The sequence below is a fragment of the Pseudorasbora parva genome, chromosome 10 (assembly GCF_024679245.1).
Source record: "Pseudorasbora parva isolate DD20220531a chromosome 10, ASM2467924v1, whole genome shotgun sequence".
Taxonomy (NCBI): Eukaryota; Metazoa; Chordata; class Actinopteri; order Cypriniformes; family Gobionidae; genus Pseudorasbora; species Pseudorasbora parva.
The window spans coordinates 2,643,075-2,715,163 of NC_090181.1; the positions used below are offsets into that span (position 1 = coordinate 2,643,075).

The 72,089-nt window shown below is 38.4% G+C and overlaps 2 protein-coding genes and 1 long non-coding RNA gene across 3 annotated transcripts; all 3 read left to right on the forward strand.

Moving 5' to 3' along the window:
- The first annotated feature begins 3,626 nt into the window (after positions 1 to 3,626).
- LOC137090493 (adhesion G-protein coupled receptor G5-like) lies at positions 3,627 to 19,693 on the forward strand. Its single transcript, XM_067454455.1, has 15 exons — positions 3,627 to 3,669; positions 3,771 to 3,914; positions 4,196 to 4,264; positions 8,146 to 8,220; positions 8,323 to 8,512; positions 8,586 to 8,748; positions 12,012 to 12,152; positions 12,258 to 12,371; positions 12,472 to 12,508; positions 13,231 to 13,331; positions 13,514 to 13,641; positions 13,755 to 14,020; positions 15,743 to 15,833; positions 17,849 to 18,132; positions 19,213 to 19,693. Exons 2-15 carry the CDS (start codon positions 3,794 to 3,796, stop codon positions 19,356 to 19,358), a joined length of 1,926 nt encoding a protein of 641 aa, XP_067310556.1. The 5' UTR covers positions 3,627 to 3,669; positions 3,771 to 3,793; the 3' UTR covers positions 19,359 to 19,693.
- An 11,481-nt stretch (positions 19,694 to 31,174) lies between these two features.
- LOC137090494 (uncharacterized) lies at positions 31,175 to 35,734 on the forward strand. Its single transcript, XR_010907872.1, has 6 exons — positions 31,175 to 31,351; positions 34,498 to 34,660; positions 34,738 to 34,875; positions 35,310 to 35,423; positions 35,505 to 35,541; positions 35,637 to 35,734. It is a non-coding gene; the product is annotated as an uncharacterized lncRNA (long non-coding RNA).
- Positions 35,735 to 35,822: 88 nt separating this feature from the next.
- On the forward strand, positions 35,823 to 40,488 carry LOC137090495 (adhesion G-protein coupled receptor G6-like). The gene is made up of 5 exons (XM_067454456.1): positions 35,823 to 35,932; positions 36,053 to 36,318; positions 36,400 to 36,490; positions 39,255 to 39,538; positions 39,754 to 40,488. The coding sequence occupies exons 1-5, from the start codon at positions 35,889 to 35,891 to the stop codon at positions 39,897 to 39,899; spliced, it is 831 nt and encodes a 276-aa protein (XP_067310557.1). The 5' UTR covers positions 35,823 to 35,888; the 3' UTR covers positions 39,900 to 40,488.
- The last annotated feature ends 31,601 nt before the right edge of the window (positions 40,489 to 72,089 follow it).

Consider the following 72,089-nt stretch of genomic DNA (forward strand, 5'->3'; position numbering starts at 1 on the left):
ACCTTTCGGTTTGCAGACAACCTACATGAACCACTGAACCACTGCCACCCCAAATAACTCATCATGGTTTCATCACGCTTCCAGTTAAACACACACTGCTAATAAATGCTGTTCTTTTGAACCTTCTATTCATTAAAAATCCTGAAAAAAGAAGAAGAAAAAAACATGCAAAGTTTCCACAAAAATACGAAACAGCACAACGAATTGATCGAAAATGACAATTGTATTCAAAGTCGTCAAGTCAGTAAAATTAATCTACAGTCTCACTGCTGCGTATGGTTGAAGAAGTTACACACAAAACAACGTGTATAAAGAGAGCTTATTTTATCTACAAATCAAGTGTGTATAGTAACCATTATAACCCGCGTTTTACAACTAATTGAGTGAACGCAGACTGTGTGACGTATCCTTCATAAACGGATATAACTTGCACAAAGCCTCCTCATGCGGTTCTGCTTCTCTGCATTCGTTATGACACAATACATTTCTCTTTCCATCACTCACCACAGCAACAACTGCACATTGCAACCAGTTTCAGAAAATTGTTTATAAAATTAGATATGATTCCCCTCGGCCTCCCCCTAGAACCACCACAGACCGAATGATGAACATTCAGAGTCTCAGAGATTTCAGTGCAATAAAGTCTTTTCAGAATATGTTCAATGCACCGACTCTAAACAACTGGACTAAAAACACCCGTTGTAGTGATATAATGATGATATGAGAATGACTAGTGATGGATCATGTGACACTGAAGACTGGAGTAATGATGATAAATTCTAGCCTAGAAATCTAGACGCACCCTAGCAGCAGCAAATCTAATCTGCCCGCGGGTGTCGTCTAGCAACTCTCAATACACTTCTGAGCTGTAAACGCCAAACTCTGGTCGGGCCAATCACATCGTGTAGAGTCGGTGGGCGGGGCTTAACATAATGACGACAGCAGAGTTTTGCTTGTGTGCTTCTAGTAAACAGAAACTGGCGAACGGCGGTCTTTCGAATCAGCTTTGACCGCGACTCTGGAAGACTTGGAGTTAAGCTTTTCTCTGAGAAAAGAACAAAGAACGGCACGGAAGTCATTCTTAAAAAGGGAAGATGTATTCAGAGTTTTGCTGACCGGATGCGATCTATCAACAAGCTCTGCTTCACATTCGTTGCTCTGATTGGTTGTCGCGCTATCCTATCGCGTGCAGTGGGAGTTTGAAAGACAACCGTTTATCCCGCCCCTTGGATTGAGTAGCCAATGGTGAGTTTCCAGACCAAACATCTTGATGTTTATCTGGCTAGATAAATTCAGCTTTATTCACAGGAATACGTTTTCTTGAAAGAAATGGCTTGATCACGGTTTTATTATTTAGTTATTGGTGGGCTAAATTATTTTATTTCACGATTTGAGTCATTTTAAATATCAGTGAAATTTCACAATTATCAATACTTCAGCAAACCCCAACACAAGGTTCACTAATGTAAGAAAAAGGTACTCAAAATAATTAATATAAGACAAGTAAACAGTCTGTAATACAATAAGAACAACAAAATTAAAAATACAACTGAATGAAAATACAAATTAAATAGTTTTTAATGTTTTTCAGGAAGATGTACTAACAGTGATATTTAGATTAAAGATGAACAGTATTAAAGCTGCTTAAGTAATTCAGTCATGATCAGGGATTTTCCTTTGTCATTTGTTGTTTGATTATCAATAATGACAGACTGCAGCTGGAATATTAGGCTGCTGTCCCTTTAAGAGCACTTTTCATTTTCTGTTGTTTTCTTTAGACATGACCCAATATGTTTAATACTTTTCAAAAAAGGCATTTTGAAACATTTGTGCGTGAATTTAGGTGCGCATGTGAAGGCCATGCTCCATCTTTCAGGACAAGCCATTGTACAATTCTTGCATTGAACTCGCGACGATTGTGGAAGCTTTCCTCCGTAAAATGTGCAGCACAGAGAGTGAGATTTGAGTAATAATTATAAGGGACAGAGTTAAAAATAAATTTTAACCATTGATCCCTAACTTCCCCGTCCCTAGGAAGGCGGAACAAAGTGGACCTGCAATCCGGATAAAAAAAAAAACTTCTATTCCACAGCAATAAAAAATGGCCTTGCCCCCCCCCCCATTTAATATTCTCGGAGGAGGGGTTTATGTAAATATCGGGGTTAGTTAATTTACCAACCCTGGAGGAAAAGGCTGTAGTTCCCTACTGGCCGTTTGCTCTAGTCCTTAGAAATTGATTTCTTTAAAAGAAAATATCTCCCTTTGCTTTAAACTTTGGACGTCTTAACGTTGCAGATGTTGTTTATGCTCAAACAGCGACATTACACACTAGCTTAAGTTAGAAAAGGGAAATTGTGTTTTACCACCCCTTTAATTGTTATAATCCATGTTTGAATACAAAAGACACAAACTATACTGAATCTCTTATAGAAAACAAATTTGCATCTTCAGGTAACAAGTCACGCCTGTGGTTTCAGATATTTCCATGATCATTTGATTATGTTTTTTTGGAACATATTAGGTTACTGAAAATGCAAGACATGCAAACACTGTCAGAATCAAATATTGACGTATTATTTAGTGTGTTATATATATATATATATATATATTCAAATCAGTCAAACCTGTAAATATGTGAATATCATTCATCAAGTAAAAAAATATTACAGCAAGTGCCATTTATTGAAAGACAAACTTTATAAACCATTTCAGTTATATAACAATGTTTATATTCAGTTTTTTATAAGAATAGTGTTAAAACTTGACCTTTTCTGTACGGAAATCTCACTATAGCAAAATAATCTAAATATTGCCTCATAACTAATAATAAAGGTGATGCTTTTATTGGAATCTTGTTTCTATTATTATTAAATATGATTGTACACTTACATAGTTCTCTGGGAACAAATGTGACTTGATAAACTAAGTGTAAATGAACACTGATATAAAAACATGATTTTCCTGTATGTAAATGAAGCGCAAGTCAGTGTTACAGCGGCCCTGAGCTACGGATCTTAACTGTGAGGCTTCATATGTGAACGGATGAAACTCTCTCCTCTTGGACTGTGGACTTTCATCTCAAGAAGGTAAGAAAATGCTTTAAGATTTATTACTAATATCTGTTGAAAAGGAAATTCAACTCTTGTGTCTCAATCAGGATGTCTTTGGGAATTATGTCTCGGCTAAAGCAGAATTTGCTGTGGCTGATGATCATCTGTTGTGCTTCAGGCCAGATAAGTATGTTAGTTAATTTTTTATTTTTTTTATTTTAGATTTTATTTAAAACAACATTATGACTGTAAATGTGTTAATATAAATATTGGCATATAAAATAGAGTTTTATATCATTATGTCATACATTATTACATACAAGCTTTTTAATGTTCTTTGTGCAGGCTACTCAAAAAAAATTATAGTTGGTGAGGATTTATCAGATGCATGTTTCTGGGAATCGAGTAAAACAGGTAGATGTGAAAAATACACTGCTAACATGACTGTAGGAATACTGTACATTTATTAGCTGAATGTCCCTGTGACGACAGATCATGTTCCAAACTCATTATATTGATTTATTATTTATTCCAGATCTCAAACCGAGATTTCCACAAGCTTGTAATACAGTTTTAAACAATTTTTGCACAATCAATGTCAAAAACGGTTTTTTTCTAGGTAAGATTTTTTGTTGTTGTTTATTTTTTACTGTTCTCAAGTTCAAAACTCTTTAGAAAGTTTTTTTTTTTTAATTATCAAATATTCTCCCTTGTTTCCAGGACAGTGCAAAAAACCTGAAAAAATGAGTAGTTTCTTCATGGTAAATAATTCGAATGGATATGAAATAAGAATGAATGAGTCGTGTAAAAACACTGAGCTGTGGTTTTTGCCAAATAATTTGAAATGTCAAGTCACAAAACCAGGTGCGTCATCCTAAAATAAATGAGCACACACACAAATCATAAGTGCAAAAATTTTTTTTTTCAGAAATCAGTGCTGTTCTAATTGATCATTGTTGTCAGTGTTGATGATGTTACCATTGTTGGTCAAACAATGCAAACCAAAATTCAATTTTGGTTGTTTAAGCCCTGTAAGGTGTTTGAGTTTGAAAGAGCAGATTATGATAAAACCACAGACTATTTTAGATTAGTCAGATTTTGTGAGATTGATATTTTTGCTGGATTTACTTTTGCTGGGTTATTAGCACACAATTGCACATGTAACAACGAAGTCTACACCCCAGTCTGCACCTCAACTGGAAACCAAAACAAAGGTAAGATTTTGTCCACTTTTAAACGTATTGTAATACACATTATATCTATCATATAATATATTAGGTGTCGGGTAATGATTAAAAAATGTTTGTAAACCTTTAAGAAACCATTTTTTTAAACATCTATAAACATTACATAGATAGACGGACCACATAACACTTTGTTAAGGGTTACTAATTGGTTTGTAAACTGTCTATAAACATTATCTGGGTGGTTATTATAAAGTCGCGACAGATGACTATAATACCTTGTTAAATAGTTAATAAACAGGAGCAGTAAAACGTTAGTTCCGTGTATGTCCCGACACTAGAACATAATCTACAGGAAAAAAAATCATCATCTGGGTAAAAAATGTTTATAATAATAGTCAATATAGCATGATATAGGAACTATTCCAGGTTATTTATTCATAGCATAAATAATAGTTAGTATAGCATGCTATGCACTTTCATCAAAACCTATTACAAAGCTATAGCAATTAGGGCTGTAACGATACACCAAACCCACGATTCGGTTCGTATCACGATTTTTGACCCACGGTACGATACAAACCTCGATATGGGGGGGAAACAAAACAGTTTTATTCTGTACAGTATTCTGTAGCCTATTTTGCCGTCAATACCATATATCTGTATGGTCAATAGGCCACTGCCGACGTTTTCTTTGCGGTACCAATAGGCAATATATATTTAACATGAAGTATAGGGCCTCCTGTACATCAATACCAAAAGAAGCGCGCGTCAGACACGCTTCTGGTGTGCAAAGAAAGAGAAAACGCCACGCAGCCGCCCCGCGGATGACACGCAACAGAAACGCCACGCTCACACCACGTTGCCAGCCGGTTGGGGAAGCTTCATGAAACACTTACGGCAAATTGTGTGGGTCTTGTCAACTACACGATTGCCATCCTTGTTCTCCACCGGGTAGCTGAAATGTTGCCATACTGCTGACTTAAAAGTTGGACCTGGACAGGAAGGATAATTCTGGGAGTTGGAAGGGGTGTGTCGCGATTCTGCCTTCTCACATCGCGATACAGGTTCGTGGACCTGCGTATTGCGATTTCGATTTCATATCGCATATCGTTACAGCCCTGATAGCAATGTCATGTCATTAAATACGATAAACAGTGATTATGGAACAGATCTGTGTCTTCCTTATCCCGTTAAAAAAACATTTTACAATATGTAACCACATTCTGTCCGTTCGGGGAAAAAAGTTGCACTAACTGTTCGTTACCAGAAGCATTGGACGTCAGGCAGGTAACATTAACTAACAAACATATTTTTGCTAGCCTACCTGCTGCAAAAATCACACTATTTCGGTACAAGTAGAGCTATTTTATCCAGTGTAATTTATCACTTACCACTATCTTATTTTTTCTTGTCCTACTCTTCCTTTCTCTTTTTTCTTTTCTGGCTTCCTAAGCATAATTCCGCTTCATGACTTCCGAGGAGGTTTTGTATTTTGCCAGCAGAAGAGACTACTGAGAGGGCCCCCATGAGGGGGATCCCGACAACAGTGTTATTGCACTTTACTGCCTTGACTATCAATGGGGGCGCTCACACAGTTTGTCTATTCTTAACCTGCCGTTGACTTTGGGGCCCCAGGCCAGCTCGGGGCTTCAAGCAATTGCTTGGTTTGCTTGCCTTGTCACGACGGGCCTGTTCTCGTTCCATGTTTCCTTGTTTCTCTTTTGGATTATTAAACCATAAGCGCATAAGGATTGTCTTCTCTTCCTGTTTCCTTACCTGTCTGTATGCCAATCTGTAACAACAAGGTACAATGTACAGACAGAGAGCCTAAGTGTAATAAGAGGAAAACGACTTTTTAAAGTTTTCGAAAGAAAAAGGTAGAACATTTGACGTATGTTTTGAAAAAGAGAATTAATTCCACAACCTGGGAGCCACAACACTAAAAGACCTGGCACTCATATTGAGCAGACTAAATGTTGGAGTGACTAACAATCCAGCACTAGAATATCTTAAGGAATGAACAGGGGTCCAATCTTTTTAAGTGGATTACTGAATTAGCTGGATTTTACTATTGACGATTATAAATGATCCAGTATAATTAAGTTATTCAAAGTGCACTGGGGGATATCTGTGGGCTAAGGCGTCTGTTTCCTTTAAGTAAATCGCAGATCATGCTAACCTAGGGGTGGAGTCTATACTCTCCCAGGGATTAGAGAGCTTAACATTGATTTTTCCATATATACTGTATAACCTGATTTCCCTTATCTGGAGTGGAAGAAAAATGGAGTCAGGTTTGCGATTTTACTATTTATATTTGTCAGGTAACTTTGTTTAAACAGTACCCTTGCAGACAAATCTTCCTGGGCTTACTCCACAGCTAACAAGATTGCTCATCCTTCTCTCCACCTCTTCCACCCAGACAGCCTTAACATAATTTTTTTAAATAATTAAAAAAAGGATAATTAAAATTAAAACAGTTATAATATGAATTAAAAGAAACACATGATACAGGTATAAAATAATTAAAAGAGTAAAAACATGCAGACATACAGTAATATGAAGAATTAAAAGAAAATTAGATGATGCATTAAGAAAAGTCGGATGTACAGTGGCACAGGTCTCATTCAGGACATGCACAGCTAAACAGATGTCTTTTGAGTCTATATTTGAGTATAAGCAAATATGATTAAAATGTGGTATTTCAATTACACAAATCAATGAAAGCACGCAGCTCTGAAAGCACGAGTACTGCTCATCACAAACATGCACACACACACGTTACAGCTTCTGATGTTTGTTGCGCCTAGCGTTGAGAACATTTTAATGGTGTATTTCTAAGATATTGTCAATTATATATTAAGTCTCATAATCGATGACCCACGTGCAAAGCCATCGCGTTCATGTGTTTGGATTTGCTCGTATCTCCTCAGCTGACGCGTGAACTGCCGCAAATGAAGCTTAAATGTTCAGCGTCATATCCTGAAGCTCAACACAGTTGTCTTCATTTAAAAATAGTGAGACTAAATTATATAACCGGTGCTGATGCCACTCCCGCTCTCTCGCATTGCGGTCTTTGATCTCGACATGAGTTGAAAACTAAAGTTAAAGAACAAAATTTTGCGTTTTACCGTGAAACGAGAGTTCCACGTCTTAATTCAAATCAACATATGATTTCTCTCATCCACCCGCAATTTTTGGGATGTTTACCCAATTGAGTGGAGTGAGTTTAACTAATCGGTTAAACTACGTTAGCTAGAACCGTACCGAATCCAACATCCACAACAATCTGCAGAAGGCAAGACTACCCGACCATACTGAGGATTGACACCAAAAAATGGTAAAGAGAGTGGGGACTCACTGTATCAGATGCAGAGAAGGATATGGATCGGATGTAGAGAGCTTGCAGCCAATCAGTGTGACAGGATCACAAAAAAGGCCAGGTCAGTCATCCAAATTTTACTGAGTGAAGGAAAGTAGTCCAGAAAAATAATACAAGCAATCACAGTATGTCGAGTCCCAGCTGAAAACATATCCAATAACATATCAAAATGTAAACAGGCTCATTGGATCATTGTCCTGATGGAAGATCCAACCAATGCCCATTATAATATTTCTAGCAGAGGTGGTCAGGTTTTAATTTTATACGCATTGGTATTTGATAGAATACATGCCATGTATCTAAACAAGATCTCTATGACCTCCGGTAGAAAAATAGGCCTACAGCCTTAAAGATCCAGCGGTATGTTTAATTGATCTGGTTGGTTTGCTGTCAAAAAGCTTTCTTAGTCTGACCATAGAGCCCTGTCCCGTTTTCAAGTTTTACAGAAGTTTGATTGCTTTTAACTCACACAGCTAAACTATGATTTGATAATGTGCTGAGTTATTATGTATTGTCATGGTCTCTTGAGGTTGTAAGGACATCCCTATTGTTAAACCCAAGAAGATGTGTAAACAAGCTAAATATGACAATCATACATGCAGTGGTAAGTCTGTGTTTTTTAATTTTTCATTAGTTTTTTTAGTTGCTGTATGTCATACCTAAATCTCAGCAGATTATAAAGTGACTTTCCTTCTGTGTGCTGAAGGCAGGGTACAAAGCAAATATGTTCTGCATTCAAATGGGAGTGGATGGAGTTGTGTGACCTGTGAAAAAACACCTGCTTTTATTCAAGCAAACAAATCTACCAGTATTAAACCACCCGAGAAATTCTACAATCTCACTTCAAATACTGGTCTGAAAGACAAGGAAGGCTTTATTGATCCCTCAAATGCATCGTAAGAGTTTTTTTTTAAATTTGTACTTTTAAAATTAAAAACTTATTACAGAGTGATTAAGCCTGTTTTGCAGTGTTGCCTTGGACAAACTGAAGTCCCTGGTGGAGCAGATGAAAAAAAACAACACAAACAGTTCAGCGATTGTGATGGAAGACATTATAGGTATTCTCCAAATACAAGCCGAGAACACAGAAACTGAAGACGCATGCTACTCCATAGAGCAGAACATGATAAACGTAAGGCATGAGAAGCATAAAAACATGCCCATCTACAGGGAGTGCAGAATTATTAGGCAAATGAGTATTTTGACCACATCATCCTCGTTATGCATGTTGTCTTACTCCAAGCTGTAAAGGCTGGAAAGCCTACTACCAATTAAGCATATTAGGTGATGTGCATCTCTGTAATGAGAAGGGGTGTGGTCTAATGACATCAACACCCTATATCAGGTGTGCATAATTATTAGGCAACTTCCTTTCCTTTGGCAAAATGGGTCAAAAGAAGGACTTGACAGGCTCAGAAAATTCAAAAATAGTGAGATATATTGCAGAGGGATGCAGCAGTCTTAAAATAGCCAAGCTTCTGAAGCGTGATCATCGAACAATCAAGCGTTTCATTCAAAATAGTCCTAAGGGTCACAAGAAGCGTGTGGCAAAACCAAGGCGCAAAATAACTGCCTGTGAACTGAGAAAAGTCAAGCGTGCAGCTGCCAAGATGCCACTTGCCACCAGTTTGGCCATATTTCAGAGCTGCAACATCACTGGAGTGCCCAAAAGCACAAGGTGTGCAATACTCAGAGACATGGCCAAGGTAAGAAAGGCAGAAAGTCGACCACCACTGAACAAGACACACAAGCTGAAACGTCAAGACTGGGCCAAGAAAGATCTCAAGACTGATTTTTCTAAGGTTTTATGGACTGATGAAATGAGAGTGAGTCTTGATGGGCCAGATGGATGGGCCCGTGGCTGGATTGGTAAAGGGCAGAGAGCTCCAGTCCGACTCAGACGCCAGCAAGGTGGAGGTGGAGTACTGGTTAGGGCTGGTATCATCAAAGATGAGCTTGTGGGGCCTTTTCGGGTTGAGGATGGAGTCAAGCTCAACTCCCAGTCCTACTGCCAGTTTCTGGAAGACACCTTCTTCAATCAGTGGTACAGGAAGAAGTCTGCATCCTTCAAGAAAAACATGATTTTCATGCAGGACAATGCGTCCAAGTACTCCACAGCGTGGCTGGCAAGAAAGGGTATAAAAGAGGAAAATCTAATGATATGGCCTCCTTGTTCACCTGATCTGAAGCCCATTGAGAACCTGTGGTCCATCATCAAATGTGCGATTTACAAGGAGGGAAAACAGTACACCTCTCTGAACAGTGTCTGGGAGGCTGTGGTTGCTGCTGCACGCAATGTTGATGGTGAACAGATCAAAACTCTGACAGAATCCATGGATGGCAGGCTTTTGAGTGTCCTTGCAAAGAAAGGTGGCTATATTGGTCACTGATTTGTTTTTGTTTGGTTTTTGAATGTCAGAAATGTATATTTGTGAATGTTGAGATGTTATATTGGTTTCACTGGTAAAAATAAATAATTGAAATGGGTATAAATTTGTTTTTTGTTAAGTTGCCTAATAATTATGCACAGTAATAGTCACCTGCACACACAGATATCCCCCTAAAATAGCTAAAACTAAAAACTAAAAACTAAAACTTCCAAAAATATTCAGCTTTGATTTTAATGAGTTTTTTGTGTTCATTGAGAACATGGTTGTTGTTCAATAATAAAATGAATCCTCAAAAATACAACTTGCCTAATAATTCTGCACTCCCTGTATATACAGTATTGTTCAAAATAATAGCAGTACAATGTGACTAACCAGAATAATCAAGGTTTTTAGTATATTTTTTATTGCTACATGGCAAACAAGTTACCAGTAGGTTCAGTAGATTGTCAGAAAACAAATGAGACCCAGCATTCATGATATGCACGCTCTTAAGGCTGTGCAATTGGGCAATTAGTTGAAAGGGGTGTGTTCAAAAAAATAGCAGTGTCTACCTTTGACTGTACAAACTCAAAACTATTTTGTACAAACATTTTTTTTCTTCTGGGATTTAGCAATCCTGTGAATCACTAAACTAATATTTAGTTGTATGACCACAGTTTTTTAAAACTGCTTGACATCTGTGTGGCATGGAGTCAACCAACTTGTGGCACCTCTCAGCTGTTATTCCACTCCATGATTCTTTAACAACATTCCACAATTCATTCACATTTCTTGGTTTTGCTTCAGAAACAGCATTTTTGATATCACCCCACAAGTTCTCAATTGGATTAAGGTCTGGAGATTGGGCTGGCCACTCCATAACATTAATTTTGTTGGTTTGGAACCAAGACTTTGCCCGTTTACTAGTGTGTTTTGGGTCATTGTCTTGTTGAAACAACCATTTCAAGGGCATGTCCTCTTCAGCATAGGGCAACATGACCTCTTCAAGTATTTTAACATATGCAAACTGATCCATGATCCCTGGTATGCGATAAATAGGCCCAACACCATAGTAGGAGAAACATGCCCATATCATGATGCTTGCACCTCCATGCTTCACTGTCTTCACTGTGTACTGTGGCTTGAATTCAGAGTTTGGGGGTCGTCTCACAAACTGCCTGTGGCCCTTGGACCCAAAAAGAACAATTTTACTCTCATCAGTCCACAAAATGTTCCTCCATTTCTCTTTAGGCCAGTTGATGTGTTCTTTGGCAAATTGTAACCTCTTCTGCACATGCCTTTTTTTTAACAGAGGGACTTTGCGGGGGATTCTTGAAAATAGATTAGCTTCACACAGACGTCTTCTAACTGTCACAGTACTTACAGGTAACTCCAGACTGTCTTTGATCATCCTGGAGGTGATCATTGGCTGAGCCTTTGCCATTCTGGTTATTCTTCTATCCATTTTGATGGTTGTCTTCCGTTTTCTTCCACGTCTCTCTGGTTTTGCTCTCCATTTTAAGGCATTGGAGATCATTTTAGCTGAACAGCCTATCATTTTTTGCACCTCTTTATAGGTTTTCCCCTCTCTAATCAACTTTTTAATCAAAGTACGCTGTTCTTCTGAACAATGTCTTGAACGACCCATTTTCCTCAGCTTTCAAATGCATGTTCAACAAGTGTTGGCTTCATCCTTAAATAGGGGCCACCTGATTCACACCTGTTTCTTCACAAAATTGATGACCTCAGTGATTGAATGCCACACTGCTATTTTTTTGAACACACCCCTTTCAACTAATTCAACTAATTGCCCAATTGCACAGCCTTAAGAGCGTGCATATCATGAATGCTGGGTCTCATTTGTTTTCTGAGAATCTACTGAACCTACTGGTAACTTGTTTGCCACGTAGCAATAAAAAAATATACGAAAAACCTTGATTATTCTGATTAGTCACATTGTACTGCTATTATTTTGAACAATACTGTAGGACTCTTTATTTATCAATGATAAATCTTCTTTTCACAGATTCTTGACTGTCAAAGTGACCTGAACACAGAGTTTGACTGGTCTGTAACGGTTTCCAGCGAAGCGTTTGATCAATCACGACTGGGAAACAATGGAACTGCATTTGCTGGAGTTTTACGGTTCAAAAACATGGGAACGAAGGTAAAGCTTTTGATTTCTTCAACAATTGTTTCTTGATCTATGTTATTCACACGTTTATATCTGATTAATAATTGATCTTTTATTCTTGTATGGCTTCTCATTTAGGATGAAATTAAAAATTACACTGTTTTGAACAATGAGGTTTATGGAATAATGATGGGCGCCAATATCTCCAACCTTACAGACAATATAGAAATATTCTTTACACAGAAAGATCTGGTAACGAAGGTTTTGTTGTAAATCTTTTTCTTTTTTTTCTTTCTTTTTTTATAATGATCAGACACTGAAAGCAAAATAATAATCAAACGTGTTCTTACAGGTCGGTGAGCCGTCCTGCAGTTCTTGGGATGGCAAAGGTAAATTCAGTTTTAGCTGCATTGATTAGTTTCCATAAATAGAGTTGGGAAATCTCCAGAGCTGCTCATCTGAGAAAACCGTCATCAGATACACACAGAAACTCAAAAAGCCAAACCTGCCAAAATAAAAGTTTGGTTTACCTTGAAAAAGTTAAGACAGAAATATAACTAATAATTATTATAATTATACAAATTTTAAATGTTTAAGAATAAAACCAATTGTTTTATACAGTTGGCCTCTGGTGTTTTGTTGTAATTGTTTTTTAATGAATTAAGATTCATAAAATTGGTTAAGGTTTTTGAATTAATGATAACTTATATTTTTGTCTATACATGTTTATGAAATAATAAATTACAATCCATAATAATTTACAAAACTACTGTACCTTGCAAGGCTCATCACCAGGTAGAAATTCATGCATATGTTAGAAAGGTTAGGCGTTGATTTTTCTTCAGAAAAAGATTATCTTTGCAAAAATTATAAAATGCTGTGTTGAATTTGTAAATTTTTTGACAGCACGTAAATAAAAAAAGGATTGAGTATTGTGCATTATTTTTCCTTAACATTTTAGATGAAATAAAAATAATTAAAAGTAAATGGAATCAGAAATTTAATCATAAGGCAAAATCAAACTGGAAAATGTCTCATGATTCCCAACCCTAACCTCAAACAAACCAAATTTACTCTATATATTTTAATCGCTGCTCTCTTTTCTTTGAAGGAAATCTTAAATGGACGACATCCGGCTGTGAGACAGAAATAATCGACAATAACACCATAAAGTGCTCGTGTTCACATCTGACGTTCTTTGCCGTGCTGATGGTGAGAAGCTTCTCAGAGTTTCATTTAAAGATCCCATGAATTCAATATCAGTCTTTTAGTTCACGTCTATATTTTAGTGAACTTGTATAAGATGACTAAATAAATGTAAAGATCTGATTCTTGCTAACAAACTAAGGGTGTTAAAATGGTTTGAATCTGTTGTGTTTTCTATGGTCTTTCAGTTTCCTCCAGATGTAAATGAAAATATCACAGCGCCGTACGTAGCATCATTGAGCTTCATCTCTTCTATCGGCTGCGGCATCTCCATGTTTTTTATCTCCGTCGCTCTGTTCATGCATTTCCTGTTACGGTAGAGTATCTTAAAAATATATGTACTGTACGTTTTTTGTTCCTCTTTTGGATAAAAGTGTCTGCAAAGTGTATAAACGAATGTAACAAATACAAGTTTTTATATTTGAACAGGAAAGCCAAATCAAATCAGGCCACGAAGATCTTGATGAACATGTTTGTGGCTTTGTTTCTCCTGAATTTATCCTTTTTGTCAAACGAGAGTGTGGCCAACACAGAAGACAAGGCTGCGTGCGTCTTCATAGCGCTGCTCATGCATTACTCCATGCTGGCTACATTCACCTGGTTCTTCATTCAAGCTCTTCATATGTACTTATGGCTCATCAAACAGAACGTCACCATCACAAACTACATGAGGAAGATCACCGTGTGCGGCTGGAGTGAGTTAATTAAACAAAACACCTGTTATAGGTGTTGCCTTAAGAAATACTTTTTTTAATTCACTTTTTTTTTAAACAAAAACCTGCAAGTCAGTCCGTAAACTCAGGTTCACCTGAAAAAGAAGATATATTAAGCACAAATCTTATGAACTACTTTTACTTTTTTATGATGTTTTTGACATTTACTTGAGCAGCTTGTCTTCATTGCGTGGTATTTCAATATCAGTAGCGTATCGTAGGGTTTCAGTCAGGGCCTTCACTAAAGATCAACACACCCCACGCCGTCGCCATAACAGTCCGTCATCCGCAGCGGCCATAGCTCATTTCACATAGAACGCTCACAACCCGCGAAAAGTTCAAACACCTGATGACATCAGAGGGGGGTAGCACTAGTACCCCCCACTGATGTACCCCCCACAGATATTATATATATATATATATATATATATATATATATATATATATATATATATATATATATATATATATATATATATATATATATGTGTGTGGGCTGTCAGGGCAAAAAAGGCCCTTATAACCCACCACTGTTCAATATAATTTAAGTAATTTAAACACAGTTTAAAGCTGCAGTCTGTTACTTTTTTGGGGTTAAAAATTAGTACACAACAAGCCAGTATTCAAAAGACCTCCTTACCTTAGCCCCATTCACAATGGTAAGCTTGTAATAATGTGTTATAATTTGAGTGGTATAGTGGATTTCCACAGGAAATTCTAGCATGTCTTTGCGTCATTACATCACGTCTGTATAGATAAAGATAAAGTCCGGCTAGTGGTAGTAACACACGTGAGCATGTATACTGCATGTTCTTCAGCAGATCATTCACAGCAGTAATTAAATTTATATTTTATAATCACACAATAATTCAATTTATTATTTTGATGGCGGATTATGTGATGACAATAATCAGTGACGACTAGAGATTCACCCAAAATCAAAAGATTAGACTGTACAGAAATTGAAACATACAGGTCATGCTAATAAACACTACATATACTTAGTCACGCAATGCTAATGCTGTTAACATTAACAATTTGAAAACAAAGTATAACAATAATAATTTGCATGCTCTGATGTTTTATGAGTATTTGTTAGAATTAATCACCATTGGTATTGCGTGATTTATTGTAATGTTTTGTTCCCAAAAATGGCAGACATGTTACACAATGTAATACACATTTGTTCAGATGATATTTCTGGGGAAATCTCTTATTATTGGTTATACTCCAAGACATAGAATATGTGATTCTGAGGTAAAGTATCCACACCAGTGCAGTGACTGACAGCAAAGCCGCACATACTCCTCAGAACAATAGATTCATTCACGCTGAGGAGCTGCGGCGATGCACAACTCACGTACAGATAAAGCCGATGATAAAAACTACAATTGCAGGTTTCAAACAGAGATGGCGACATGGGGCAAAACTTACGGACTGCAGCTTTAAATTAAAATAATATGAAAAAAAATAATATTCATATAATAATATGAAGTGTTTCCTGGGAAGGTAGCTGAGATAAAATTTATATATATATATATATATATATATATATATATATATATATATATATATATATATATATATATATATATATATATATATATATATATATATATATATATATATATATATATATATATATATAATTTAAGAAAGTTAAAGTTTATTTTATTGACAATCATGAAAATGCTCTGTTTTCAGCGTTTCCGGCTCCGATTGTCATAGCTGTTGTTTCAGGAGGAGGATATAAAACAGTAATTATAAACACAACGTCTGGAAAAACAACAAAAATGTAAGTTATCTGACAAAGTATATGAATAAATGAAGACTGAAGATGCCTGTATTGTGGAGCTTTAAAGGATACTAATGTTGTTTTGGAGTCTCCTACAACAGTTTCACATGCATCCAAGGTCATAAAACACTTTTGCCGTATCAGCTCTTTTCTCTCAGTGTCTGAAATGGTTCAATCAAGGATTCAGTCTCGCTAAACCCTGCCTTTTGGAGAGCCTCCCCGGCTCCTATTGGTCAGACGGCCCAGTCTGTTAGTGATTATGTGCATCCAGAAAGTATTGACAGCGCTTTATTTTGTCCACATTTTACAGCCTTATTCCAAAATGGATTCAATTCATTATTTTCCTCAAAATTCTACAAACAATACCCCATAATGACAACATGAAAGTAGTTTGTTTGAAATCTTTGCAAATGTATTAATATAAAACAAACAAAGAAAAATCACATGCAAGTATTCACAGCCTTTGCTCAATACTCTGTTGAAGGTCCTTTGACACCAATTACAGCCACTTCTTTTTGAGTTTGAGACACCTATTTTTGGGCAGTTTCTCCCATTCTTCTTTGCCGGACCTCTCAATCTTCATCAGGTTGTATGGGGAGCATTGGTGCACAGCCCTTTCCAGATCTTTCTCCAGCGATCTCTTCAAGCGGGTTCAAGTCTGGTCTCTGGCTGGGCCACTCATGGACATTCACAAAGTCATCCCATAGCCACTCCTTTGTTATCTTAGTTGTGTGCTTAGGGTCATTGTCCTGTTGGAAGATGAACCTTAACCCCAGTCTGAGGTCTAGAGCAGCTTTTCATCAAGAATGTCTCTGAACGTGCCTGGTTTCCTCCAGAGATGACAATTGCCATTCAGGCAAATCAATTCAATCGGTTTCATATGACCAGAGAATTTGTTTATCATGGTCTGGGAGTCCTTCAGGAGCCTTTTGGCAAACTCCAGGTGGGTTGTTATGTGCCTTTTACTGAGGAGTGGCTTCCATCAGGCCTGGTGTACGCAGGGCTGCAGAGATGTGCTCTCCTCATATAAACCATCGGTTTCTTGGTCACCTCCCTGATTAAGGCTCTTCTCCCCAGATCGCTTTGGCCGGGTGGCCAGCTCTAGGAAGAGTCGTGGTGGTTCCAAACTTTCTCCTTTTATGGATGATGGAGGCCACTAGGACCTTCAATACCGCAGACATTTTTCTGTACCTTTCCCCAGATCTGTGCCTCTATACAATCCTATCTCAGAGGTTAACAGACAATTCATTGGACTTCATGGCTTGGTTTGTGCTCTGACATGCATTGTTAACTGCGAGCCCTTATACAGACAGGTGTGTGCCTTTCTAAATTATGTCTAATCAACTGAATTTACCACAGGTGGACTCCAATCAAGTTATAGAAACATATCAAGGATGATCAGTGGAAACAGGAGCACCTGAACTCAATTTTGAGTGTCATGGCAAAGGCTGTGATTACTTGTGTACGTGTTGTTGTTGTTTTAGTTTTAATACATTTGCAAAGATTTTCAACAAACTTTTTACAATGTCATTATAGTGTGTTGTTTGAGGAATTTTGAGGAAAATAATTTAATCCATTTTGGAATAAGGATGAACGTAAAATGTGGAAAAGGTGAAGCGCTTTGAATACTTTCCGGATGCTCTGTATAGCCACAAATTACCTCAGGAAGCGAAGACGGATCGCTTTTTCTGATATTAGGGAGCAGGAAATGGTGAACCTGGAGCGGAGTGATTATTGAAAGCTTAGAGCGTGGAGGGAAACTGTTGCCGCTCCACTCCGTTCACATACTCTGGCAGAAAGTGAGACTGGAATTACTGAGGACTCGTTTCAGGCAGTTCAGCATCGCTTTCTTTTAAGAGGCAAAAAAACCATTTATCTGCACTTTGATCAATGAAATTTGACTTTCACAAACAGCTCTATTACAATCTACATGAAAGGTAATAGATGAAAAAGCATAAGTGGGGTACTTTAAGTGTCCACTGATTGTCTTATTTACATTACTTTTCTAATTATAGGTGCTGGATTACAGATCTTTTAATTCACTACATTGTGAACATTGGCTACTACACATTAGTCTTCATCTTCACAACTGGAATCTTCATCATGATCGTCACTAAGATTGTCCAAGCCCGACACATAAAAGCGACTGACGGCAAGAGAAAGACGTTCAGAAAGCAGCTCATGATGGTGTTGAGTTTGTTCCTGCTCTTCGGCCTGACGTGGGCTGTGGCGTTCTTCAGTTATGGGCCGATGCTCATTCCCTCATATTACATCTTCACTGTGTTGAACTCGTTTCAGGGTGAGAAACAATCATATTCATCATTACACTTGATGTAGTAGAATGCTTATATTTTTCAACAGGTTTCAGCATATATATGAATTCATTCCTTAAAGGGATAGTTCACACAGGGCATCCAAGATGTAGGTGTGTTTGTTTCTTCAGTAGAACACATTAAAATTTTAACTCCAACCATTGCTCGTATAATGCATGTCAATGGGGTTTAATTCTAATTACACCTACATCTTGGATACCCTGGGGGTAAGCAGATAAACGTTATACATATAAACATATATAAATAAAGGGATGCAACAATACAGTTAGTCCACGGTTGAATACATACCTCGGTTTGGTTCGTTTTTTTTATTATTCTATTCTTATGTGAAAGGAACAGAAAATAGTTAAGGAGAATTTTTTTTTATTGCAATACTCTTTATTTCACTTAAAACAATTGAAACCCTTACTTAAACGTAAAACTTTACTTAAAAAAAAACCCTTGTACACATTCCCAGTGTATTGTATAATATAAAATAAATATATAGTGGCAGTAAATATATCTCTGTATGAAGTGTGAATTTGAATGAATAAATGTAGGCTAAAATTAAAACTACATATCCTTCAATATACAACATTGATTAAAAGCTAATGTATTAAAGTTTTTATTTTATTTATTAAAATCATTTTAGAGGTGAACTGTCCCTTTAAGGACAAGCATGTTCACTATAGGATGCGCTGCTGTCAATTGAAAACCTGCTCGCATCTCATAAACGCACGCAATTTTACTTTCACTTTAGACATAACCGACTGTGTTTATATGTTAACCTTGTGTGTATTTGAAAGTATTAGCGCAGTAAGACTGTCCAGTAATCGCGTTTGTTTGACAGACGTTTAGTGTGCGCGCTCAATGCAAAACAGTGCATAAGCACGCAAATGAAATGTTTAACCGGCAAGGCTTTAAAACGCGGCTAACACCGTGTATGTATGTATGTATGTATGTATGTGTGTATATATATATATATATATATATATATATATATATATCTGTGAAATGTATTTGAGGAGGCAGAATCAGTAGAAAAAATGATCTGTTTTTTTTTTCAGGGTTTTTCCTCTTCCTGTATTATTACTCCATTCACAAAGACGTAGAAGGTCGTTTCTCAGATGATCCAGAAGAGTCCTGCTCCACCACAACCACTGTTCAATCCAGAACTAATGCTGTGGAAAATGTTTTTGATGTGCGTAATTAAGACAGAAACCCACGTTGTCTCTCAGCTGATAAGTCAACAGTAGAAGTTTAGAATACTAGTGGTGTTTAATGTGTTTAATAATAATATGCTGCACGGTGACAGGATATAACACATAATGGGATCATAAGTGTGATTTTAAGACATTTTTACACATACTTTACAAGTTGTATATTTTCTTGTATCTGTAAGTTTATGGTAACTGTAACCCTTGCTATGAAATAAATATTGTTTCACTGAGTTTGGGGTGTTTAAATTGTGCAATGAGCATTATTTTATTTTTGGTGTGGGCTATTAGTAGTATTTCTGACAACTAAAATTATATTTTTTCTTTTATACAGTGCATTAATATGATAATTTTAATTTGCGCATTATATGCAATATTTTTATTTAGTCTTTATACATATAAATATATCAGTGGTAGGCTATTATATTTGTTTCTTATTGCAGGTTTGTTTGCAGTAGTTATGTATTTGATATGATTTGATTGTGTAACACTAAAGGAAGCTAAAGGTGTGAGATATTAAAAGATTTCTGAAGGATCATGTGACACTGAAGACTGGGGTAATGCTGACAATTCAGATTTGATATCAGGAATTAATGTATTGGTGGGTGATATGATCATTTTAAATGAGTGAAATTTCACAATTAACAATACTTCAGCAAAAACGAATAACAAAGTTTAACTAGTGTAAGAAAAGGGTCCTCAAAATAATGGGGTGGGGGGGTCATAACATTATGAACAATATTGTATACCTAATATTCAGATATTTGCATAATCTTTTAATAAAACTGATTTTTCACACACATACACTGACTCATGAATGTGGAACATTGGTTACTGGAATTGCAAGAAATGAAAACGGTCAGAATCAGCTTATGACTTCTGCATTTTGTAATGTGACATTAATGGTGGGAGGTAATTTTTGGGTGAACTATACCTTTAAGAAATGTTTATTTGGTATTAGTACTGTTCTGTTTGAATATGTTTGGAACAGCAATTGCTTACATTAATGTGAATGTGATTTTTAAAAATCGCATTGTTTGTATGCTTTTGTAATACATTGACTGCTACAAGTGAAAATGAGCTGTGTTGTGTCCTTTCCATAACATATTGAAATCTGTGGTTATAGCGCCACTTAGCAGTCAAGAGTATTAATGCATTTCTCGCTGCGTGGGGCAAAAAAATGCATTCTGGTTGCAAACCATCTGTATAAGATTTTGTTTTTGATTCTTGTTTAAAACATTTTCTGTATGGGACTCTATTGCAAAATAAATATTGTCTAATAACTAAAAAACATGATGCTTTCCTTGGAATCTTGTTTCTACTAAATACATGAAATATTTTTGTATACCAACATTGTTCTCTGTGAACAAATTTGACTTGATAAACTACCTGAATAGGCAAATTAGCCCGGCCTCCACCCATTCGCACAAGCTCAGAAATACATCATGTACATAATTCAACTGCTAGCTCTGGGCGATATGGAGCAAAAAAATATCTTGATATATTTTGCTATATATCGTATATCGAGATATAGCAAAATATATCATCTCAGGAGAAATAACCCCCTAAAAACTACAGCAAAAACAAATGTGCCAAATACCACAAATTCTTTTTTTTATATAAGTGCAAAGAGGTAGTCAGTTCATGTAGGAACAAAGTGCCTGAGTTTTACATTTAAAAAAAAAAATCCCTGATTACATAAATATTAATAATTTAACTGTAAAAGAAAATACATATAGCCTTCTTTTCATTCATTTCATGCTTTCAAAAAAATGAATCAAAGACTTTTTACACTTAAAGTAAACAGTAAGCATTCTGCAGAAAGATGGGGGGGGCATGACTGAAATATAACTAAACTGATTTTGTCATAACACCACTTCCTGTTAAATTTGTATCAAAATTCAAACATTAGATGTTGCACTCTTTACTAAAGCGTGACTGAGCGCCTCACCATGAGGATCATGTACACATGAGCTGATATTCACTTCTTTTCCAGATACAGAACGAAATGTGAATGTCAGAAGGTAGGCTATATGATAGGCTTAGGTAGCACAACTTACAGAAGAGCACTGCGTCTCAGGACATCCGGGATGTCTCGTATTTCCCTCTTGGTTAAAACATGAAAAGACCTATTCATCATAATCCGTTGATAAAGCTGACAAAATAATAATAATAATAATAATAATAATAATAATGTGCAATAATTTTTAAATGTTTTCAAATAATATGCGATCGTTTTGACATTTTAAACGAAAACCATGCGATCAGTTAGACACAAATCATAAACTGACATGATTGCGACCGCGTCTCGCACCAATAGTGTCAATCACCTGACAGTGGGTGAAACTTGCGATTTGAACTATGATGAACATTAATTTCCCTATCTCGAGGGAACTTCGAGCTGCGTCGAAACGCTAGGGGATGCCTCTGCGTACCATGTCATGAAGCACTTGTGTAATCAGTCCAATAGCGGGACGATACGTCACGGGCGGGTGACGTCATCGACCAGGAAGCTATAAAGCACACCTGGACCAAACAGTCACTAGCTTCTGTGTCTTCACAAAGCGCTCTGTGTGATATTGTATGTCCATTTATTGTGTGTGTGTCAAAAAAAGAGAAAAGAGAATGTCTAGTCAGTTCAAGCGATGTGTTACTCTCTGCCCTCGTTACATCACGGGTGGAGATACACACGACCTGTGTGTAATGTGTTTGGGGCTTGAGCATGCCCAGTCAGCTCTCGAGGGGGTTGGCTGAGAGCATTGCGAGAGTCTCCCAATGCGAACACTGAGATCACGCCGGGCACTCTTCGAGGAGAGTGCTTTGGCTCGCAGTCCTCAGGGCTCGGGGTCCCGCTGTTGCCGAGGCGCAGCGAAGGCTCGCGTCCTGGGGATCGCAGTTAGATCTAGTGGCGGGGTTAGAGACGGGTGATCCCCTATCTCTGCCCTTACCCGCTGGATCTCAAGCCTCAGCCCGCGAGTTCGAAGCACGCTCTGCGGTTTCTTACGCTCGCGCTGAGGCACAAGATTAGCTGCAGCACTCCAGTTCCGAGGAACTGGATGTTGTAAGCATAAGTGAAACTGACGATTTACTTCCACCACTACACGCACAGGAGGAGCTTATGGAGGTTGTTACTCGCGCCGTTGCAAGATTAAGCTTAGACTGGCCGGCCAAGCAGTATGAAACACATAAACAACAAAGTAGGCTAGATGAGAGATTTCTACCCTCATATTCACAACCTCCTAGGCGGGGCTTGCCATTCTTCCCGGACCTCCACACCGAGGTGTCGAGGTCCTGGGCTAGACCAGCATCTGCCAGAGTTGTCAACCCGTCGACATCCGAATATTCAAATATAAACGGGTTGAAAGCTCACGGTTATGCGGCGATGCCGCGGGTGGAAGAGACGCGAGCTATCTCTCCCCCAGCATCGTCGCTGCAAGCCCCGCAGCTGCCCACCAAGCCCGTAAGAACGACATCAGCGCTGGTGGGCAGAGCTTACTCAGCAGCAGGGCAGGCGGCCGCCTGTTTACATACGGTGGCCGTCCTGCAAGCATATCAGGCTGATTTGTTGGGGGATATAAATGAGGAAACTAAAGAAGTGGGGTAAAAGACAATAGCTGAAATTAGACGGGCGGCAGATTTGTATCTTCGTGCCACCAGGGAGACGGCCAAAGACATTTATGGTTGAACCTCTCTGATATAAAAGAGAGGGATAAAAAAATTCCTAATGGACGCGCCCGTCTCGCCTTCTGGTCTGTTTGGTGATGCAGTAACAACGGTCGTCGACCGTTACCAAGAGGCCAGAAGGCAGGCTGCAGCTTTTCAGAAATTTCTCCCCCGAAAATCGTATCCCCCAGGGGCTGCCGGGCGGGGGCAGCCCCAGCCGAGTACGTCCTCCTCCGTAGCGCATCGAGCGCAGCAAAAACCGAGCGTGGCCGCTCGGGCCCCCCCGCAGAGAGAACGGGGGTCCGGGCGACGCGCTCAGCCGGGACCTTCCTGCGTTAGGACGGATCTGAGGACCGTCCTTATCGCTAGGAAGGCCTCGGCTAAGAAGTCCTGATGCCAAGAGCGCAGGGCTTCCGATGGCAGTCCCCTCCGGGAAAGTGCGGCTCGCCGAGGCGCCCGCTCTTTCCCTGTGCCATCAGGGGGCCAGTCTGCCAACCCTGCCACCATTGGTGCTTCAGGGCGCGGCGGTCCCCGGCGAACGCATGTCTCCTTGTCCGCCCGGAAACGTAGCGGCTTGGGGATGTTCGCGCCCTCTCGGGAGGGCCCCTGGGCGATCAGTTCGGTTGCTACCTGCCGGTTATCCGTTACAGGACACCGGGCTGACTACACAGGAAAATCCAGAGACCAGCCTCGAGAGGCTGGTTCCCTTAGTAGATTTTCTGGCAGCGTGGAAACTTCTGCCGAATGTCTCAGAATGGGTCCTGCGTACAATAGAAAAAGGGTACAGAATTCATTTCGGGTTACACCCGCCTGTGTTCAACGGGGTTACTGCCACGGTAGTAAGCCCCGAGCAGGCTCTGGTAATGGAACAAGAGGTACAGACTCTTCTGCGAAAAGAGGCTATAGAACGGGTCCCTCCCCACTGCAGAGAGTCGGGGTTTTACAGCCGGTACTTCATAGTTCCAAAGAATGATGGGGGGCTAAGGCCTATCTTAGATCTGCGTCATCTAAACAGAGCAGTAAAAAGATTAAAATTCAAAATGCTCACGATAAAACAAATCGTGATTTAAAAGATGTGTACTTCCACATCTCCATCCTTCCGCAGCACAGACAGTTCCTCAGGTTCGCTTTTGGGGGAAAAGCGTACCAATATCGAGTGCTGCCATTCGGTCTAGCTTTATCGCCCCGCACTTTCACGAAGTGCGTGGATGCAGCTCTGGCTCCGCTGCGACTCCAGGGCATCCGCGTGCTAAATTACATCGACGATTGGATAGTGTTAGCACAGTCGAAACAACTGGCGGTTCAGCATCGAGATGCTGTTCTCGCCCACATGAAGGTGTTGGGGCTAAGGTTGAACGAAAAGAAAAGTATGTTGGCACCACAGCAGAGCATTACTTTTCTGGGGGTAGTTTGGGACACGAGAACGATGTCGGCTCGGCTATCTCCGCCCAGGGTAAAAACGATCCTGAATACCGTCAATTAGATCAAGCTAGGCCAGTCACTCACTGTCAAACACTTTCAAAGAGTGTTGGATTTGATGGCAGCAGCGTCCAACGTGATACCTTTTGGCCTGCTGTACATGAGACCCTTACAGTGGTGGCTCAGGACCAAGGGGTTCTCCCCGAGGGGAAACCCTTTTCGCTTAATCAAGGTCACGCGGCGCTGCCTACGTGCCTTGGTGAAGTGAAAAGATCCTTGGTTCCTTTCCCAAGGTCCAGTTCTGGGGGCTCCTTGTCGTCGCGTAATGCTAACGACGGATGCCTCCCTAACTGGCTGGGGAGCGGTCATGAGTGGCCGCTCGGCCCAAGGTCTGTGGAGGGGCCATCAGCTCTCCTGGCACATAAACCAGCTGGAGCTGATGGCTGTGTTTCAAGCACTCAAACACTTCCTCCCAGACCTACGGGGCCGCCATGTGTTAGTTCGGTCAGACAACACTTCGGTGGTCTCGTATATAAATCACCAGGGGGGATTGAGATCGCGTCGGTTGTGGAAGCTCACGCATCACATGCTAATATGGGCCCACGGCAAGATGCTCTCGCTCAGGGAGATGTACATCCCGGGGGTCCTGAATGTAGCGGCAGACTCCCTGTCGAGGTAGGGAGTGGTGCCGGGGGAATGGAGGCTCCACCCCGAGGTGGTGGAGGAGCTGTGGATCCGCTTTGGGCGAGCCCAGGTGGATCTGTTTGCGTCTCGAGAGACGACACACTATCCAGCATTCTTTTCCCTCACACATCCGGCCCCGCTGGGGCTGGACGCAATGGTACAGACGTGGCCGAGGCTGCGTCTGTACACCTTTCCCCCTCTGCCGTTGCTCCCAGGAGTGCTGGAGAGAGTCCGCCGGGACGGGGTTCAGCTCTTATTGGTAGCCCCGTTCTGGCCGGGCCGAGTATGGCTCCCAGACATCATGTCTCTCCTAGAGGGTCCTCCCTGGGAAATCCCAGTCAGGAGGGATCTTCTTTCGCAGGCCGGGGGGGTCAGTACTGCACCCGCGCCCAGAACTGTGGAAACTGTGGGCTTGGCCCCTGAGGGGGCCCAGTTCATAAACACGGGTCTATCGACTGAGGTGATAGAGACCATGTTGCACTCCAGAGCACCATCCACAAGGAGACTTTACTCACTCAAATGGAGAGTTTTTGTCGCCTGGTGTACGCACCAGACTTTAGACCCTGTTAACTGCCCGGTCGGTTCAGTTCTCGAGTTCTTGCAAGAAAAATTCTCCGCAGGGTTATCCCCGTCGACTCTGAAAGTTTATGTGTCGGCGATATCTGCGTATCATAATCCATTAGATAACGCATCATTAGGGAGGCACCCGTGGGTCACGCGTTTTCTCCGTGGTACCTTGAGGCTCAGACCTGCGGCATGCTCGAGGGTGCCGACTTGGGACCTGGCCATAGTGCTGGAAGGCCTTATGTTGGCTCCCTTCGAGCCGTTAGAGGAAGTGTCAGAAAAGTTCCTCACACTAAAAACAGTGTTTCTCCTAGCGATTTCATCACTGAAAAGAGTAGGAGACCTACAGGCTCTATCAGTAGCACCTTCTTGCCTTGAGTTTGCACCAGGAATGGTGAAAGCATTTCTCTTCCCGAGGGAAGGATATGTTCCCAAGGTCCCGACCAACGTGCCGGGACCAGTAATGCTGCAGGCTTTCTGTCCGCCTCCGTTCACTAGTCAAGACCAAGAGAAGCTAAATCTGCTATGTCCGGTCAGGGCCCTAGACGCATATGTCCACAGAGCTGCCCTGTGGCGAAAGTCAGAACAGTTGTTCGTATGTTTTGGGTCCTCCAGTAAAAGAAATTCGGCTTCAAAGCAGACGCTTAGCAAGTGGATAGTCGAGGCTATTTCGCTCGCTTATAAGTCGGTCGGACATCCTTCACCTATGAGGGTCCGCGCCCACTCTACTAGGAGTATGGCTGCCTCTATGGCTCTTATTTCGGGAGTTTCACTGTCAGAGGTTTGTGATGCGGCTGGGTGGTCCTCTCCCCATACATTTGTGAGGTTTTACAATTTAGACGTAGCCTCTACTCCGGGGTCCCGGGTGTTTCTGGGTTAAATCACACATACATACATTTGGGACTCTGGCGGCGTGGGTATTGAGTTCCCCTAGCGTTTCGACGCAGCTCGAAGTTCCCTCGAGATAGGGAACGTCTCAGGTTACGTATGTAACCATGGTTCCCTGAGAGGGAACGAGACGCTGCGTCGCGATGCCATACTCCCGGCATGCCTGTGATCGATTTGTACGACTTTTTCTAGAAGCTAGTGACTGTTTGGTCCAGGTGTGCTTTATAGCTTCCTGGTCGATGACGTCACCCGCCCGTGACGTATCGTCCCGCTATTGGACTGATTACACAAGTGCTTCATGACATGGTACGCAAAGGCGTCCCCTAGCGTTTCGACGCAGCGTCTCGTTCCCTCTCAGGGAACCATGGTTACATACGTAACCTGAGACGATTTCTTTATGGATTTTAGCAAGCAGTTGCAGTGTTAAAAGGAAAATCATGGTCTCTAAACTGAGTCTTCAACAACGCGCGCGCTTGTCAACATGATAACATCCTCACCTGGCTGCAAACGCCGCCGTGTTCAATGAGACGACACGTGAGGGGAGGGGGAACTAAAGCAACGAGGCGGGAGGCGCACGAGCACAGCACAGAGAAGGCAAAACAAGCAAAGTGGCGGAATCAGAATTAAATATAAACAATATCCAAAATCATATAAAAAATATGTCCAAATCCATATTGAGTTTAAAAAATATCTCGATATATTTTAAATAGAGATATCGCCCACCCCTATCACCTGCTATATTACTAAATCTACCAGATTTTTTATATCAACAGAAGAATATAAGGGATAACCTGTTTCTCTTGAGACTCCCTGCTTTAGAGAATAGTTAATGATATGCTAAAGTCCGCCTACACATTGACATGATTGGATACATGGTATTTTTTGACATCTGAGGAATGATTTCAAACTGTGTTTTTGATACCGTTTTTGATTCACTTCAGGTTTAAAGAGAAAATACTTAGATTTAACTGTGGCATTCAGTAAATAAACACTGAACTTAACACAGTTAAATCCTAAACATGATTTTCCTGTATGCAAATGAAGCGCATGTCAGTGTTTCAGCGGCTCTGAGTTACGGATATTAACCATACGGCTTCATATGTGAACGGAGGAAACTCTCTCTCCTCTTGGACTGTGGACTTTCATCTCAAGAATGTAAGAAAATGCTTTAAGATTTATTACTAATATTTGTAGAAAAGGAAATTCAACTCGTGTCTCAATCAGGATGTCTTTGGGAATTATGTCTCGGCAAAAGCAGAATTTGCTGTGGCTGATGATCGTCTGTTGTGCTTCAGGCCAGATAAGTATGTTGCTTTCAGTGGTGGGCATTTTTACTTTTTTACTGTACTTAAAGTCCCTGTGGTGAAAATCAAGTTTTTTTTAATGTTTATATGTAAATTTTCTTTTATTAATATGCTTTACGACAAATGTGCAAATTCATAAGTCAACACCATTGCTGATTATTTTCTCTTTAAAGCTGAAGTGAATCAAAAACAGTATCAAAAACACAGTTTGAAATCGTTTCTCAGATGTCAAAAAATACCTTGTATCCAATCATGTCAATGTGTGGGCGGACTTCAGCATATCATTAACTATTCTCTAAAGCAGGGAGTCTCAAGAGAAGCAGGTTATCCTCTATATTCTTCTGTTGATATAAAAAATCAGGTAGATTTATTAATATAGCAGGTAAATTATGTACATAATGTATTTCTGAGCTTGTGAGAGTGGGTGGGGCAGGGCTAATTTGCATATTCATGAATTCACGTATACTAAATAAGGAAAATAAACCTAAGGGGAAATGCACTAGGAAATAAACTTTTAAATATGTACTTTTGGTGATCAAAGACGAGTTTTAAGGGATAAAATGATTAACTTCGGGGGACTATAAGTATCTGTACTTTATTAAATATTTTTTATTATGCACTTTAAAAAAATGTTGGTTTAACTTTAAAAAAAGTAAGTAACCTTGTTGCCTTAAAATATATTGAAATAAAAAATTTGAGTTGATACAATGAAGGTAATTTGTTTAATAAATAGAAACTCAAAATATTATTGTATCTGAACCACATAAAAAATTTGATAAATCATAAATAGCACAATTTGGCTGCGTCATCACACACACACACACACACACGCACAAAAAACACAATTACCCAATACACTTTTAATAATACAAAATCTTTTAATATTTTAATAAAGGTTGTCGAGTCTCCTAAAAATGTCATTGTGTTAACTAAAAAAATGTATTTCAATAAACTCAATTTTATTGAAAGCAGATAACTTATTTTAAAAATATTTTTTTACAGTGTGGGAAACTTATACTTCACTACATTTAAAAGACTTAAATCATACTATTTTAAAACATTTGACAACAGAAGATCCCTGAGCTTGAATGTGCTTAACAAAACTGATGTTATTAATACTGAATTTTAGTGTATTACAAAAATTATATTTAAAATTATATTTAAATCACAGTTGTCAGTTCTGCTGTAAAAGGACAAGTTTTTTAAACCCACGGTATGAAATGCTTTAAAGTGAACATATTTGTGTATTACCCTCTGAACAGGGAAGGTTTTAGGTAAAAACTGAACATAACATTAAAAGGCCGCAAATTAATTCCTTTTGATGTTATGACGTTACTCTGTGCGTTCGCTCAGCGGCTGCTGTGACACTTACTCACACTGCTAAGAGGAAAGCGCTTCTGCCAAATAAAACCAGAAACCTAGAGTAATGCAGAAATGAAGCAATTGACAGGCGACTCCCTCCATGGGTTCTTTGGGTAAAAAAAGCAATTTTCTCACAATTTATAAATGGTAAATGGACTGCATTTATATAGCGCTTTTAACAGACCCATGGCCATCCAAAGCGCTTTACATCTTGCCTCACATTCACCCATTCACTCTCTCTCATTCACACACCGACGGTAGTAACAAATAGTTGGAAACCTTTACGGTATTGTAAGAACTTAACTGAAAAAACACTGGCCTGGTGTTTTTTTTGTGTGGATATTTTACTGCAAAAATCCTACATGGTGCACCTTTAAACTCAAGAAAAAATGTTTTACCAAACCCGACTAAAAATAACATAAAAAAAAATATGACAACATTTTAACATCTAAATTAGACTTTTATATAATGTTGTACATTGTTACATGATGTCTTTATGCTGCCTGCTCACAACAACTAAATATATGCACACTTAGTGTCTGAACCACATATTATTGCATTTAATATATATATATATATATATATATATATATATATATATATATATATATATATATTATATATATATATTATATATATTAAATGTAAATGAAAAGCGGCAGAGTGGTGTTTTATGACAACCAAAAGTCTACTAAAAATGTCCCAAGCTAACAGAACAAAACATTAACGTAACAATTAAAGTGCTTATTGAAATGAAAGTCACTTTTACCATATTTCTCAAACTGTATGGTTACTAAATTGCAACATGAGATTACATAATCTATTGATCAAAGTTTAGGCTAATCAAGGTTTTATGCAGAAAAAGGATTGCATCCTCAGCTGTGGATGGCTTTAAGGCTGTCCTGCTGCTGCTGCGGATGCCGCTGGCAATATGCTCGCATGTGTTGTGCATTGTCACATCGACATAAACAAATTTCCGCACGCAGGAAGACGGATGTTAGAGTAATATTTTACATTTATTTTAATCACAAAAACAAACCTTTGCATTAAGTTAAACAGGCCCATTGGCTACTAACATAAGCCATTTTAAATTTAAAAGATTCAATGCCTTATTCAAGACCGAGCCCGACCCGAACGTCATTTCTAAATATCTGTCCAAACCCGCTTCATTTATGTGCGCATCCAATTCGCTTAATTCGCACGAATGGACTCAATACGTTCACGCATCCAGTTAGAAGTGATAGACACGAATTTCATGCTCAATTGGTGTGCATGCAGCATAATAATTGTATGGAACATATGTTGTATACAATTGTTATTAATTTTTGTTATATTAAGATACTGCCCCAGAGTCAACTCAAAAGACTCAAAGTGAAGGTCTAGCATGTGCCATTTTCTCTTTTAATTGGAAATTTGTAACAACTATAATAATTTATATGATAATCTATATGAACAAACACCCCCTGCTAGTGCTCCTTTGTTTTGGTTGGGCCACTGCCTCTCAAAATGTCTGTGCACGGCCCTGAATTTAATAATTATGTTAAATTATGTGTCATGGTTTCTTAAGATGATTTGGAAATCCCTCCTGTTGATTCCGAAGAGCTATGTACAGATGCTATATATGACAATGATATATGCAACGGTAAGTCTCTGTCTTGAGATTTATAAACTACTTTTCAGTTTCACACAATTCAAAATATGATTTTCAAAATCAGTTAATAGTCCATTTTTATGTCTTTGATACTTTGATGGAAACTGAAGAACAAGCATCTAAATATTTTAATGCTGAAGTTGTTTAATGCTTTAGTGTTTATAGATTTATAAATAAGCAACACCTGATATATGAATTCACTTAAATCTTTGAGATTCAATTACTGCGCATTTAAATTAAATTCATCTCTAATTTATTTCTGTGTTGAAGTGGAAAAGAGCAGAACATACATTCTGCTTTTAGACAACGATGAATGGATATGTGTGACCTGCAATAACAATCAAAACAGTCCTTCTTCTGAAGGGAATGATCCTAAACCACATAAGAAAATATACAATATACCGGAAGATTATTTAGAAGACGAGGATGGAAATGTTGATTTCTCAAAAGCATCGTAAGTATGTGGATGCCAGTGAATTCAAGCACTGGCGTAGGAACCGGGGGGGACGGGGGGGACGTGTCCCCCTCAATATTGGAAAATGCTGCATGTGTCCCACCCAAAAATTAGCCTATACGCAGGGACAAAAACTGTAACATTTGGAACTTTTATTTTGAAAGCGCAACAAAGAAGATATTCGGTTTTGCCAGTCAAACCCAGAGTGATTTCATGCTATGTTTGAATAATCACCATTCGCAAATCACCAGCTTCATAACGCACGCGCGTTGCTACGGTTACGCGCCTGGCCCGAAGTTAACTTCTAGTGTTTGTTTATCGGTCTGGCTGTAGATAGTATGGAGCACTACTCAGTAGAAAAACACATTTTTGACATACTATTCTTGGATAACATGATATATTAACAATCAAGCAGAGAGCACATGACAGGGCAACAACAAAAAAAGAGTGTGCGACTGACCAAGCCTTGAATGCTTCATAAATATCTAGTCTGGCTGCATATGACATTGGCGTCTACTGTAATAGCTGTATGTCTAATGTGATTTACTTGTTATTTATTTGCTTGTAATCAGAAATAATCTACTGTAGAGGTAACTTATTGTGGCTGCGTTTACACTTGGCATTATGCGATCACCGTGATGCGATCAAGCAGATCACTTTACATTTGTTCACGTCAAGTGGAAGCCATCTGGAGTAACTGATCGGAAAAATTAATGGCAGTGCATAGAGCACGGGATTTTTGTGATGCATTAGCATTCATATACAATCAATCTCAAATAGGGCACTTAATCTACAAGTTTAAGTTTCCCAACTTCAATCTTATATGAAACAAAGAAACGTGTTATTCCAATGCATTGTATAATTGAAAGGCGAGTACGCACGCATTTGGCTACTGTACAGAAATCGGCTTTACAAAGTCAAAGGGTTAGTTCACACAAAAATTTCAACTCGGTCATTATTACTCACCCTCATGTCGTTCCAAACCCATAAGACCCTCGGTCATCTTCGGACACAATTTTAAGATATTTACTGTTTTGGATCGACATGATCGAGGGTGAGATAATGACAGGATTTTCAGTTTTGGGTGAACTACCTTTTAAGGAAGACGTTTCCCCACTCTATATTGAAGACAGAAATGGGAGCAGGGGCGTAACTATAGACAGTGCAGGCAGCGCACACGGGCCCATGCCCACATTGCAAACGTGCCGCAGGCGACAAAGTGACTCCGCAGAATATTGTGACACTCACATTTCAAATGAAAAGCACTGGTTTCAGATTTCACACGGCTGTCGCGCTCTACCGTCACGCTTAAGATAGGCTACTGACCCCCTTTTTCAGCATGTGAGCGGAGCACAGTTGCGTGACGCTCCGCTAGATATTCCGCTCTCTGCCAGTGAGCTCCACAATTCACTATAAAATGTGAATTATTTGATTTAAATCTAGCGATTTTTAAGCTTTCTTTAGACGTGTGTTTCATGTTTATGTCATGTATTCACTGAGTTTCAGATTCTCGCAGATAGAAAGCGCACCTTTTTTATTTATTTTACTAAAGCATAAAGTTTTGTTGTTATGTGAGTGTACACAAATAAAAGTAGACAATTAATAGTTTATAATTATGTCTCACATTTATCTGTATGGCCAAAAAGTACGGAGTATTGCGAGTTATAGGCTATCCCTCGTCATGACTCGTGATGGGGAAAAAAACATCAGAACTCGCCGGTGCGTTCTTCAGCCAGAGGGTTAAAGAAACCGTAGCCTATTTAGTTTCATATTTATGTTTAAATAATAGCCCATAATGTAATTTATGATTATTATTATTATTATTATTATTAATTATTTTAATTAGGGATGCATCAAATATTCGGCCGAAAATGGACCATGTGCATTCACGGTGCATTCTTGGCCGAAAGACTTTCATCACCGAAACAATACGTCCGAAATGTGATGACGCAAACAGAAACCGCGACCTGCGTGCTGGTCTAAAGATGTGGTTCATCTCACATCTGATGACGCATCTATGGGTTGTAACTTGAAAATAATACTTTGTTTATGTTTCTCTTGATGGATACACGCACTGGCTCCTCAGTGATACACTAACACCAGCGATTATAAAAGAAAAACGTGGGCAAAACGGTCTCTCTTTATAAACTTTGTTCAATGCATGCGAGTGCTGCCTTAGGTTCGAATATGGACAGTCATTTTCACCATCATCCACCCGTGTGTAGTGCCAGAAGACGCGAATGAGAACATCTGTCTCTGTGCACTCATCCGAAAGCGCGCAGTCTCACAGCGCGCAAATATAGAGTTCTCTTTCAAGTCTTGCGTTTGAACGGACAAACTCACAAAAAAAGTAGCCTATGTCAACATGTCCATCTTGATGAGTCTTTAGTAATATTGTTATCTACTTTTTTGGCCTTCAGAACATCTTAAAATGCACATATGTAGATCCTAGAAATCTAAATTTTCTCGGGGGAGCATGCCCCCGAACCCCCCTAAATAACTCACATTTCGAATCTTAGTGATTATAAAAGTGTCTTTTTTTTACCATTAAGGAATGTAGGCCCTACGGTGACACAGAATAAGCCATTAATATTTGATTTTTAAATAAAAATAAACAACCGATATCCTGATATAGAAATGAAACCTAAACCTTAAGTGTTACATGCTAGGTTAGGGGGGGGGCCTACTGCGACTGTACTGGGGCCCATCATTAGTTACGCCACTGAATGGGAGATTATTTATAATAACAACAACAAAATTTTTAAAGGATATTTCTACTGTTGTATTTTTGTATTTTTGGGGGGTTACGAATCAAATATTTGCCTTTTAAAGTGCTACTTTCCTTTCTGCCTGCAATTACAGGAGGGGTTTGTACACTTTTATGTTTCCCAACTTCAATATTTGTGTAATAATAAACAGATGATTTAAACAGATGATAAACTGATGATTTTGTTTATTTATTTGCTGTTTGTAATTCTATACATTTTGTACCACGTCACTATAGGCTATACTGTTACTATTATGTTGGTGGGATGGACGTTGATTCATAGCGGCGAAAATGTCCCCCCCAATGTCAAAGTCGCTCCTACGCCCCTGAATTCAAGTAACAATTACAGAACTCAAAAGTGATTAAACTGGTTTTACAGAGACGTCTTGGATGATTTGGATACTCTAATGGAGGAGATGGAAGAAAACAAAACAATGGATGCAGGGCTTGTCATAGGGAACGCTACTGGTTTTGTCCAAATACAAGCCAATAACACAGAAACCAAAGACACATGCTACTCTTCAAATCAGAACATTATCAATGTAAGGCCTGAAAACATTACAATGTCCTCCTGGGCAAGGATGCTTCATTAATCAAATGTCAATTCTCCTTTACACAGGTTGTTGATTGTAAAAGTATCCTGAGAAGAAACTTTTCCTGGTCTGTAAAGATTTCCAAGGAGGCCTTTAATAAATCTCGTTTGGAAAACGGAAATGCGTTTCTTGGAGTTCTACGGTTCAATAATATGGGAAACAATGTACTTGTAATTAAAAAAATAAATAAAAATAAATAAATAAAATAAAATAAATATAAATTATTATAAAATATATATATATATTTGGGGAAATATCACTTAAACATTCCTTAAAATGCTCAAACTAATATATATATATATATATATATATATATATATATATATATATATATATATATATATATATATATATATATATATATATATATATATATATATATATATATATATATATATATATATATATTAGTTTGAGCATTTTAAGGAATGTTTAAATGATATTTCACCAAAACATCAAACATTATACTTCTAAAAATTGTATGTTTGTGTTCCAGTGAAAATATAACCAACTATTATTTTAACTATTCTTTTAAAAAAAAGCTTCTTGATCGATTGAATACTTTTGTGTTTGATTTGCTTTATGTTTTCTGATTTAGAATCAAACTAAAAATTGGACTGTTTTGAACAATGAGGTTTATGGAATAACGATGGCCGCCAACATCTCCAATCTTACCAACAATATTGAAATGTTCTTTAAAAAGACATCTTTGGTAATGAAGTTTTATATATATTTAATAATATATTGGCCAGACACTGTAAAAGCTAAATATCATTCAAACATATTCTTACAGGTCGGTAAAGCGTCCTGCAGATCTTGGGATGGAAAAGGTAAATTCAGTAATGGATTTTTTGATCAGTTCCCATAAACAAACCCAATGTATTTTATATAATTAATTTCAATCTTTGTGCTCTATTCATCAAAGGAAACCTTACATGGACAACGTCAGGCTGTGAGACCACAATAACAAATAAAAACATAAAGTGCTCGTGTTCACATCTGACATTCTTTGCAGTGCTGATGGTGAGAAGCTTCTCAGAGTTTCATTTAAAAATCGCATTAATTAAGAGTCTATTTCATATTTATCTCTCTGATCTCTCAGTCTCTGCCAGATAACAGCACAGCGCCGTATGTGGCACCACTGAGCTTCATCTCTTCCATCGGCTGCGGCATCTCCATGTTTTTTATGACCATCGCTCTGTTCATGCATTTCCTGTTACGGTAGAGTATATTAAAAATATAACATTTACTGTAAGCTTTGACCGATCGCTTTCGACCAAAAGCGTCTGCTTAGTGCATAAATGCATGTTTCAAATACAGGCTGTGCTTATATTTGAACAGGAAAGCCAAATCAAACCAGGCCACAAAGATCTTGATGAACATGTTTGTGGCTTTGTTTCTCCTGAATTTATCCTTTTTGTCAAACGAGAGCGTGGCCAACACGAATGTCAAGGCTGCGTGTGTCTTCATAGCGCTGCTCATGCATTACTCCATGCTGACTACATTCACCTGGTTCTTCATTCAAGCTCTTCATATGTACTTATGGCTCATCAGACAGAACGTCGCCATCACAAACTACATGAGGAATATCACCGTGTTCAGCTGGAGTGAGTTTTATAGAGAAACCACCTGTTATAGTCAGACTGTTAACTATAATAACCCTGATCTCATGTTATTCCTGTTTTCAGTGTTTCCAGCTATAATAGCCGGAGGTGTTGCTGCATCAAAAGGATATAAAGCAGTGATTATCAACAAAACGTCTGGAAAAAACACACGAATGTAAGTTGTTCTGATGTCACAGAATCACTGAAACTTGAAGTTCTGTAAACTCGTGATATGTACAGTAAGGTCTGAAGTAGGGCTGCAACAAACGATTTTAGTAATTGATTAGTTGGTCGATTCTTTTTCAATTAATCGGATAAAATGCCCATTTTCATTTTATTGACAGAACACACTATAGCCCCTTTCACACTGCACGTCGGACCCGCAATATTCCCAGAACATTGCCGGGTTGCCTTCTGTGTGAAAGCAACCACGTCCTGGCATTGATTACCGAATTCGACCCGGGTCGGGGACCTAGTAATATTGCGGTATTCGACCCGGGACGAGCGCTGTGTGAACAAAAGCCGAAACTACCTTTACATAAGTTAGCCATGGTTTTACAACAAACAACAACAAAAATGTATAAATTAAAACAACGGTTATTGTAACCCTGGTAACCATGAAATAACCATAGTTTTGCTTCAAATCCATAGTTTAACTATATGTTATTTGTGTGGTTATACAAATGGTAATCAATACGCCAAAAAAACATGGTTTTATTATCTAATAGAATCATGGTTAATTTTTGTAAGTGTATTTTTGTTATGTAACAAAGGTAATAAGCAAAAGGAGTTTAAATCCATACAAATAAATGAATTCCATTGTTTTTAAAATAATATTGAAGAAAAACAAAAACAAAAATTGTCATATTTATATTCACTTACAAGCTGTTATACTATAGTCATAAAACACTTGAATTTTATGTTGACCTTTTAACCCTACATTTAGCGTCCTACAGCAGATATTTCTGCTAAATGAATGTTTTTGCGCTGAATATTAATTGTCTCTCTCGACGGCGTTCTGTCTGTTTGACGCGCAGGCACTCGTTCAGTGAAGTTTAACACAGACTGTCAGGACACGCTTCAATGCAAAAGGGAAATACTCATGTGAATTAGTAGCATTTACAGCAGTGGCGGCTACTGGTCTGTCAGAGAGGGGAAGCTCATTTTCAGCCTACATCATAAAATTGTCTATTTATTTAAAAGTAAATTCTGCCCTACGTTCCTTTTCAAAAAAATGGTCTGTGACCCTGTCATACCAACTAGGAGTCTTTTCAAGTGACTTGACCAGTGTCCTCTCAATGGCCAGCAGAACTATAAAAAAATATTAAACTCTGTAAAACTGAAACAAGGAATGTGGTGTATAATTGTGTGAAATGTATGATGAAAATCAAGCAATTTCGCCAAGCAAATATCAAAGAAATAGATTGCAGCAGTTTTTATTTCGACTGAACTTGAGAAATCCGCGATGGGACTGAGCGCGAATAGCTTCAGTGATTCCTTATAGTACAGAAACGCTGTCAGTCAAAAGGAGATGCAGTCTCTCGACAGACCCTCCAATCACCACGCAGAAGCTCAGAGTCCGGCCCAGCCCACTCCCCATTCACCCCCAGAGACGCCTAGTGTCCCTGGGTGGGACATAATCGCAGTGTTTATCCAATGACCGTCTAGTTTCGAAGCGCTGAAAAAAAAACGTTCAAAGCAGCCCGACTGAAGTCAATGGACGCTGGGCTTCAATAGGGAAATGCTGTGACGCTACGGGAATGTATGAGAAGGAAATCGAGTCAGCCGACCTGCTATATGTAACTGATTCTGAATGAATTCGTCTTTGAGATGATTTCTAGAATGAATTATGTTGTTTTGTAACGCATTTTTAGTCAATAAAATGCTAATACAATAGTACAGATTTGACTATTAATTTTGTGATATTATAAGGGAAGCCGAGCTTCCCTTGCAGTCTTAAAGAAATCGCCACTGATTTACAGATATAACTACTGTTCTCTATATAGATCAAGTGGATATAACCTGTAAAATGAAAGTTTTGTGCGGAGGATGCAGACGCACGCACACCTGTTGAAGTGAATTACAGGGTGTGTATAAAGCTAATGCATTTGCTTAAAGCTTAAAATAAACAACCGTTTTGGGCACTTGGATCATGTGTCTTTCCTGCATCAGCTCACTCTGTTTCTACTCCACTATTTCTAGATGCATTTTGTCCATAGAAATGCGTTTAGTGCTGTAATTTGGCACGACTGGTGAAAGCTAATCCTGCACAGAGAGCAGACCCGACTAATACATGATTAAAATTATCGATGATTTTCATTATCGTGTATTATTGATTTTATCGACTGGTTGTTGCATCGCTAATCTGAAGAGACGATGGGAAATCTTACAGGAGAGAAGCTAGTCAGTTGAGTTTGAGTTTTTGGCAAAAACGTTTACAGTGCTTTAGTATTATCTTTCAATGCATACGATACTTTCTGAGCATGAATTAGAACTAAAAATGACCTTCATTACAAGATGATTAGTTAAAACACTTCAACATGCACCTGCAGACTATTTTTCCAGTCATGACGTTTTGTCTTTGAGAATATATTTTAAAACCTCGTTCTTGTGAGCTAACCATCTCGTCACACCCTTGATATAAAATAATATGTTTCACAACACTAGCATTATGCAAATTATTTACACACCTATGTAGGTTCAGCAGGAAGAGAGACTGGAATTACTGAACCAACGACTTGTTTCAGGTACTTCAGAAAAGCTTTATTACACACAAGATGACCGTATAGTCTAGACCGTAATCCTGAAGACCTTGATTAGTTTCAGGCATTTGATTTGACGGACGTCCATGAAAACCTCCTGATGGATGGCCAAAGTATACTTTGGGCTTAAGTGTCCTCTGATTGTCTAAATTGTATCTCGTTCTCTACTAATTATAGGTGTTGGATTACAGATCCTTTTATTCACTACATAGTGAACATTGGTTACTATGCCTTCGTCTTCATCTTCACGACTGGAATCTTCTTAATGATCGCCACTAAGATTGTCCAAGCCCAACAAATAAAAGTGTCTGATGGCAGGAGAAATAAATTCGGAAAGCAGGTCTTGACGGTATTGAGTTTGTTCCTGCTCTTCGGCCTGACGTGGGCTGTGGCGTTCTTCAGTCATGGGCCGATGCTCATTCCCTCATATTACATCTTCACTGTGTTGAACTCGTTCCAGGGTGAGAAACAATCATATTCATCATTACACTTGGTTTAGAAGAATGCTTATATTTTACCAGCAGATTTCAGCTAATTATTTGAATTTTACATATAAGGGTTTATAATGAGAGTTTGATTACAGTTTAAAATTCATGCCAACAACTTTAAATCTATGAAATGTATTTGAGGAAGCAGAAATAATAGAAATAATTTTCCTGGGGATTTTTTTCTTCAGGGTTTTTCCTCTTCCTGTATTACTACAACATTCACAAAGAGATAGAAGGCCATTTCTCCAATGATCCAGAAAAGTCCTGTTCAACCTCAACCATCGTTAAATCCAAAATTAATGCTGTGGAAAATGTTAATAATTTTCCTAATTAAGACAGAAACCCAAGTTGTCTCTCAGCTGATATGTCAACAGGAGAAGGTTAGAATACTAGTTGTGGTTAATGTGCTGTACAGTTTAATATGTGTTTATAATAATCTGCTGTACGGTGAGGTGATAACTCATAATGGGATCATACATTTTCAAAATATTTTAAACAAGTTAATTTAACACGTAGATGAACATTGTCACTAGAAACTACTTTACAAAGCGTATATTTTCTTGTATCTGTAAGTTCAGGGTAACTGTAACCCTTGTTATAAAATATATAGTTTGACTATTGAATGTTTAAATTGCGCAAAGAACATTTCATGTAGGATATTAGTTGTAAAGATGTCAAGTTAAAAGGATAATTATGATCATTTTTTATCTTGCCCAAATAATGACATGAATTTGTGCATTATATGAAATAGTTTGATTTAGTCTTTCTACATACATATAAATGTATCAATGCTAAGCTATTATATATGCATCTTATTACAGGTTTGTTAGGTGTATTTGATATGTTTTTATGATAGAGTGACAGAGGTTTGTGTAACACTAGAGGGCGCTGTGAGATTGTGCAGTGTAACTCATCATTGAGTCTGAGGCTAAAGTTGGAGATGTGAATTATTGAGATTATTGAACACAGACTCAGTGCGACGTAATTGCAATTACAACCTGATATTGACTCAATGCTTGTGATTCTGTGACTAATAAACTTCCTCTATCCAGTTGAATGAGTTGAGCATTTCACCTGTTAACTTCTGTTTCACCTGTTGTAATGTTGTGGATGTTTTTATGTTCACTTAAGAACACAAATAACTCGTCAAGGTTTTATGACACATCCCATTAAACACACACTGCTAATAAATGGTGTTCTTTTGAACTTTGACAACCAATAAAACACAGACAACACACATTACATAAATATTAAAATATGACTACGGAGTGAAAAAAAAGCTTAAGCATTTTAAAAATCTAACACTATATAACAAACTGGCCAAACGGGGGAGAAACATTTGAGACATTTCAACATTTAAAAGGTCTTAGGATATTTTAAATACATAAGAGCACTACAGTCTCTGAAGAAATGACACGTCAGTTTAACAGAAAGAATAAGTTACTTTTTTGCCCGTTCTTCTTTAAAATGTCAGTCTGTTTATTCATTTACATCATCGTCTTCCGTGTAGCAGAATAATCTATGGTGTCATTGCGGTCATGATCAGACATACAGTTGTATCAATGTTTTTTGCATACATCTCATTTGAAGAAAACATGATGAACTGTGTGCATACACGCTGCTGGTTAATGTTTAGAGCATTCGAGTATATGAAATAGGTCCATGAAAAAACTCAAACGCAACCTCGAACCTGAACTATATGACCCATGTGGTGAACGTTGTTAATCTTATTGCGGCTCTCCGCACAGAAATTGCTCTAATGCGCGAAGTTTGAATTCTCCACAGTAATCAAGGGCTGAATCAGAAATTTGCCCAATAACCATTATTTGCGGGGACAGCCATTTGTAGTGGTGTCCAAAACCATAGTGGATGCTATTGAGTGCACTCATTCAGTCTCACATTGCACTGCAATAACGAGTGTACAGCAGTTTACACACAACGGCTGTCCGACTTCATGCACTCGTTTTTATTAACTCTTTCAAGTGAATATAAGTGGATACGGTAGGGAATCAGCCTTGCGATCTCAGCTGTGCTTGAATTTAAGTAAATTTAAGTGAATTTGGTAAATACTGTGTATCCTTAAATTATGTTTCCAACACTGGCAAAGATCATTTACACTCTTCTTTAACTACAACAAACCTGATTCCAAAAAAGTTGGGACACTGTATACATTGTGAATAAAAACAGAATGCAATGATGTGGTAGTTTAAAATGTCTATATTTTATTTAGAATACAACATAGATGACATATCAAATGTTTAAACTGAGAAAATGTATAATTTTAAGGGGAAAAGTTGATTTTAAGGGTGTGTTCACACTTGTCATGTTTGGTTCGATTAAAACGAACCCTGGTGCGGTTGCTCGGTTAGTGCGGTTCATTTGAACATATGTGAACGCTGCCATCCGAACCCTGGTGCGCACCAAACAAGCGGACCGAGACCGCTAAAAAGATGGGTCTCGGTCCGCTTCCAAACGAACTCTGGTGCGGTTCGATTGATATATGAACGCAACACGGACCAAAGACATGTAAACGGACCAAAAACCGGACGTAATGTCACAAGATGCCACGCATAATGCAGCTGATTTGACGACGCGGAAAGATCGGTGTATCCAAAATTAGTAACTTTAACGTTAGAGGGAAAACGTGGAGCAAGGAGGAAGTGCCTAATCAATATTTGGTCAGACGAGCATATTTCGAAAATGCTAGAAAAAACACACAAAAAGCATACCTGGCTCTTCTCATCAAAGTTCCTGTGTTGCCCATTATTATCTGGTACAGACGACAGAACGGCCGTCTCTTTTGCATAAGAGACGCCCGACTCTTTTCTGCACAACGGAGGAAATCCTGCTGCTGTTTTGAATGTTTTGAACATTTTATGAGCTCTTCATGAGTTCCCAGCGGGTAAAAATAATGCCACATGTACACGCATAAAATGATCGCGTTTAATCCAGCACACAGCGTTGTTTTGAACATTTCATGAGCTCTTCATGAGTTCTCTGGTAAAAAATAATGCCATATGTGTTACACGCATAAAATGATCGCGTTTAATCCAGCACACAGCGTTGTTTTGAATGTTGTGAACATTTCATGAGCTCTTCATGAGTTCTCTGGTAAAAAATAATGCCATATGTACACGCATAAAATGCCCGCGCGTGTAATCCGCACACAGCATTGTTTTGAATGTTCGGTAAACGAGCTCCTACGTCATATAAGCCGACCAATCAGGTTGTGATCGTCTCCCTGTGCCTTTGGTTTGGTAACTTTAGGTTCGCTGTTAAAAATGCCCGTGTGAACGCTAAGCGGACCAGGACTATTATGTTTGTTTTTGTTTTTTGGTCCGGACCAAACGAACCGAACTACAAGTGTGAACGCACCCTAAATTTCATGGCATCAACACATATCAAAAAAGTTGGGGCAAAGCCATGTTTCCCCCTGTGTGGCATCCCCTCTTCTTTTTATAACAGTTTGTAAACGTCTGGGGACTGAGGTGACAAGTTACTCAAGTTTAGGAACAGGAATGTTGTCCCACTCTTGTCTAATACAGGCTTCTAGTTGCTCAACTGTCTTAGGTCTTCTTTGTCGCATCTTCCTCTTTATGATGCACAAAATGTTTTCTAATGGTGAAAGATCTGGACTGCAGGCTGGCCATTTCAGTACCCGGATCCTTCTTCTACACAGCCATGATGTTGTAATTGATGCAGTATGTGATCTGGCATTGAGCCTTGGCCCAGAGAAAACGCCTGTGCTTTTTAATTTATCATCCTTACCTTTATTTAACCAGGTTAATCGGTTGAGAACAGGTTCTCATATGCAACCGCGACCTGGCCAAGATAAGGCCCAGAGTACAAGGCGACATGAAATTACACATAACATACCAACATTCAAATACACAATCATAAATGTAGAAGACGTTCAAATTTCAATTAAAAAGTTCTAGACAAAAATAAAAATGTGCAAATAGATGCAATAACAGCCATTTCATTTAGTACGTGCAAAAATACATACGACTATATTGACAAAGAGCATCGACATGTACAGTGGTCGGTCAGTAAATTTGATAGTAAACCTTTAAAAGTAGTAATTGACAGAATGGATTCTAATTTGAGAGACTGTTGTAAAATGTTCCAATCATTTGCTGCAGAAATTTTAAAAGAAGAGCGGCCAAAAGAGGTGCAGGATTTTGTGGGGTCAAGAGCGATATATTTACTCGAGCGCAGGTTAAATACAGGCACTGATATGGTTACTAAAGTACTTAGGTAAGATGGTGTTTTACCTAAAATGGACTTGTAAATTAACTGATACCAGTGATTTAGGCGCCGGGTGTGTAACGAAGGCCATCTAACTAGTGAGATCATGTTTCTGGATCATGTTTAGATATGGCTTCTTTTTTGACCTATAGAGTTTAAGCCAGCAACGGCGAATGGCATGGTGGACTGTTCACCGACAATGTTTTCTGGAAGTATTCTTGAGCCCATGATGTGATTTCCATGACAGTAGCATTCCTGTATATGACGCGGTGCAGTCTAAGGGCTGAAGATGACAGGCATCAAGTATGGTTTTTCGGCCTTGACCCTTACGCACAGAGATTGTTCCAGATTTTCTGAATCTTTGGATGATATTATGCACTGTAGATGATAACTTCAAACTCTTTGCAATTTTTTTCTGAGAAACTCCTTTCTGTCTCAGCATTGGGGGAATGGTGATCCTCTGCCCATCTTGACTTCTGAATTAATTGTGAATAAAATATACGTTTACAAGATTTGTAAATTATTGCACTCCTCTTTTTTTCACAATTTTTACAGGTGTCCCAACTCTTTTGGAATCAGGTTTGTACTTCCAGTGTGCGTGCAGTTCTGTTGACAACTGTGCGCACCATTGCTCTGATTGGTTGTAGGTCTATCCAATTGATCAGATAAGTCACTTCTGCTCACCAAGGCTGCATTCATTTCAAAAACATTAAAAACATCTTACTGAGCCTAGAGACCTGAAGACCACAGAGGACTCTTCTAATAATTCACACTACATTGACATTCACAGTCAGTCTAGATAATGTTTACTGGAAAAAAACAACTGATTCTTGGTACAGCATCAATAACAGAAGTTTCGTGCATGCATCAAAACCTTACACTGATGAGTTAGAGACCACAGTGTCCGGTCAGAGATGTTTGTTTGCTCAGATTCTGAACACTCATCTGCCTGGACAAGATATGGCAGAGTTCTGCCTGTGTGGCTTGAGTTCTTCTCCTCAAAATCATTTCACTGGAGACACGGAAAGACCAGGAAAAGGACTGCGGTCGGTGAGACTCTCAGAAATGTTTACATGGATCAGATTTTCAGTCTGATGTGGCAGGAGTGGAATCGTATAAGGAAATAGCTGGGGAAAGACATTGTCCGTGGCATGTCTATTGAGCAACATGCAGTGAAGTGTTTAATATGAGACAGGACTCGGTCTGAATGTTGCTGAAGGCTTCAGAACTAAACAGGAGTCTGGCGGAGTGATGCGCTCAGAATGAGGGCTGTTTGTTTATCAGCAGATGATTAATAGTCTGAATTATTCCTTCCGCCACACCGCAAATAAAAATCTCACGGTTTTATTCCCTTGTCAAGAGCACAATGTGTTTGATAAAACAATAGAAGCAAGTCAGTGCTTAACCAAATGTACTTCTGACTTTCATGGTTCTTACATTAAATAAAAGGTATGTAACTTTTTTTGTTCATAATTATCATCACTTTAACACAGACACTCGTGAACTTCCCCCAACACATCTCCTCAGGGGACCAGGTAAGTGTATTTGGACTGACCCTCAACCCTTTGATTTTGACCAAGGGAGTGAGTCTAGTCAACATGTACACTTCAGGCAGATCCATAGACCAGAATGCACCATGATTATGACATCACAGCGGACCACGCTTAATTTACTCCTACAGACCAACTCTATTGTATGATATTTTGACATTTAACAGCATTTAAGATCAACATTTTAGTTTATGGTTCCGTTTGTGTATTTTTTATATTTTACATTATAATATATTTAATATTTGTTTGTATTTATAACAAAATACATACAGGCCTAATTAACAGTGCATAAAACAAATTCATAAGGGAAAAAAACGTAATAATAAATCAGCTCCCTTCCATAAAACACAATGCAAGGGTTTCGCCAGTAACGGGCAGTAAAAGAGATGGAGGGAAGTTGGCGACAAAGCCACTGGAAGGCAAGTCTGCAACCTTTGCCGAAAGTGGATGTAAATGGATGAGAAGCTTCACTATCACTTTGGAGAAGACATAGTTTATAGAGCTGGGTATCGTTCAAAGATTTTCAATACCAATACCTTGATTTAAAAACAGGTTCCTGAATTATACTATTTTCAATACCAATTGTATTCTTCCATTTTAGCAAAATTACAGTGCCTCAACAAAAAAAAAGTAGGTGTGTTTCTTTTCAACTCAAACATTGTGTCCTAACTACAGACGACACAATATGATAAAATGCATCTTTTCCATGTTAGAGTTTTTATCCTAACCAGCCACAACGGCAAAACGCAATGATTCTACTTTAGAAATCGTTGCTATTTCTGTGGCGTCACGGCTGGAAAAACATGTAATGACCAAAACAATATTCCTCCACAGGTTGCAAGTAGTTTTATGCTTTAGGCAAAAGGCTTCACCAGTGGTTTCTCCAAATGTTAAAACTAGACCCTCTCATCTCCCAATAATAAGAGATTACGATAAACACATAAATAAAGGAAAGCAGCGCAGGCTATAAGCAGTGGAAGGTGTCTAGCAGCTCAAAACCAAACAAAAAGGTCCTTCAATTGAAAACAGTTTGCAAGCAAAAGTATGAAATAAAACACAAATCAACATTGCATAGAATCCCATTAGCAGTGCATCTGCAAGAATCACAGAGCAATGTTTATGTTGGTAAAAAAATGCTAAACTCTACACCAGTTACTGCTTTAACTGGTTTAGCAATTAACTAGTTAAGCTTTAACTGTCCTTTATCAATAGCCTTCTCAAGTTATAGTTCCCACCATTAACTGATATGAACAACAATCGTTATGTCTGTCAGTGCTGCCAAACCGCATTAACGTCATATTCAATTCAAACAACTGTAAAAGTCAACCCAACAGCAGAATATAATTTAAGCCACTTACCTGCTTTCTGTCGTTATTGGGGCAGTTGTGATGTTGTTAGGGACATTCGCTCTGATGAGCTCTTCAGATTCATCCGAGCAGATTCAAAGCACATTAGGCCAATATAGACATTTTATAGCTCAAATAACACTATTCAACACATCAAATAACATTATCCAACACGTTACAGCGCAGTAAAACACTTTCACAAACACTGCAGCCCTACTAATCGTTTACTAGCAATAAAACATAACACCAAATATTGAACATTATTCACCACACAAACGCACTAATCCACAAGAAACTGCAACAAATAAAACTGAATGCCAAACACTGACGTCACTGGATAGAGGATAGGCTGAAGTGCCTCACATGATCCCAGTTAGCCGTAATGGTTTCTCCAATAGTATGACCCTCTAATCTTCCCAATAATAGGATAATCTCTGCGGTCAACTGCACACTTCTGTCATTTGCCATTCAGGAAAAAGTATAGTCTATAACCTGTGGAAGGTCTCTAACAGCTTGAAACCAAAACCCAAGTGAAAGCTTGAAATAAAACCTGAATCAAAATTGCACTGCTAATGTGACGCTATGCATCGACAAGAATAACAGAGCATTATGTTGGTAAAAATGTCAAACCCACAGCAGAATATAACTTAAGCCACTTACCTGGTTTGTCGTTATTGGGGCAGTTGTGATGTTGTTTGGGACATTCGCTCTGATGAGCTCTTCAGATTCATCCGCACGGAGCCGAAGCACATTAGGCCAATATAGACACTTTATAGCTCAAATGACATTATTCAACATATTACTGCTCAATCAAGCACATTCCACAAACACTGCAGCCCTACTGCAGCGATATTATTCACCACATGAACGCGCTAATCCACAAGAAACTGCAACGTATAAAACTCTGAACGCCAGACACCGACCTCACTGCCATTACAGGATAGGCTGAGGTGCCTCATGTGATCTAAGTTCGCCGTTATGGTTTCTCCAATGGTATGAACCTCTCATCACCCCAATAATAAGACAATCTCTGTGGTCAACTGCACACTTCCGTCACTCGCCATATTCATTAAGGAAAGCAGCGCAGGCTATAAGCAGTGGAAGGTGTCTAGCAGCTCAAAACCAAACAAAAAGGTCCTTATATTAAATTGAAAACAGTTTGCAAGCAAAAGTATGAATTAAAACACAAATCAACATTGCATAGCATCACATTAGCAGTGCATCTGCAAGAATCACAGAGCAATGTTTATGTTGGTAAAAATGCTAAACTCTACACCAGTTACTGCTTTAACTGGTTTAGCTTTAACTGTCTTTTATCAATAGCCTTCAAGTTATAGTTCCCACCATTAACTGATATGAACAACAATCGTTATGTCTGTCAGCGCTGCTAAACTTCTTTAACGTCATATTCAATTCAAACAACTGTAAAAGTCAACCCAACAGCAGAATATAACTTAAGCCACTTACCTGCTTTGTCGTTATTGGGGCAGTTGTGATGTTGTTTGGGACATTCGCTCTGATGAGCTCTTCAGATTCATCCGAGCAGATTCAAAGCACATTAGGCCAATATAGACATTTTATAGCTCAAATAACATTATTTAACACATCAAATAACATTATTCAACACATTACTGCTCAGTAAAACACATTTCACAAACACTGCAGCCCTACTGAACGTTTACTAGCAATATAACACCAAATACGGAACATTATTCACCACAAAAAAACACTAATCCACAAGAAACTGGAATATATAAAACTCTGAATGCCAAACACTGACGTCACTGCCATTACAGGATAGGCTGAAGTGCCTCACATGATCCCAGTTAGCCGTAATGGTTTCTCCAATAGTAGGGACCCTCTCATCTTCCCAATAACAGGACAATCTCTGCGGTCAACTGCACACTTCTGTCATTTGCCAATCAGGAAAAATATAGGCTATAACCTGTGGACGGTGTCTAACAGCTCCAAACCAAAACTCAAGCGAAAGCGTGACATAAAACATGAATCAACATTCAATCAATCAACTTTATTTATATCGCGCTTTTACAATGACGATTGTTTCAAAGCAGCTTCACAGTGTTAAACAGGACAATATTGCAACAAAATTTGATTTGGCTAGTTTATAGAATTAAATATGACCTAATTAATCAATTTAATTTGTATATTTAGTTGAATAACTCCAATCTTAATTTTAGTGTCCCCAACTGAGCAAGCCAAGCCAAAGGTGACATTGCACTGCTAATGTGACGCTATGCATCGACAAGAATAGCAGAGCATTATGTTGGTAAAATGTCAAACCCACAGCAGAATATAACTTAAGCCACTTACCTGCTTTGTCGTTATTGAGGGAGTTGTGATGTTGTTAGGGACAATCGCTCTGATGAGCTCTTCAGATTCATCCGAGCAGAGTCAAAGCACATTAGGCCAATATAGACATTTTATAGCTCAAATAACATTATTTAACACATTACTGCTCAGTAAAACACATTTCACAAACACTGCAGCCCTACTGAACATTTACTAGCAATATAACACCAAATATTGAACCTTATTCACCACACAAACATGCTAATCTGCAAAATATAAAACTCTGAACGCCAAACACTGACGTCACTGCCATTACAGGATAGGCTGAGGTGCCTCACCATATCCTAGCTATTACGGTTTCTCCAGTGGTATGACCCCCTCAACTTTGCAATAATAGGACAATCTTGCGGACAACTGCACACTTCTGTCATTTGCCATACAGGAAAAGAGCGCAGACTATAAACAGTGGAAAGTGTCTAGCAGCTCGAAACCAAAACCCAACCCAAAGTGCGAAATAAAACACGAATCAACATTGCACAGCATCACATTAGCAGCGCATCGACAAGAATCAGAGCAATGTTTACGTTGATAACACAGCCAAACTCTAAACCAGCTCATTTGCCTATAAATAGCCTTGCCAAGATATTCTCTGATATGAACAACAAGAGTTTTGTCTGTAACATCATATTCAATTCAAAATGTTTGTTTTTTACAACTCCAAACAGCAGCAGAATATAACTTAAGCCACTTACCTGCTTTGTCGTTATTGGGGCAGTTGTGATGTTGTTTGGGACATTCGCTCTGATGAGCTCTTCAGATTCATCCGCACGGAGCCGAAGCACATTAGGCCAATATAGACATTTTATAGCTCAAATAACATTATTCAACACATTACTGCTCAGTAAAACACATTTCACAAACACTGCAGCCCTACTGAACGTTTACTAGCAATATAACACCAAATACTGAACATTATTTGCCACACAAACATGCTAATCCACAAGAAACTGCAACAAATAAAATTCTGAACGCCAAACACTGACGTCACTGCCATTACAGGATAGGCTGAGGTGCCTCACGTGATCCCAGTTAGCCGTTATGGTTTCTCCAATAGTAGGGACCCTCTCATTGATGTTGTTTGGGACATTTGCTCTGATGAGCTCTTCAGATTCATCCGAGCAGATTCAAAGCACATTAGGCCAATATATGCGGAGCCGAAGCAAAACTCACGTAATGAGGGCCAAAGGCTCCATATTGCTGCTTCAAGTACATTTTAAAATGCAATACAATCCAAACTTTTAAATCCAGTTTGACTTTTTAATCAGTGTAGATTCATTATCATTTGGATTCAAATGTGACCATTAGGCCGATATCTAGACACTTTATAGCTCAAACAACATTATTCAAATAACACATTGCTGCTCAGTCAAGCACATTTCACAAACACTGAAGTCCTACTGAACATTTACTAGCAATATAACGCCAAATACAGAACATACTTCACCATGCAAACGCGCTAATCCACAAGAAACTGCAAAGTATAAAACTCTTATCGCCAAACACTGACGTCACTGCCATTACAGGATAGGCTGAGGTGCCTCACATGATCCCAATTAGCCGTTACAGTTTCTCCAATAGTACGACCCTCTCATCTTCCCAATAATAGGACAATCTCTGTTGTCAACTGCATATTTCTATAATTTGCCATACAGGTAAAAAGCACAGACTATAAGCAGTGGAAGATGTCTAACAGCTCAAAAACAAACCCAAGCAAAAGTATGAAATAAAACATGAATCAACATTGCATAGCATCACATTAGCAGTGCATTGACAACAATAACAGAGCTTTATGTTGGTAAAAATGTCAAACCCACAGCAGAATATAACTTAAGCCACTTACCTGCTTTGTCGTTATTGGGGCAGTTGTGATGTTGTTTGGGACATTCGCTCTGATGAGCTCTTCAGATTCATCCGAGCAGAGTCAAAGCACATTAGGCCAATATAGACATTTTATAGCTCAAATAACATTATTCAACACATTACTGCTCAGTAAAACACATTTCACAAACACTGCAACTTACTAAACTTTCACTATTGATATAAACACCAAATATTGAACATTATTCACCACACAAACCCACTAATCCACAAGAAACTGGAACATATAAAACTCTGAAAGCCAAAGACTGACGTCACTGCCATTACAGGATAGGCTGAGGTGCTTCACGTTATCCTAGTTAGCCATTACGGTTTCTCTAATAGTATGACCCTCTCATCTACACAATAATAGGAAAATCTCTGCGGTTAACTGCACACTTCCGTCATTTGCCATATTCATAAATAAAGTAAAGAAGCACAGGCTATAAGCAGTGGAAGATGTCTAGCAGCTCAAAACCAAACTAAATGGTCCTTGAATAGATAACTGTTTTCAAGCAAGACTACAAAATAAAACAAATCATATTAGCAGTGCATTGACAAGAGTCACAGAGCAATGTTTGTTGGTAATAATACTAAACTCTAAACCAGTTACTGCTTTGATCCTTTTTCTTTATCAATAGCCTTCTCAAGTTAGTTCCCACCATTAACTGATATGAACAACAATCGTTATGTCTGTCAGCAATGCTAAACTTCTTTAACGTCATATTCAATTCAAACAATTGTTTCCACAAGTCAAACCAACAGCAGAATATAACTTAAGCCACGTACCTGCTTTCTGTCGTTATTGAGGGAGTTGTGATGTTGTTAGGGACATTCGCTCTGATGAGCTCTTCAGATTCATCCGAGCAGAGTCAAAGCACATTAGGCCAATATAGACATTTTATAGCTCAAATAACATTATTCACAGTGTTAAAGTATAAAACTCTGAATGCCAAACACTGACGTCACTGCCATTACAGGATAGGCTGAGGTGCCTCACGTGATCCCAGTTCGCCGTTACAGTTTCTCCAATGGTATGACCCTCTCATCTTCCCAATAATAAGACAATCTCTGCGGACAACTGCATAGTTCTATCATTTGCCGTACAGGGAAAAAAGCGCAGGCTATAAGCAGTGGAAGATGTCTAACAGCTCGAAACCAAAACCCAAGAAACAAGGTGAAATAAAACATGAATCAACATTGCATAGCATCACATTAGCAGTGCATCAACAAGAACCACAGAGCATTATGTTGGTAAAATGTCAAACCCAACAGCAGAATATAACTTAAGCCACTTACCTGCTTTGTCGTTACTGGGGAAGTTGTGATGTTGTTAGGGACAATCGCTCTGATGAGCTCTTCAGATTCATCCGAGCAGAGTCAAAGCACATTAGGCCAATATAGACATTTTATAGCTCAAATAACATTATTCAACACATTACTGCTCAGTAAAACACATTTCACAAACACTGCAGCCCTACTGAACATTTACTAGCAATATAACACCAAATATTGAACATTATTCACCACACAAACATGCTAATCCACTAGAAACTGCAACGTATAAAACTGAACGCCAAACACTGACGTCAATGCCATTACAGGATAGGCTGAAGTGCCTCACGTGATCCCAGTTAGCCGTTAGTTTCTCCAATGGTATGACCCTTATCAATAGGACAATCTCTGCAGTCAACTGCACACTTCTGTCATTTGCAATACAGGAAAAGAGCGCAGACTATAAACAGTGGAAAGTGTCTAGCAGCTCGAAACCAAAACCCAACCGAAAGTGCGAAATAAAACACGAATCAACATTGCACAGCATCACATTAGCAGCGCATCGACAAGAATCAGAGCAATGTTTACGTTGGTAACACAGCCAAACTCTAAACCAGCTCATTTGCCTATGAATAGCCTTGCCAAGTTATTCTCTGATATGAAAAACAAGAGTTTTGTCTGTAACATCATATTCAATTCAAAATGTTTGTTTTTTACAACTCCAAACAGCAGCAGAATATAACTTAAGCCACTTACCTGCTCATAAGAAGTATTTTCGGATTTCTTCCTGTCGTTATTGGGGCAGTTTTGATGTCATTACAGTCCTGTAATGTAAACAAAACAAAAAAAATTATATACAGTAGGGCTGCACGATTTGGTGAAAATATATAATTGCGATTATTCTGGGTAAAATTGCGATTTAAAATGCGATTATTGTTATTATAATTTTTTACACATGAAAAATGTGTGTATATAACATTTTGTGTTTTTATATTAATGTGACTAATAATAATAATTATGATTATTATTACTGCTAAAAATATTTTTTTTAAATAAGAAATATTACCATTACAATAACATTTTCATAATTACAAATAAAATAAAAAGAGTACGTCAGAATAAATATAACAATATAATACTAATAATAATTATTATTATTTTTGTAATATTTTACAGAAAACTTATTTTACAAAAGAAAAAAAAAACTGCTGGGTTACCTATTCATATGCAGACAGCCTATGACTAAAAAACATTAGAAAGGTCTAAGCATAAGGAGTTATTCTTAAAGTCTGTCTTTAATATGAAATATGAACCTCTTGTGCATCCACTGTGGGGGAAAAACTCCTGTACATTGAAGAAAAACATGGATTGTCCAACAAATGTATAATTTTTAAAGTTTATTAAGTTTTAAAATGTATTAAGCATTATTTTCTTATTATTGATTACCCACAAGTTTTTAATTCATACTGAAAGCCAGAGGGCGCCCTCGAGCGGAAAACGCCACATTTGCCTCAGAGAAGTAATGACGTTAGTTTTCAGGAAACCCCTGATGTGAAGCTAACGCTGTAAACAGAAGATAGAGACGCTTTGATTAAACATGACGACAATAAACACGACTGCAGCAAAATATGGTGTATTTGAGTTCTTCAAGCCGTCGAGGGTATTTTCATAATAATAAAGTGTATAATAATGCAGTGCTGATTGACAGAGAATGCTATAAAATAACGCCTCGTCTGCCTCACTCTGATGAGAAGCCACATCAGCTCACACACACTCGACTGACGGTATAAAGTGAGGTAAAACATGTTATTAAACGTTGTCTTTTGTTGAACAGGTTTATGAACGCTTCACTAGTTTGTGAAGATGTTTGACTCGTGTTGCTTTTCCAAATGCACTTTATAAGCGACTCAAACTCGCAGTCTTTCAGACGGAGCAGCGTTGATCACAGAGCTGCTCTTCGCTAACACACTGGGCATTTACAATTCACAAACACTGCAGTCCTACTAGGGCTGTAACGATACACCAAACCCACGATTCGGTTCGTATCACGATTTCTGACCCACGGTACGATACAAACCTCGATATGGGGGGGAAACAAAACAGTTCAAAAGATATTTTGAGGGAAAAAAAATAATCTATCAGTGTGTCTCCGGCATCTGCATGTTGGTTGTGTTGCCGGCCAGTTGGGAAAGCTTCTTGATTCAAATTGTGTGGGTCTTGTCAACTGCACGATTGCCATCCTTGTTCTCCACCGGGTAGCCGAAATGTTGCCATACTGCTGACTTAAAAATTGGACCTGGACAGGAAGGATAATTCTGGGAGTTGGAAGGGGTGTGTCGCGATTCTGCCTTCTCACATCACGATATAGGTTCGTGGACCTGCATATTGCGATTTCGATTTCATACCGCATATCGTTACAGCCCTAAGTCCTACTGAACGTTTCCTAGCAATATAACACTAAATGTGACCTGCGCTGGCAAAAGGAGTCGAATGTGCACAGGATAATTTCAGGCTACAGGCAAAACAAGTGAAAAATTACGATTTTGAGGTTTTCAAGCCTTATACGCAATCCCAATGCTCCAAATAGCATTTAAACATCTAAGTATCTTTATTTGTAGGTTTTCAGAGAGGAGCACCTTTTATTTGTACATGAAAACGATCTCACTCGCGCGAACTGACAGATCCAACGCATGCGCAAAGACGCCTCTCACAGCGATATACTATATACACTAGAGCTGCAACTAACGATAATTTTTTCTGTTGACTAATCGAACGATTATTTTTCGATTAGTCGTCTAATCTAACGATTATTTTTATTACAATAAATTATTAATCTAATGTTCTTTTTTGTAATTAGCTCATGAATCCTTTGGATAACTTTACAAAAAAATATATATAAGTACAACTTCTAATATAATATTTCAACCTTTATTCATTTTCAACCAATGTGGTTGAAGTTTTTAAAGTAATTTTACTTTTAATTTTAGTAGATTTTGAATGAGCAGACATCTGTATTGATCCGTAGATAAAATTTATAGAACGTGGAGGGGAAATTGCCGCCGCTCCACTCTGCTCACATACTCTGGTGTTGACTCGCAAGACTCGCAGCGGGCCGGGGGCGTGGCATCACGATGGTGTTTCTCCATCACGATGGTGTTTCTCCATCGTGATGTCTGTCAGCCATCACGATGGACGATGATATCGTCCATCAGCACAACCCTACACCTGAATTATTTTTAGTTTTAGCTGACTAAATATCATAAGATTTTAAGAGTTTATTTATCCCTCATGCAGTGTTTTGACTGAACCTCTTCTACCTCTGCTGCATTAGATCAGAACACATCTTTACAATTTTCTAGTTCTTAAAAGAGTCTGCGTTTGAGATACATGTCCTTATTTCAGGCAAAACGCTAGCTCGCTCTGTCTGGATGCGTTAAAATCTGCTCTAAGTTTGCGTTTTTGTCACCTATCACTTCAGCACTTCAATAAGCCGACAGAAAGCAGGTTAATGTGTACATGCCAAGCGAAATCAGGTTAAGTAGCAAGAAAACTCCCTGTTCCAACCGGTTTATGCTTAAGCCGTTTATGACCTTACTCCGAAAACGGGTTACCGCGTTTACATGACCATGCTCATTGTCGGCTTATTAGGCAAAATTGGCTTAAGAAGGTGTATGTAAACACACCCATTTTCTAAATGAGTCCCGGTGTATTTCGAGCTTGTTCATAATTAAGTCACACATTATGTTTTTGTTACATAATAAACTGTATTTAATTTAATTCCCATTTAATTCATAGTCGGGAGGAAAGACTAAGAAGAGTATTTGACCTATTGTTCAATAAAGTATTAACTAAAACTTTTATACATATTCATTACTTGAAATTAAAACAAAAAATAAACTTAAACTTATTTGAAGGTGTATCTTAACCTGATATACTAACTTAAACAGAAAAACCACATTATAAAAACTATATAGATGTTTTAAAAAACAAACAATTAAAGTGAATTGAGCTCTTGTGTATTTTTAATGTTTTGGCATATATTCAGTTACAGTTGGTTATTTAATGCTTAAATGCCCAATTAATGCATTACAAAATAATATGAGCCGTAAATCTCCCGCTGACATGCTTTATTTAATGCTGCCTTCACGTGCTATCAGAATTATCGTAAATACGAGTTTTGGAGGGAAAAATTGCACATGATGTCGTGTTTACCACTGGGAAGGTCAGAAATAATTTTGATACCCAAGTTCCTGAGATGGGCGAGGCATAACCATTAAAAATGGCAGATGGGAGATGAATTTCTGCTGTGGCAGGTGTGTTTTGTTAGTTTTTTTCCCACAACAATTCCATTGTCTTGTCGTTAAAGTAGTACATTTTTACATAAATTAATAATCATTTGAAGCATTGTGTATTTTAAACACATTGAAAATCGCATCTAGTTGACCATCATTCCAGAATAGTGAGCAAGCTGACTAGATAGTGTGGTAAAAGTAGCTATACAATAGGATCATGTTTGGTTGAAAACAATTGCCATTTTAGTCTTTATTGCCTACAGTATGCCTTTATTGTGAATGTGATTATAAACAGTATGCTTTCGGGTTGTGCTGCTAGTGTTTCCCAGTGATTCTATGATGTTCTGGGACCAGGAAAGGACTGAAATGGTTATAGTGTTAAAATAACATTTTCCAAAGACGCACAAAAGTGTGAACCTGGCGTCCTCCATTCTTTCCGACAACACAGCACCTGAACACAAGCTCGTAATCACGACTTCTGAAGTGGGAAGTAGGAAACTTCCGATAGCACGTGAAGGCAGCATAACATTACAACTGACTTTACATTTGAAAAACTCTTTTTCTGACATTTGGGCATTTGGAGTCAGATACCGGCATTATTATTTTTGACATCACTACAAGGAAATAACCCGGTTTATTAATAATGTCCTGTAAACGCGGTTTACTTGCGTTGTCAGTATACTGGTTTGCAGGGGAAAACTAAGTTAGTCATTTCAATAAGCTGATATTTGTGAGTTATTAGCTTATTGGTGCGCATGTAAACTATCATTATTCCTCAGCATTAGTTCATAATCAATTATTCCTACCTCTGTCATAAATGTGTTATTCATTGATTGAGCCACACTGGGGCCTCCGTGTTTTCCCGCCGTTAATCAACATCCATTAACGTTACATTAATTCTGACTTTATCTCTTCACTAATCCTCCCTGTCTCGTTTTTATCGGTTGAAGAAAATAACAGTACATTTTCATCATCGTTTTTGTCATCCAACACTAGTTTTTATTTCGTTATCGTGTCGTTTTCGTCAGTGAAAAAAGTTTGATGACAAAAAATAATTTATTCAACGACGAATCGTCGAATAAAATTATTCGTCAGCCAAAATAAAACTGCACCATACCCTAAACTAATTGGTAATTAGTCTATGTATGGCCTTGCCAAGTTATAGTTCCCACAGTTATTATCTGATACCATCAAACAATCGTTACAGCACTACCAAACTTCGGTAACATCATATTAAATTCAAAATAATTTCGTTTTAACAACTCCCTACAGCAGCAGAATAAAACTTAAGACACTTACCTGCTCATACTACGTATTTTAGGATGTCTTTATGTCGTTATTGGGGCAGTTTTGATGTCCTTTATTGTCATTAGCGCTGATGAGACGATCGTCGTCTATAACGCGTCAGATTCATCCGCGCGGAGCCGAAGAACAACTCACGTTATGACCGAAACAATGTTCCTCCGCAGAATACATGTAGTTTATTCTTCAACCATTAGAGGGCCTAAGACTCCTGTTGCTTATAGTAGGCCTATATCTTAATGCAGTACAATTCAAACTTTTACTTTTTGGTCTGTTATGTGCGGTAGATTATTTATAAATTGGGTGCAAACGTGACGAATATAGGCCAATATAGACACTTTATAGCTCAAATAACTTTCTTTTTATATATATAGCCTATATATAATTAAAATAAGAGCATTAATGTCACATTACATCATTCAAACCCTCCAGAATGACCCCTGTAAGTGCTGTAGTGTAAATATATTTTTTTATTTTATACAGTGAGCATTAAAAATCTTTCCTGTAATGATTGACAGTCACTTTCCACATAGAACTAGTTTTGAAGCCAGATTTGATGCTGATGGTAATGTTGTGTAAAATGTGTTTCTTCCAGATGAGAATAAAAGCATGCCTTTCTAGATGCATTTTGGTTTCAAACTCATTCGCTCTTGTTGTACATTGATCACTGTGCATCCGATTGTAGGGTTCTCCGTTTCGGCAATGAGCTGAATGGTGCATGAAACTGTGATTTGCTTCAAAATGTAAATAGCAGAGAAGTTTGTGATTAAATGATAGTTGCCAGGACTGATGGGCCGGGTTCCCCGATGGGCCTGTGTTACGCTGCACAGCCTCAAACGTGCATCTGTGGTCTGGAGGACGGCCAAACAGCATCTGAGCGCTGGCAGACACTTCCACATTTCTTCAAATGCTCATTAGAAGAGTCCATACGCCTCAGTGTTGCTACTTGTACTTAGTTTCTCCCAAACACTAGAAAATTATCTAATTTTTAAAAAGCTGCATTTGATAGTCATAATTTGCCTTTGATAAATAGACTTTGAGCTTGAGAATGAGTCTATTTGTTTAGATAAAAGATATAAATGTTTTGCATGCAAAGTGACTTTTAGAAGATTCCATTTCAAATAAATGCTGTTCTTTTCAGAACTTTCTATTCATCAAAGAATCCTGAGAAATAAAATGTATGACGGTTTCCACAAAAAAAGACTTCTGATGAACTTCTATGTTTGGATGTGTTCAATCATATTTGAGAGTGAGTGCATTTTCTATACGCTCACAGGGCTACTTCACCCAAAAATTGAAATGTCCTATAATTTCTCACCCTCAAGTCCTAAGTGTATATAACATTCTTCCTTAATTCAGCCAAACGCAATTATACTTATATAAAAAATCGATTATCTTATCCATCATAAAAGTGCATCCATCCATCATAAAAGTCAATCCATCCATCCATCCATCATCCATCCATCCATCCATCCATCCATCATCGTGTATCTATCCATCATAAACGTGCATCTATCCATCATAAGTGAGTACTTTTATGATGGATGGATGCACTTATATGGTGGATAGATGCCCTTTTTATGATGGATAGATACACGATGATGGATGGATGGATGGATGGATGGATGGATGGATGGATGGATGGATGGATGGATGGATGGATGGATGGATTGATGGATGGATGGATGGATGGATGGATGGATGGATGGATGGATGGATGGATGGATGGATGGACTGACTTTTTTGATTGATGGATGGACTGACTTTTTTGATTGATGGATGCACTTTTATGATGGATAGATGCACTTTTATGATGGATAGATGCACATTTATGATGGATAAATGCACTTTTATGATGGATAGATGCACTTTTATGATGAGTAGATGCACTTTTATGATGGATAGATGCACTTTTATGATGGATAGATGCACTTTTATGATGAGTAGATGCACGTTTATGATGAGTAGATGCACTTTTATGATGGATAGATGCATGTTTATGATGGATAAATGTACTTTTATGATGAGTAGATGCACTTTTTTGATGAGTAGATGCACTTTAATGATGGATAGATGCACTTTTATGATAGATGAATGCACGTTTATCATGATAGATGCACTTTTATGGACTTCAAAACAGAAACAACCATTCACTGCCATTATAAAGCTTGGAAGAACTACTGGTTTTATTCGTCTGAAAGAAGAATGTCATACACAGGAGGACTTGAGGGTTAGTAAATCATGGGATAATTTTCATTTTTGGGTGAACTATCCCTTTTAATTATGCTGGAGGTTTCATCACATGCATTAGAATAATGAGTTAACAAGTTTATCTTAATTAAATGTGTAATTTGGTATGTCAAATCTGTCTAATCTCTTTTAAACACATGTTGAGTTCTGCTGGGTTTTTTTTTCTCCCAGCAGTAAAACATGCACACTCCTGCTCGTACGTCCTTGAATGATTTATTCCCCTGTAACTCGTGAAACTCTTTCTAGTGTCTGGTTTTCCTGCGGTTGTGCCGAGGTCTGTGCTCAGGGCAGCGCTTGCGTGACTGCAGATCCTGACGTTTGTGTGTGTGTGTGTGTGTGTGTGTGTGTGTGTGTGTGTGTGTGTGTGTGTGTGTGTGTGTGTGTGTGTGTGTGTGTGTGTGTGTAAGTGGAAATCCACCACACAGGGGCATCTGGGAAGCCATCATTCATTTTTATATTACCCTAATGACGTGGAGCCGGTAACAGGGGTCATTTAAATGAAAGACTGATTCGAGAGGCGCTTTACTGCTCGTGACTGAACGCACAGCAGAGATTAACTGTGCTTTTCTTTAACGGCTGTTCTGTCTGCAAGTATGTAGGCCTAAATTAATTTGAAATGCATAAAACCCATGAACTAATAAACTTAATGTGTGCATATTTGTCAGTCATATTGAAACAGGACGTAATTCTGTAATTTCACTAATAAAATGTATGTGTTTTAAATGCACAATAACCAGGTTTAAATGTTTATCAGCAATAAATACAATTTGTTTCAATCTCATAAAATGAATTTAGCTTGTTCCACATATTTCATACTGAATATGTTTAATTGTTTTACCATTTATAATGATTCTAAGCCATGCATTTTGAAGATTTGACTATTTTTATCAAATCAAAAATATGCAAATAGTTAAACTAAACAAACTGCGCTACAAAAATGCTCTTCTTATTTGGTATTTTTTTCTTATTTCCAGTCCAAATATCCAAATATTCTTAATTTTTTGCAGTGTGTCATGATTATCTATTGATTTTTATGTATTGCTGACAAATATGCATCAAGTTTATTAGTTTGTTTGTTTGATTAAACTGAGTAATACAAACCCGATATGCAATATAAATAAATCATACATTTATAAAATAATTTATAGTAATAAATGCATAAATCTTAAATGTATGCCTAAAGCTTCAAAACAGCTTCATCAGGTTTAATGTTCAGAGTCACGCTAGTGGTGCAAAATGACTTCCTAAAGTAACCTTTTACTGGTTATTTAACACATTAAGGCGTCTCGTGCGAACGGCTCATTGAACGCCAGCGGGGTCAGAGGGGCTTCGGGGTCAGAGGTCAAAGTGAGCTAATATAAGCCAGAGGTCTGATGCTCCTCCTGATGTCCCGTCTGTGTTTGGCAGGAAGCTGTGAAAGCGTTCAGACGGTGAGCGTGACCCGATTTCGTGCCTGTGATCTCCTGCTGCTGCTCTTCTCACGGCACGAGAGCCTCCGCACGCTCTGCATACAAGATTTGTATGTACTTGTATGTATTTTTTATATTATTTATACATACATATTTCAAAATAATAATATTTACAAACATATAACAAAAAATATAGCCTATATATACACTCACCTAAAGGATTATTAGGAACACCTGTTCAATTTCTCATTAATGCAATTATCTAATCAGCCAATCACACGGCAGTTGCTTCAGTGCATTTAGGGGTGTGGTCCTGGTCAAGACAATCTCCTGAAATCCAAACTGAATGTCAGAATGGGAAAGAAAGGTGATTTAAGCCGTTTTGAGCGTGGCATGGTTGTTGGTGCCAGACGGGCCGGTCTGAGTATTTCACAATCTGCTCAGTTACTGGGATTTTCACACACAATCATTTCTAGGGTTTACAAAGAATGGTGTGAAAAGGGAAAAACATCCAGTCTGCAGCAGTCCTGTGGGAGAAAATGCCTTGTTGATGCTCGAGGTCAGAGGAGAATGGGCCGACTGATTCAAGCTGATAGAAGAGCAACTTTGACTGAAATAACCACTCGTTACAACCGAGGTATGCAGCAAAGCATTTGTGAAGCCACAACACACACAACCTTGAGGCGGATGGGCTACAACAGCAGAAGACCCCACCGGGTACCACTCATCTCCACTACAAATAGGAAAAAGAGGCGACAATTTGCACAAGCTCACCAAAAATTGTGGACAGTTGAAGACTGTAAAAATGTTGCCTGGTCTGATGAGTCTCGATTTCTGCTGAGACATTCAGATGGTGGAGTCAGGATTTGGCGTAAACAGAATGAGAACATGGATCCATCATGCCTTGTTACCACTGTGCAGGCTGGTGGTGGTGGTGTAATGGTGTGGGGATGTTTTCTTGGCACACTTTAGGCCCCTTAGTGCCAATTGGGCATCGTTTAAATGCCACAGCGTACCTGAGCATTGTTTCTGATCATGTCCATCCCTTTATGACCACCATGTGCCCATCCTCTGATGGCTACTTCCAGCAGGATAATGCACCATGTCACAAAGCTCAAATCATTTCATATTGGATTCTTGAACATGGAAATGAGTTGACTGTACTAAAATGGCCGCCACAGTCACCAGATCTCAACCCAATAGAGCATATTTGGGATGTGGTGGAACGGGAGCTTCGTGCCCTGGATGTGCATCCCACAAATCTCCATCAAATGCAAGATGCTCTCCTATCAATATGGGCCAACATTTCTAAAGAATGCTTTCAGCAGCTTGTTGAATCAATGCCACGTAGAATTAAGGCAGTTCTAAAGGCGAAAGGGGGTCAAACACAGTATTAGTGTGTGTTCCTAATAATCCTTTGGGTGAGTGTATATATATATATATATATAGTTTGGCCAAATTGTGACGGCTAGACGACTGGGTCAGAGCATCTCCAAAACTGCAGCTCTTGTGGGCTGTTCCCGGTCTGCAGTGGTCAGTATCTATCAAAATTGCTCCAAGGAAGGAACAGTGGAGAACCGGCCACAGGGTCATGGGCGGCCAAGGCTCATTGATGCACGTGGGGAGCGAAGGCTGACCACAGCACACTGTCAGGGGTCTAGTGGAGTCCATGCCTCGATGGGTCAGTGCTGTTTGGCAGCAAAAGGGGAACCAACACCATATTAGGAAGGTGGTCAATTAAGAATTTGTTTCAGTAAGTCGTGGCCATGTTGAACTAATTTGTTCCTTGTTTGATTTAAGTAAAACAAGGGATTTAATGAGTACAATGTGGCCACAATTTAGAAAACGAGGAGATTGATTAATTAAATGAGCTGATGTATTAGTAAGTCATGGGGGAAAATTGTTAATTTGTGACTAATAATGTTCCCCAGTTAATTATCTTATTTAGTTTTTTATTTTAAATTATTTTATTATAAAAATGTTACTGTACAAATTGTATAAATATTATAATATTTTATTATATTTTTATTATTTGTTAAATATTTAATATGATCTATTTTTATTTTAAATAATCATTTTAATACAATTTTAAAAAATTATACTAATTATTTCTATACTTAATATATTTAAATTATTATTATTGCATGTATTATTAGTTATATCATGTATATCATTATTTTATATATTTCCTTTTTGAATTTTGTGTATTTTATGTGTTAGAATAACATTTCATCTTGAGGACTTTTTATTATATTTTAAATGATAATTTTCTTTAAATAATATTTTTTTACATTTCATGATCTCTTTATTTTAAATAATTATTTTATAATATATATATATATATATATATATATATATATATATATATATATATATATATATATATATATATATATATTAAATATACATCAAATATTTCAATATTACAGTACAAATATTTAACATACTTTTACTGTTTATTTCTATATTTAATATATATATATATATATGTAATTATTATTGTTTATAAAATCATACTTTATTTTATATATGTTCTTTTTATATTTTGTGTGTTTATTTTAAATAAGCTTGAGCTCAGTATCTTCCAGATCAGTTCCTGTTGTATGTCTGAACATATGCGGTCTCTCATCCATGCAGACCGTCAACATCTTACAATAATAATAGCACAGAGCGCATGCATCGCTTTAACAAACATCTTTCTACATTAGCGCTTTTATTCAAAGTCGTCATTATAAGACCACCCACTTTTTCCTGAGAGCAAAGAGTTTTTAAGGAGATTTTAAGAACAATTCTCATTTGTCTTTGGGATGTGGTTGAAGTGGGCCGAGGGGCATCAGGGCAAAACAAAATGTGTTTCCAGTGAAAGTATTGTCAGACAAACCGCATGTGTGGCCGCCGACGGGCATCAGGACAATCACCCATTTATGATCCAACATTCACTTCAGTGCTCTACTTTATACTAACTATTAGTAACTTTGAAACTATATTTAGGTTAGGGTTAGTAGAATAAGTTGCAAAAGTTACTCATAGTTAGTCGATTGTCTAAACTCTAAACCATCGAAATAAAGCGTTCCCCCACTTGTGCATGCATTCATAACTTGCATATTTAAAGGAATAATGTGCATCTTCGACTCCTAGGATACGGGTGTTGTTGGCGTGCGCCTCGTAAAGCCGTGGCATTAGGAGCACGTAATGAGTGAAAAGATGTCAGGTCAAAGGTCAATCCACAACACACACCTCAACACGCCAGACGTTTCATCAAACTGTCACGAATCATGTGATTTATTACACTCGGCTCCTGGCTTCCAGTGTCATCATGTCCAGTTTGAAGGATTGAAATACATCACACACACACACACACACACACACACACACACACACACACACACACACACACACACAAATGTCTGCTTCATCTCTTGTACGTGTCAACTATGATGATTTGCCTGATGCTTTTATCCAAAGCGATTACATCAGTATATGCGTTTACTAGAACCAGCATTAATATTTATATCCATTAATATTTTATAACACAGGCCATAGGAAACATATATGAACATTAATAAAAATCTGATGAAATATGATAAAATATATGCAAGTATATGCAGACAGCTGCCATTTATTAGACCTTTAATATCAAGAACATTATTGCCAGAAACACTTTGCACAGTTATACATGCGAAAGCTTGGCTTCTCTCTCTCTCTCTCTCTCTCTCTCTCTCTCTCTCTCTCTCTCTCTCTCTCTCTCTCTCTCTCTCTCTCTCTCTCTCTCTCTCTCTCTCTCTCTCTCTCTCTCTCTCTCTCTGTGTGTGTGCGTGCGTGTGTGTGTGTGTGTGTGTGTGTATGTTTTTGTGACATATGAGGACACAAATGTGTATAATGCCATGGGTATGACACAGGTATTACAGGAGAGGGTGAAATATGAGGACATTACCCCTGTGTGTGTGTGTGTGTGTGTGTGTGTGTGTGTGTGTGTGTGTGTGTGTGTGTGTGTGTGTGTGTGTGTGTGTGTGTGTGTGTGTGTGTGTGTGTGTGTGTGGTCCCATTAAATATACTTGCACACTGTTTTTTGTTGCTGTTATTTGGGTAGCTGTTATAAATGACAACAGTTTAATAAGCTTTAATTAACTTGTTGCATGATTGTCTTCAAACCATGACAGTTATAGCTCCTCTTGTGGCAACACTGAGAATGCGGGACACATCTGTTGTTATGAACTGCACACTAACATAAAAATTGAGCTTGCACGGTTAAAAGTGCTTACAATAATGTCCATGTGTAGATTCAAGGCCTGGCAAAAGCACTGCATTTTCGAACGTGAACGTGTTTCACAATTCAGATCAGCAGATTAATGCCAAACTCTTCATTATGAGTGTTTTTAAAAGGTTAAAGGATGTTTCAAACTGGACAAACCTTTGATAAAGTGAGTCCAAGAGTTAGCCACCGACCTCTAATCAATATTTATTGCTTCATCGTGCCAAAAAAACATCATTGACTGGCTCCATTTTCCACTGGATCCGTTTCAGTTGGTCCTTTCGCTGGATCTGGCTGGAGACGGCATGTAAGGATGCTGTTTAAAACATGGCAGAAGGCTGAAGACCGGGGTCCAAATAGAGTCGGAAAACTGAAATTAAGCTTCATCTTCCTGCTGATAATGAGGCATTTAGAAAATCACAAACCCATTCAGAACAATCTACTGTTATTTTCTTGATTCCTGACATTATGCTATATGCAAAAAAAGTCATCTCTTCTCGAGTTTGGCAAATGACCTGATCAGTTATTTGAGTTTGGGCCCCAAAAACACTCTGGATCCTTGAATGGCTCGCCATCTGAACACAACACACCACCACAGACGTATTCATGCAACTGTTACTGATCATTTCTTCTGAAGGGCGATTTTTTATTCCTTTATTGTACTGAATTACACCATGCTAATGATACCGTGATATTGTTAAATGTCAAGTTTCTGTTCCTTCCAGTAACTCTGAGATATCGTGTCAGAACTTAAGCCAATTAAACCAGCAAATAGATAGATAGGTGCACTTTCTAATGGATAGATTCACTTTTCTGATGGATGGATGTGCTTTTATGATGGATAGATGCACTTTTCTAATGGATAGATTCACTTTTCTGATGGATGGATGCACTTTTATGATGATATAATCACTTTTATGAGATGCAGTTTTATGATTATGGATGTACTTTTATGATGGATAGATGCACGTTTATTATGATAGATGCACTTTTATGATGATGGATGCAGTTTTATAATGGATAGATGCACGTTTATTATGATGGATGCAGTTTTATAATGGATAGATGCACGTCTACATCTGCACTGTCTTGACATTATTCTGACAAAGTCTGAAGCAAATCGGTAAAAATAAGAGTGTCACACTTCCTACTGCCAGTTGGTGACACTATAACTTTGACTCACAACAGTCTCATCCATGTGATCGGCCTCCCACAACAAACACAACGCTGAAGTTTCATTAAAATCAGTCAATGTTGCAGAAGTTATAACACACTGACAGTTTCCCTTTTCTCGCCATGAATTTGTTGCCTCTCCATGGCCAAACAGTTCAAGAAATCAAAAATCTGCTCGCATTTTACCATCCTCAATGTCCTGACTTCATGCTGACTCAGTTGGTGGCGATCGGATGAATACCCTATGAGGAGTATATCAAATTCCAGTGCATGCATTTTTCAAACAACCCATAATACACTGTAAAAAATATTGTTGGTTTAACTTAAAAAAAGTAAGTCAAAGTTTTGAGTTTATTAAAAATTTGAGTTGAAACAGAAGGAAATTTGTTTAATAAATAGAAACTCAAAATATTATTGCATCTGAACCACATAAAAAAATGTGACAAACCATGAAAATAGCAAATATGGTTTCACTGCGTCATCACAAATAAAACACACAATTACCCAATATGATTACAAAATCTTTTAATAGTATTTGAATAAAGGTTGTCGATTCTCAAAAATGTTCATTGTGATAACTCAATGAACTCAAAATTTTAAGGCAACCAGGTAACTTCTTTCATGAATATTTTTTTTACAGTGTAGCCGAAATGGCCAACGATTCCAACGTGTGCAAGAGTTGCAAGAGTTTTTGAGCGTGTTAAGAAATGACCTAAGGGAAACAATAGGGCCCTTCACCTCTTAACTCAACTCAACTCAGCTTTATTTATACAGCACCATTAAAAACAACAAATGTTGACCAAGGTGCTGTACATTATATCAAAAATCAGTAAAATATAGCACTGTAAAAAAAAATTCAGGTCTTTAATTGAAAATGTTCAAGTGAGTGATCACATCTTAATTTTTCAGTTGGCCAAAATACATTTCTATGAATTAAATTGCATCAATTCACAGAATTTCAATTCAGCCATCTGGAAAATTTAGATGTGATCAGTCCCTAGAAAATTTTCAATTGGAGACATTTTTATTTTTTTTTTACAGTGTGGGAATGACCGAATTTATCATCTCTGTTGATCAGTGCAGTCCAGTGAACTCTGCATGACCCCCGTCCCGTGCATTTGGGGTCAAACGCGCGTAAGCACGCACCAAAGCTCCCACACGCTGCTGTCCCCCAGCTCACCCTCCACATCCTCAGGTTCACTTCCAGCCACTGCCTGCACTCAATGTGCCATTTACATGGGCGGCACGCCAAAACAAGCTGTGAGCCGTCTAACGAGGGTGTGAAAGCGGCCCGGAGGGGATACGGCAGCAAACTGGGATCTGACAGACGGGAACAACATGGTCACGCACAGAAAACAGGACCCAATCTTGTCACGCAAACTGCTCTGATCACAGACGGACAGCACCCAACAATCCAGAACGCGTCTAATAATAAATGTCACGTCACTGAGTGTGACTATCTGGGCGGAAAGTGTCTCTTCAATGAGTTTTCAATTAGCTAGCATCTATTATTAAAGGAACTGTATGTAAGAAATGTATTTCAATGAATCATAAAATGGCCCTGATATGTCACTAGACATTAAGAAATGTTAATTTCAAATACTTATATCACTGACAACAGAAGTCCGGCCAGGATATTGTCATTATAAAGTTGTTCTTGCAGCCCTCAGCTTATGTTGATGATGTCATGTTGTGTTTTGGCTTGAAGCTCCGCCCTCCACCTATCGACCAATCACGAAGTCAGTAGTGTTTCTGCATCCGGGTTGCCAAATCTGCTCTAGTTACAACAGTTGCAGCTCATAGACCGTGAAAAAATATGGAAGCCGCGACTTTATCCGTTTCCGCTGAGCAAAGTTGAAGCTTTCAGATGGCCTGCGCGGCGCTGACATCTTGGGACAGAGTCTGCGCAGTAGAGATCAGGAAGTATCTCAAAAACCCGCCCACACTCTCACAGATGCAGAACAATTAATTATGTTGGTTTGAAATAAACAGTTATGGAAATGTAGATATTAGGGCTGTCAAAGTTGACGCGTTAATAATTTATTAACGCGTTAATAACGCGTTAACGCAAATTAATTTTAACGGCACTAAATTTATTAACGCGCGTTAACGCAGCGCGCATTTTCTGTTTGATAGCCCGTAGTTGGAGACATCGGGATAAGCCATAGACGTTAAGGATGCAGCAGCAAACATTAATAGGGAAAGAAAATGGTTTTCATTAATATTCTAAACCAAAAGTGCAGTTATTGCCTTTAAGCTACCATATTTTCTGTTTAACCATAGACACCAGATCGAAAGAAAAGTCTGTTTACACTGAGCACATTCTCTGCAGTCCGAGCGTGATGCGTGCATACACTGAAGCTCACATGACTTTTAACTAGTTGATTAAGTAATATGTAACTGTGGTTATGGGTTTTTAATTCATTTTGAATTAGGTAATAGTTATCTGCCGAAATGCATGGCTTTGACCCATTTTGGTAATTAACACGTTAATTTACATTATTAGTTAACATAAATTAATGATATTGTATTGTAAAGTGTTACCGTTACGCCTTATGGGAAATGCAGCCCTGAGCAGCATAACAAACATCATCCGTACACTATCAAGGGCGCATGACCTTACCTCTGAGCTGGTGGATGTGATGGAGTGAGAGATCTCTATTTATATTTGTGCTGAAGCAGAGAGATTCACTTTCCCACAGCGGATCGGTTTCAGGACGGCGCTGATGAGGTGAAGGAAAATCACTGAAACATCGCAGAGAAAAAGGGAACACTAGTGGGGGATTGTTTCAAATTAACAATGTGTATCGTTAACGTATGATATTTAGAAAAAAGTATGCATGAAATTCAACTCTTAAGCTGATTGTACAAAAACATATGAATTACATTTCATGAATTCATGAATAATTTAACAAAATATAAATAGTGATGAACTGCCATGTGATTATGTTGGTTCACAGCATATGACAATAGCAATATTTTTTGCCTTTTAAAGCTGTGAAAGTTGTGAACATTTGCGAATAAAGAAGCGTTTCAGTCCCAAGATCAACAAAATCATCACTTCTTGGGAAATTGGTGCAAAATATCAGTAAAAAAACTGTAAGTTGTTGCAATCCGGCAGTTTTTTTCTCCATCATAAAAGAGTGTGTCTCAGAGTGTCAGACAAAACAATAAACGCTATCATGTTCTCTTGCGTTATGATGCTGGTGTTTGGGAACACAATCGTGTGAGACACTTCTGGAGGAACACACACACACACACTCAATCGTGTGCGACGCTTCTGGAGGAACACACACACACACACACACACACACACACACACACACACACACACACACACACACACACTCAATCATGTGAGACGCTTCTGGAGGAACACACACACACACACACACACACACACACACACACACTCAATGGTGTGAGACGCTTCTGATGGAATTAAATCACATCATTTTGATCATAGACTTTCACTCAAAACCAACAAACCAACATTTGAGATGCTGCAACGCCATTGGTCCGCTGATTAGGCCGGTTATCCAATCACAGCCTCTGCTAAGGCAGTCACCTGAGGTTTGGAGGGATTTATTTAGTAAATGTGTTTTCATCGTAGTTTATGAGCATGCCTTCTTATCAGATGTATGCGCCTCAATTTAACGCATACAGTTTTTATGCGCATTTTGGCATTTCTGTCCAGCGTTTTTTATGCAATATCCAAAATGTGCATAAAAATAGATGGATGGACACAATTATGTTGGTTTGCTCTTCAAACCAGTCAGGTATTCATTTAACAGACACTTTTACTCACAAATGAGGAACATCACAACATTTCCCCCAAAATGACGGGCATTGAATTTATTTACAAAGGTGTAAGGGTGGATGGCCTACAGTGGTTCTGACTGCAGGGTTGCCGAACGACTAAAGAAACGTTATCAGCGTGATGGTAGAAAACTGTACATTTCTTGTCTATAACCACCCACTGCAACTTATACCAACGACGGAAATAAGCGCAGTTACAATAGCAAAATATGTGGGAGAGCGTTGCTTTAATGTGACTATATTGTATTGCAATAGGTAGCACTTCAAAGTCAATACCAAACCAAAACTAGTAAGCAAATCATGTATAATTGAAAGAATTTAATGACAAAATCCGGTTATGGTTACACTTAAAATAGTTACAAAATAGTTGAATGAGATGATAAAACTTATACCATTAATTGTACCCAGCATGTATAGAATGTTACCTGAGAGATAGGGAGAGATAAAGAGAGATAGAAAGATAGAAAGAGAGAGAGCAAAGAGCCAAAGAAGGCCCTAGAAGAGACAGCCAGAGAAAAAGACAGCGTCAGAGGAAGAAGACCTCGAGCAACAGTTGTAATCTTCTTTTATACATCCCTTGACCATGTGACTGAAACCCTGAGACATTCAAACTGACCAGTCAGACCAGACTTCCCCCACTGTACTACAGGTGTGGCACCATTTGGCCTACAGGCCCTCAACATCTCTTTGTCTTTAGGAATCCCAAACAGCCCCGCTGATAAGAGAGAGGGGGGTGAAACACAATAAAACAAATGTCTTTGTTCAAAGAAAAATATCAAATATCTTTGAATATTTTGGATTCTTTCAAAGGAAACACACATTCTTCGCTGACACTTTCTTAGAAAACGAATGAGTGAATCGAGTGCTGCTCGTTCAGTGAGTCTCTGCAAGAGTCATAAGAACTGAATGACCAACCAGACCAAAACATTTCCAATCAGGGATGTCTTTTAGATCTCCAGAACTGCTAGACGAAACAGTAGATTCAGCAAATAATGAATGAAAAGAAAGCAGTGACATCTGAAAGCAATTGTGAATTGAATGTGAATGTGAAATGACTCCAGTGAGCTTATAAACAGGAGGAAGCAGCGTGCCGATGGTGACATGCTGTCTTAACCACATGTTGGGAAACGCTGGAGAATCATTTCAGACAGAGGAAATGGTTCATTATCTGAAGTGTCCCAGAGAGGCATTTAATTGCAGTGTAATAACGGCAGAATCAGTCACTCCCTGAGGAATGAGTAGCTGCTCGACGAGACAAAGGAAGGGAACCCCACTAACTACACAGGGATCAAAACCAACACAGCATTTGTGGAAATCAGAGCTGGAGCCGGAGACGCGTGATGGAGGAGTTGATCCTGACGGGACAGAGTTCAGACTGAGA

Coding starts and splice junctions, on each gene's coding strand:
- LOC137090495 (XM_067454456.1), top strand. CDS start 35,889: ATGTTTTTTATGACCATCGCTCTGTTCATGCATTTCCTGTTACG. Junction 35,933..36,052: donor TTCATGCATTTCCTGTTACG/GTAGAGTATATT, acceptor ATATTTGAACAG/GAAAGCCAAATCAAACCAGG. Junction 39,539..39,753: donor TGTGTTGAACTCGTTCCAGG/GTGAGAAACAAT, acceptor TTTTTTCTTCAG/GGTTTTTCCTCTTCCTGTAT.
- LOC137090493 (XM_067454455.1), top strand. CDS start 3,794: ATGAGTAGTTTCTTCATGGTAAATAATTCGAATGGATATGAAATAAGA. Junction 13,332..13,513: donor CGTTCTTTGCCGTGCTGATG/GTGAGAAGCTTC, acceptor ATGGTCTTTCAG/TTTCCTCCAGATGTAAATGA. Junction 14,021..15,742: donor GATCACCGTGTGCGGCTGGA/GTGAGTTAATTA, acceptor CTCTGTTTTCAG/CGTTTCCGGCTCCGATTGTC.